Genomic DNA, 72089 nt, shown 5'->3' with positions numbered 1-72089 from the left:
ACAGCTATTTATGAAATGCTTGGATTTGGCTGGAAAAATGCGTATTCCGCTGCTGCACAGAAAAAGTTTACAAACTCCTGCAAACGCACATCAGTTTAACTCTGTAAGTTGAATGCACACATTGAAGACCGTTCTGTTTGGTAGCTTCGTTTTGGTTCTAGAAGCAGATATTTCTCAATACAGCGTTTACTCCAATTCACGCTAAAATAGCAAAACGCAGCTCCTAGAAGGAACGTGCTTCCCACTCTCTGAATCTAAACGCGGATTCAACTCCCTTAGTTAAGCGAACGCACAGGAGAGCGGTTAGAAGGATACGTTCGTTTTGTGTTTTAGACGGAGATTTACAGCTATTTCTGAAATGCTTGGATTTGGCTGGAAAATTGCGTTTTCCGCTGCTTCACAGAAAGGGTTTACAAACAACTGCAAACGCACATCAGTTTAACTCTGTAAGTTGAATGCACACATTGAAGACCGTTCTGTTAGGTAGCTGCGTTTTGGTTCTAGAGGCAGATATTTCTCAATGCAGCGTTTACTCCCATTCACGCTGGAATAGCAAAACGCAGCTCCTAGAAGGAACGTGCTTCCCACTCTCTGAATCTAAACGCGGATTCAACTCCCTTAGTTAAGCGAACGCACAGCAGAGCAGTTTGAAGGATACGTTCGTTTTGTGTTTTAGACGGAGATTTACAGCTATTCCTGAAATGCTTCGATTTGGCTGGAAAAATGCGTTTTCCGCTGCTTCACAGAAAGGGTTTACAAACTCCTGCAAACGCACATCAGTTTAACTCTTAAGTTGAATGCACAGATTGAAGACCGTTCTGTTAGGTAGCTGCGTTTTGGTTCTAGAGGCAGATATTTCTCAATGCACCGTTTACTCCCATTCACGCTGGAATAGCAAAACGCAGCTCCTAGAAGGAACGTGCTTCCCACTCTCTGAATCTAAACGCGGATTCAACTCCCTTAGTTAAGCGAACGCACAGCAGAGCAGTTTGAAGGATACGTTCGTTTTGTGTTTTAGACGGAGATTTACAGCTATTCCTGAAATGCTTGGATTTGGCTGGAAAAATGCGTTTTCCGCTGCTTCACAGAAAGGGTTTACAAACTCCTGCAAACGCACATCAGTTTAACTCTGTAAGTTGAATGCACACATTGAAGACCGTTCTGTTAGGTAGCTGCGTTTTGGTTCTGGAAGCAGATATTTCTCAATACAGCGTTCACTCCCATTCACGCTGGAATAGCAAAACGCAGCTCCTAGAAGGAACGTGCTTCCCACTCTCTGAATCTAAACGCGGATTCAACTCCCTTAGTTAAGCGAACGCACAGGAGAGCAGTTTGAAGGATACGTTCGTTTTGTGTTTTAGACGGAGATTTACAGCTATTCCTGAAATGCTTTTATTTGGCTGGAAAAATGCGTTTTCCGCTGCTTCACAGAAAGGGTTCACAAACTCCTGCAAACGCACATCAGTTTAACTCTGTAAGTTGAATGCACACTTTGAAGACCGTTCTGTTAGGTAGCTGCGTTTTGGTTCTAGAAGCAGATATTTCTCAATACAGCGTTTACTCCCATTCACGCTGGAATAGCAAAACGCAGCTCCTAGAAGGAACGTGCTTCCCACTCTCTGAATCTAAACGCGGATTCAACTCCCTTAGTTAAGCGAACGCACAGGAGAGCAGTTTTAAGGATACGTTCGTTTTGTGTTTTAGACGGAGATTTACAGCTATTTCTGAAATGCTTGGATTTGGCTGGAAAAATGCGTTTTCCGCTGCTTCACAGAAAGGGTTTACAAACTCCTGCAAACGCACATCAGTTTAACTCTGTAAGTTGAATGCACAGATTTAAGACCGTTCTGTTAGGTAGCTGCGTTTTGGTTCTAGAGGCAGATATTTCTCAATGCAGCGTTTACTCCCATTCACGCTGGAATAGCAAAACGCAGCTCCTAGAAGGAACGTGCTTCCCACTCTCTGAATCTAAACGCGGATTCAACTCCCTTAGTTAAGCGAACGCACAGGAGAGCAGTTTGAAGGATACGTTCGTTTTGTGTTTTAGACGGAGATTTACAGCTATTTCTGAAATGCTCTTATTTGGCTGGAAAAATGCGTTTTCCGCTGCTTCACAGAAAACGGTTACAAACTCCTGCAAACGCACATCAGTTTCACTCTGTAAGTTGAATGCACACATTGAAGACCCTTCTGTTAGGTAGCTGCGTTTTGGTTCTAGAAGCAGATATTTCTCAATACAGCGTTTACTCCTATTCACGCTGGAATAGCAAAACGCAGCTCCTAGAAGGAACGTGCTTCCCACTCTCTGAATCTAAACGCGGATTCAACTCCCTTAGTTAAGCGAACGCACAGGAGAGCAGTTTGAAGGATACGTTCGTTTTGTGTTCTAGACGGAGATTTACAGCTATTTCTGAAATGCTTGGATTTGGCTGGAAAAATGCGTTCTCCGCTGCTGCACAGAAAGGGTTTACAAACTCCTGCAAACGCACATCAGTTTAACTCTGTAAGTTGAATGCACACATTGAAGACCGTTCTGTTAGGTAGCTGCGTTTTGGTTCTAGAAGCAGATATTTCTCAATACAGCGTTTACTCCCATTCACGCTGGAATAGCAAAACGCAGCTCCTAAAAGGAACGTGCTTTTCACTCTCTGAATCTCAACGCGGATTCAACTCCCTTAGTTAAGCGAACGCACAGGAGAGCAGTTTTAAGGATACGTTCGATTTGTGTTTTAGACGGAGATTTACAGCTATTTCTGAAATGCTTGGATTTGGCTGGAGAAATGCGTTTTCCGCTGCTTCACAGAAAGGGTTTACAAACTCCTGCAAACGCACATCAGTTTAACTATGTAAGTTGAATGCACACATTGAAGACCGTTCTGTTAGGTAGCTGCGTTTTGGTTCTAGAAGCAGATATTTCTCAATACAGCGTTTACTCCCATTCACGCTGGAATAGCAAAACGCAGCTCCTAGAAGGAACGTGCTTCCCACTCTCTGGATCTAAACGCGGATTCAACTCCCTTAGTTAAGCGAACGCACAAGAGAGCAGTTTGAAGGATACGTTCGTTTTGTGTTATAGACGGAGATTTACAGATATTTCTGAAATGCTTGGATTTGGCTGGAAAAATGCGTTTTCCGCTGCTTCACAGAAAGGGTTTACAAACTCCTGCAAACGCACATCAGTTTAACTCTGTAAGTTGAATGCACACATTGAAGACCGTTCTGTTAGGTAGCTGCGTTTTGGTTCTAGAAGCAGATATTTCTCAATACAGCGTTTACTCGCATTCACGCTGGAATAGCAAAACGCAGCTCCTAGAAGGAACGTGCTTCCCACTCTCTGAATCTAAACGCGGATTCAACTCCCTTAGTTAAGCGAACGCACAAGAGAGCAGTTTGAAGGATACGTTCGTTTTGTGTTATAGACGGAGATTTACAGCTATTTCTGAAATGCTTGGATTTGGCTGGAAAAATGCGTTTTCCGCTGCTTCACAGAAAGGGTTTACAAACTCCTGCAAACGCACATCAGTTTAACTCTGTAAGTTGAATGCACACATTGAAGACCGTTCTGTTAGGTAGCTGCGTTTTGGTTCTAGAAGCAGATATTTCTCAATACAGCGTTTACTCTCATTCACGCTGGAATAGCAAAACGCAGCGCCTAGAAGGCACGTGCTTCCCACTCTCTGAATCTAAGCGCGGATTCAACTCCCTCAGTTAAGCGAACGCACAGCAGAGCAGTTTGAATGATACGTTCGTTTTGTGTTTTAGACGGAGATTTACAGCTATTTCTGAAATGCTTGGATTTCGCTGGAAAAATGCGTTTTCCGCTGCTTCACAGAAAGGGTTTACAAACTCCTGCAAACGCACATCAGTTTAACTCTGTAAGTTGAATGCACACATTGAAGACCGTTCTGTTAGGTAGCTGCGTTTTGGTTCTAGAAGCAGATATTTCTCAATAAAGCGTTTACTCCCATTCACCCTGGAATAGCAAAACGCAGCTCCTAGAAGGAACGTGGTTCCCACTCTCTGAATCTAAACGCGGATTCAACTCCCTTAGTTAAGCAAACGCACAGGAGAGCAGTTTGAAGGATACGTTCGTTTTGTGTTTTAGACGGAGATTTACAGCTATTTCTGAAATGCTTGGATTTGGCTGGAAAATTGCGTTTTCCGCTGCTTCACAGAAAGGGTTTACAAACAACTGCAAACGCACATCAGTTTAACTCTGTAAGTTGAATGCACACATTGAAAACCGTTCTGTTATGTAGCTGCGTTTTGGTTCTAGAAGCAGATATTTCTCAATACAGCGTTTACTCTCATTCACGCTGGAATAGCAAAACGCAGCTCCTAGAAGGCACGTGCTTCCCACTCTCTGAATCTAAACGCGGATTCAACTATCTTAGTTAAGCGAACGCACAGCAGAGCAGTTTTAATGATACGTTCGTTTTGTGTTTTAGACGGAGATTTACAGCTATTTCTGAAATGCTTGGATTTGGCTGGAAAAATGCGTTTTCCGCTGCTGCACAGAAAAAGTTTACAAACTCCTGCAAACGCACATCAGTTTAACTCTGTAAGTTGAATGCACACATTGAAGACCGTTCTGTTTGGTAGCTTCGTTTTGGTTCTAGAAGCAGATATTTCTCAATACAGCGTTTACTCCAATTCACGCTAAAATAGCAAAACGCAGCTCCTAGAAGGAACGTGCTTCCCACTCTCTGAATCTAAACGCGGATTCAACTCCCTTAGTTAAGCGAACGCACAGGAGAGCGGTTAGAAGGATACGTTCGTTTTGTGTTTTAGACGGAGATTTACAGCTATTTCTGAAATGCTTGGATTTGGCTGGAAAATTGCGTTTTCCGCTGCTTCACAGAAAGGGTTTACAAACAACTGCAAACGCACATCAGTTTAACTCTGTAAGTTGAATGCACACATTGAAGACCGTTCTGTTAGGTAGCTGCGTTTTGGTTCTAGAAGCAGATATTTCTCAATACAGCGTTTACTCTCATTCACGCTGGAATAGCAAAACGCAGCGCCTAGAAGGCACGTGCTTCCCACTCTCTGAATCTAAGCGCGGATTCAACTCCCTCAGTTAAGCGAACACACAGCAGAGCAGTTTGAATGATACGTTCGTTTTGTGTTTTAGACGGAGATTTACAGCTATTTCTGAAATGCTTGGATTTCGCTGGAAAAATGCGTTTTCCGCTGCTTCACAGAAAGGGTTTACAAACTCCTGCAAACGCACATCAGTTTAACTCTGTAAGTTGAATGCACACATTGAAGACCGTTCTGTTAGGTAGCTGCGTTTTGGTTCTAGAAGCAGATATTTCTCAATAAAGCGTTTACTCCCATTCACCCTGGAATAGCAAAACGCAGCTCCTAGAAGGAACGTGGTTCCCACTCTCTGAATCTAAACGCGGATTCAACTCCCTTAGTTAAGCAAACGCACAGGAGAGCAGTTTGAAGGATACGTTCGTTTTTTGTTTTAGACGGAGATTTACAGCTATTTCTGAAATGCTTGGATTTGGCTGGAAAATTGCGTTTTCCGCTGCTTCACAGAAAGGGTTTACAAACAACTGCAAACGCACATCAGTTTAACTCTGTAAGTTGAATGCACACATTGAAGACCGTTCTGTTATGTAGCTGCGTTTTGGTTCTAGAAGCAGATATTTCTCAATACAGCGTTTACTCTCATTCACGCTGGAATAGCAAAACGCAGCTCCTAGAAGGCACGTGCTTCCCACTCTCTGAATCTAAACGCGGATTCAACTCCCTTAGTTAAGCGAACGCACAGCAGAGCAGTTTTAATGATACGTTCGTTTTGTGTTTTAGACGGAGATTTACAGCTATTTCTGAAATGCTTGGATTTGGCTGGAAAAATGCGTTTTCCGCTGCTTCACAGAAAGGGTTTAAAAACTCCTGCAAACGCACATCAGTTTAACTCTGTAAGTTGAATGCACACATTGAAGACCGTTCTGTTAGGTAGCTGCGTTTTGGTTCTAGAAGCAGATATTTCTCAATACAGCGTTTACTCCCATTCACGCTGGAATAGCAAAACGCAGCTCCTAGAAGGAACGTGCTTCCCACTTTCTGAATCTAAACGCGGATTCAACTCCCTTAGTTAAGCGAACGCACAGGAGAGCGGTTTGAAGGATACGTTCGTTTTGTGTTTTAGACGGAGATTTACAGCTATTTCTGAAATGCTTGGATTTGGCTGGAAAAATGCGTTTTCCGCTGCTGCACAGAAAGGGTTTACAAACTCCTGCAAACGCACATCAGTTTAACTCTGTAAGTTGAATGCACACATTGAAGACCGTTCTGTTAGGTAGCTGCGTTTTGGTTCTAGAAGCAGATATTTCTCAATAAAGCGTTTACTCCCATTCACCCTGGAATAGCAAAACGCAGCTCCTAGAAGGAACGTGCTTCCCACTCTCTGAATCTAAACGCGGATTCAACTCCCTTAGTTAAGCAAACGCACAGGAGAGCAGTTTGAAGGATACGTTCGTTTTGTGTTTTAGACGGAGATTTACAGCTATTTCTGAAATGCTTGGATTTGGCTGGAAAATTGCGTTTTCCGCTGCTTCACAGAAAGGGTTTACAAACAACTGCAAACGCACATCCGTTTAACTCTGTAAGTTGAATGCACACATTGAAGACCGTTCTGTTAGGTAGCTGCGTTTTGGTTCTAGAAGCAGATATTTCTCAATACAGCGTTTACTCCCATTCACGCTGGAATAGCAAAACGCAGCTCCTAGAAGGAACGTGCTTCCCACTCTCTGAATCTAAACGCGGATTCAACTCCCTTAGTTAAGCGAACGCACAGCAGAGCAGTTTGAATGATACGTTTGTTTTGTGTTTTAGACGGAGATTTACAGCTATTTATGAAATGCTTGGATTTGGCTGGAAAAATGCGTATTCCGCTGCTGCACAGAAAAAGTTTACAAACTCCTGCAAACGCACATCAGTTAAACTCTGTAAGTTGAATGCACACATTGAAGACCGTTCTGTTTGGTAGCTTCGTTTTGGTTCTAGAAGCAGATATTTCTCAATACAGCGTTTACTCCAATTCACGCTAAAATAGCAAAACGCAGCTCCTAGAAGGAACGTGCTTCCCACTCTCTGAATCTAAACGCGGATTCAACTCCCTTAGTTAAGCGAACGCACAGGAGAGCGGTTAGAAGGATACGTTCGTTTTGTGTTTTAGACGGAGATTTACAGCTATTTCTGAAATGCTTGGATTTGGCTGGAAAATTGCGTTTTCCGCTGCTTCACAGAAAGGGTTTACAAACAACTGCAAACGCACATCAGTTTAACTCTGTAAGTTGAATGCACACATTGAAGACCGTTCTGTTAGGTAGCTGCGTTTTGGTTCTAGAGGCAGATATTTCTCAATGCAGCGTTTACTCCCATTCACGCTGGAATAGCAAAACGCAGCTCCTAGAAGGAACGTGCTTCCCACTCTCTGAATCTAAACGCGGATTCAACTCCCTTAGTTAAGCGAACGCACAGCAGAGCAGTTTGAAGGATACGTTCGTTTTGTGTTTTAGACGGAGATTTACAGCTATTCCTGAAATGCTTCGATTTGGCTGGAAAAATGCGTTTTCCGCTGCTTCACAGAAAGGGTTTACAAACTCCTGCAAACGCACATCAGTTTAACTCTTAAGTTGAATGCACAGATTGAAGACCGTTCTGTTAGGTAGCTGCGTTTTGGTTCTAGAGGCAGATATTTCTCAATGCACCGTTTACTCCCATTCACGCTGGAATAGCAAAACGCAGCTCCTAGAAGGAACGTGCTTCCCACTCTCTGAATCTAAACGCGGATTCAACTCCCTTAGTTAAGCGAACGCACAGCAGAGCAGTTTGAAGGATACGTTCGTTTTGTGTTTTAGACGGAGATTTACAGCTATTCCTGAAATGCTTGGATTTGGCTGGAAAAATGCGTTTTCCGCTGCTTCACAGAAAGGGTTTACAAACTCCTGCAAACGCACATCAGTTTAACTCTGTAAGTTGAATGCACACATTGAAGACCGTTCTGTTAGGTAGCTGCGTTTTGGTTCTAGAAGCAGATATTTCTCAATACAGCGTTCACTCCCATTCACGCTGGAATAGCAAAACGCAGCTCCTAGAAGGAACGTGCTTCCCACTCTCTGAATCTAAACGCGGATTCAACTCCCTTAGTTAAGCGAACGCACAGGAGAGCAGTTTGAAGGATACGTTCGTTTTGTGTTTTAGACGGAGATTTACAGCTATTCCTGAAATGCTTTTATTTGGCTGGAAAAATGCGTTTACCGCTGCTTCACAGAAAGGGTTCACAAACTCCTGCAAACGCACATCAGTTTAACTCTGTAAGTTGAATGCACACTTTGAAGACCGTTCTGTTAGGTAGCTGCGTTTTGGTTCTAGAAGCAGATATTTCTCAATACAGCGTTTACTCCCATTCACGCTGGAATAGCAAAACGCAGCTCCTAGAAGGAACGTGCTTCCCACTCTCTGAATCTAAACGCGGATTCAACTCCCTTAGTTAAGCGAACGCACAGGAGAGCAGTTTTAAGGATACGTTCGTTTTGTGTTTTAGACGGAGATTTACAGCTATTTCTGAAATGCTTGGATTTGGCTGGAAAAATGCGTTTTCCGCTGCTTCACAGAAAGGGTTTACAAACTCCTGCAAACGCACATCAGTTTAACTCTGTAAGTTGAATGCACAGATTTAAGACCGTTCTGTTAGGTAGCTGCGTTTTGGTTCTAGAGGCAGATATTTCTCAATGCAGCGTTTACTCCCATTCACGCTGGAATAGCAAAACGCAGCTCCTAGAAAGAACGTGCTTCCCACTCTCTGAATCTAAACGCGGATTCAACTCCCTTAGTTAAGCGAACGCACAGGAGAGCAGTTTGAAGGATACGTTCGTTTTGTGTTTTAGACGGAGATTTACAGCTATTTCTGAAATGCTCTTATTTGGCTGGAAAAATGCGTTTTCCGCTGCTTCACAGAAAACGGTTACAAACTCCTGCAAACGCACATCAGTTTCACTCTGTAAGTTGAATGCACACATTGAAGACCCTTCTGTTAGGTAGCTGCGTTTTGGTTCTAGAAGCAGATATTTCTCAATACAGCGTTTACTCCCATTCACGCTGGAATAGCAAAACGCAGCTCCTAGAAGGAACGTGCTTCCCACTCTCTGAATCTAAACGCGGATTCAACTCCCTTAGTTAAGCGAACGCACAGGAGAGCAGTTTGAAGGATACGTTCGTTTTGTGTTCTAGACGGAGATTTACAGCTATTTCTGAAATGCTTGGATTTGGCTGGAAAAATGCGTTTTCCGCTGCTGCACAGAAAGGGTTTACAAACTCCTGCAAACGCACATCAGTTTAACTCTGTAAGTTGAATGCACACATTGAAGACCGTTCTGTTAGGTAGCTGCGTTTTGGTTCTAGAAGCAGATATTTCTCAATACAGCGTTTACTCCCATTCACGCTGGAATAGCAAAACGCAGCTCCTAAAAGGAACGTGCTTTTCACTCTCTGAATCTCAACGCGGATTCAACTCCCTTAGTTAAGCGAACGCACAGGAGAGCAGTTTTAAGGATACGTTCGATTTGTGTTTTAGACGGAGATTTACAGCTATTTCTGAAATGCTTGGATTTGGCTGGAGAAATGCGTTTTCCGCTGCTTCACAGAAAGGGTTTACAAACTCCTGCAAACGCACATCAGTTTAACTATGTAAGTTGAATGCACACATTGAAGACCGTTCTGTTAGGTAGCTGCGTTTTGGTTCTAGAAGCAGATATTTCTCAATACAGCGTTTACTCCCATTCACGCTGGAATAGCAAAACGCAGCTCCTAGAAGGAACGTGCTTCCCACTCTCTGGATCTAAACGCGGATTCAACTCCCTTAGTTAAGCGAACGCACAAGAGAGCAGTTTGAAGGATACGTTCGTTTTGTGTTATAGACGGAGATTTACAGATATTTCTGAAATGCTTGGATTTGGCTGGAAAAATGCGTTTTCCGCTGCTTCACAGAAAGGGTTTACAAACTCCTGCAAACGCACATCAGTTTAACTCTGTAAGTTGAATGCACACATTGAAGACCGTTCTGTTAGGTAGCTGCGTTTTGGTTCTAGAAGCAGATATTTCTCAATACAGCGTTTACTCGCATTCACGCTGGAATAGCAAAACGCAGCTCCTAGAAGGAACGTGCTTCCCACTCTCTGAATCTAAACGCGGATTCAACTCCCTTAGTTAAGCGAACGCACAAGAGAGCAGTTTGAAGGATACGTTCGTTTTGTGTTATAGACGGAGATTTACAGCTATTTCTGAAATGCTTGGATTTGGCTGGAAAAATGCGTTTTCCGCTGCTTCACAGAAAGGGTTTACAAACTCCTGCAAACGCACATCAGTTTAACTCTGTAAGTTGAATGCACACATTGAAGACCGTTCTGTTAGGTAGCTGCGTTTTGGTTCTAGAAGCAGATATTTCTCAATACAGCGTTTACTCCCATTCACGCTGGAATAGCAAAACGCAGCTCCTAGAAGGAACGTGCTTCCCACTCTCTGAATCTAAACGCGGATTCAACTCCCTTAGTTAAGCGAACGCACAGGAGAGCAGTTTGAAGGATACGTTCGTTTTGTGTTTTAGGCGGAGATTTACAGCTATTTCTGAAATGCTTGGATTTGGATGGAAAAATGCGTTTTCCGCTGCTTCACAGAAAGGGTTTACAAACTCCTGCAAACGCACATCAGTTAAACTCTGTAAGTTGAATGCACACATTGAAGACCGTTCTGTTAGGTAGCTGCGTTTTGGTTCTAGAAGCAGATATTTCTCAATAAAGCGTTTACTCCCATTCACGCTGGACTAGCAAAACGCAGCTCTTAGAAGGAACGTGCTTCCCACTCTCTGAATCTAAATGCGGATTCAACTCCCTTAGTTAAGCGAACGCACAGCAGAGCAGTTTGAAGGATACGTTCGTTTTGTGTTTTAGACGGAGATTTACAGCTATTTCTGAAATGCTTGGATTTGGCTGGAAAAATGCGTTTCCCGCTGCTTCACAGAAAGGGTTTACAAACTCCTGCAAACGCACATCAGTTTAACTCTGTAAGTTGAATGCACACATTGAAGACCGTTCTGTTAGGTAGCTGCGTTTTGGTTCTAGAAGCAGATATTTCTCAATACAGCGTTCACACCCATTCACGCTGGAATAGCAAAACGCAGCTCCTAGAAGGAACGTGCTTCCCACTCTCTGAATCTAAACGCGGATTCAACTCCCTTAGTTAAGCGAACGCACAGGAGAGCAGTTTGAAGGATACGTTCGTTTTGTGTTCTAGACGGAGATTTACAGCTATTTCTGAAATGCTTGGATTTGGCTGGAAAAATGCGTTTTCCGCTGCTGCACAGAAAGGGTTTACAAACTCCTGCAAACGCACATCAGTTTAACTCTGTAAGTTGAATGCACACATTGAAGACCGTTCTGTTAGGTAGCTGCGTTTTGGTTCTAGAAGCAGATATTTCTCAATACAGCGTTTACTCCCATTCACGCTGGAATAGCAAAACGCAGCTCCTAAAAGGAACGTGCTTTTCACTCTCTGAATCTCAACGCGGATTCAACTCCCTTAGTTAAGCGAACGCACAGGAGAGCAGTTTTAAGGATACGTTCGATTTGTGTTTTAGACGGAGATTTACAGCTATTTCTGAAATGCTTGGATTTGGCTGTAGAAATGCGTTTTCCGCTGCTTCACAGAAAGGGTTTACAAACTCCTGCAAACGCACATCAGTTTAACTATGTAAGTTGAATGCACACATTGAAGACCGTTCTGTTAGGTAGCTGCGTTTTGGTTCTAGAAGCAGATATTTCTCAATACAGCGTTTACTCCCATTCACGCTGGAATAGCAAAACGCAGCTCCTAGAAGGAACGTGCTTCCCACTCTCTGGATCTAAACGCGGATTCAACTCCCTTAGTTAAGCGAACGCACAAGAGAGCAGTTTGAAGGATACGTTCGTTTTGTGTTATAGACGGAGATTTACAGATATTTCTGAAATGCTTGGATTTGGCTGGAAAAATGCGTTTTCCGCTGCTTCACAGAAAGGGTTTACAAACTCCTGCAAACGCACATCAGTTTAACTCTGTAAGTTGAATGCACACATTGAAGACCGTTCTGTTAGGTAGCTGCGTTTTGGTTCTAGAAGCAGATATTTCTCAATACAGCGTTTACTCGCATTCACGCTGGAATAGCAAAACGCAGCTCCTAGAAGGAACGTGCTTCCCACTCTCTGAATCTAAACGCGGATTCAACTCCCTTAGTTAAGCGAACGCACAAGAGAGCAGTTTGAAGGATACGTTCGTTTTGTGTTATAGACGGAGATTTACAGCTATTTCTGAAATGCTTGGATTTGGCTGGAAAAATGCGTTTTCCGCTGCTTCACAGAAAGGGTTTACAAACTCCTGCAAACGCACATCAGTTTAACTCTGTAAGTTGAATGCACACATTGAAGACCGTTCTGTTAGGTAGCTGCGTTTTGGTTCTAGAAGCAGATATTTCTCAATACAGCGTTTACTCCCATTCACGCTGGAATAGCAAAACGCAGCTCCTAGAAGGAACGTGCTTCCCACTCTCTGAATCTAAACGCGGATTCAACTCCCTTAGTTAAGCGAACGCACAGGAGAGCAGTTTGAAGGATACGTTCGTTTTGTGTTTTAGGCGGAGATTTACAGCTATTTCTGAAATGCTTGGATTTGGATGGAAAAATGCGTTTTCCGCTGCTTCACAGAAAGGGTTTACAAACTCCTGCAAACGCACATCAGTTAAACTCTGTAAGTTGAATGCACACATTGAAGACCGTTCTGTTAGGTAGCTGCGTTTTGGTTCTAGAAGCAGATATTTCTCAATAAAGCGTTTACTCCCATTCACGCTGGAATAGCAAAACGCAGCTCTTAGAAGGAACGTGCTTCCCACTCTCTGAATCTAAATGCGGATTCAACTCCCTTAGTTAAGCGAACGCACAGCAGAGCAGTTTGAAGGATACGTTCGTTTTGTGTTTTAGACGGAGATTTACAGCTATTTCTGAAATGCTTGGATTTGGCTGGAAAAATGCGTTTCCCGCTGCTTCACAGAAAGGGTTTACAAACTCCTGCAAACGCACATCAGTTTAACTCTGTAAGTTGAATGCACACATTGAAGACCGTTCTGTTAGGTAGCTGCGTTTTGGTTCTAGAAGCAGATATTTCTCAATACAGCGTTCACACCCATTCACGCTGGAATAGCAAAACGCAGCTCCTAGAAGGAACGTGCTTCCCACTCTCTGAATCTAAACGGGGATTCAACTCCCTTAGTTAAGCGAACGCACAGGAGAGCAGTTTGAAGGATACGTTCGTTTTGTGTTTTAGACGGAGATTTACAGCTATTCCTGAAATGCTTGGATTTGGCTGGAAAAATGCGTTTTCCGCTGCTTCACAGAAAGGGTTCACAAACTCCTGCAAACGCACATCAGTTTAACTCTGTAAGTTGAATGCACACATTGAAGACCGTTCTTTTAGGTAGCTGCGTTTTGGTTCTAGAAGCAGATATTTCTCAATAAAGCGTTTACTCCCATTCACGCTGGAATAGCAAAACGCAGCTCCTAGAAGGAACGTGCTTCCCACTCTCTGAATCTAAACGCGGATTCAACTCCCTTAGTTAAGCGAACGCACAGGAGAGCAGTTTGAAGGATACGTTCGTTTTGTGTTTTAGACGGAGATTTACAGCTATTTCTGAAATGCTTGGATTTGGCTGGAAAAATGCGTTTTCCGCTGCTTAACAGAAAACGTTTACAAACTCCTGCAAACGCATATCTGTTTAACTCTGTAAGTTGAATGCACACATTGAAGACCGTTCTGTTAGGTAGCTGCGTTTTGGTTCTAGAAGCAGATATTTCTCAATACAGCGTTTACTCCCATTCACGCTGGAATAGCAAAACGCAGCTCCTAGAAGGAACGTGCTTCCCACTCTCTGAATCTAAACGCGGATTCAACTCCCTTAGTTAAGCGAACGCACAGGAGAGCAGTTTTAAGGATACGTTCGTTTTGTGTTTTAGACGGAGATTTACAGCTATTTCTGAAATGCTTGGATTTGGCTGGATAAATGCGTTTTCCGCTGCTTCACAGAAAGGGTTTACAAACTCCTGCAAACGCACATCAGTTTAACTTTGTAAGTTGAATGCACAGATTGAAGACCGTTTTGTTAGGTAGCTGCGTTTTGGTTCTAGAGGCAGATATTTCTCAATGCAGCGTTTACTCCCATTCACGCTGGAATAGCAAAACGCAGCTCCTAGAAGGAACGTGCTTCCCACTCTCTGAATCTAAACGCGGATTCAACTCCCTTAGTTAAGCGAACGCACAGCAGAGCAGTTTGAAGGATACGTTCGTTTTGTGTTTTAGACGGAGATTTACAGCTATTCCTGAAATGCTTGGATTTGGCTGGAAAAATGCGTTTTCCGCTGCTTCACAGAAAGGGTTTACAAACTCCTGCAAACGCACATCAGTTTAACTCTGTAAGTTGAATGCACACATTGAAGACCGTTCTGTTAGGTAGCTGCGTTTTGGTTCTAGAAGCAGATATTTCTCAATACAGCGTTTACTCCCATTCACGCTGGAATAGCAAAACGCAGCTCTTAGAAGGAACGTGCTTCCCACTCTCTGAATCTAAATGCGGATTCAACTCCCTTAGTTAAGCGAACGCACAGCAGAGCAGTTTGAAGGATACGTTCGTTTTGTGTTTTAGACGGAGATTTACAGCTATTTCTGAAATGCTTGGATTTGGCTGGAAAAATGCGTTTCCCGCTGCTTCACAGAAAGGGTTTACAAACTCCTGCAAACGCACATCAGTTTAACTCTGTAAGTTGAATGCACACATTGAAGACCGTTCTGTTAGGTAGCTGCGTTTTGGTTCTAGAAGCAGATATTTCTCAATACAGCGTTCACACCCATTCACGCTGGAATAGCAAAACGCAGCTCCTAGAAGGAACGTGCTTCCCACTCTCTGAATCTAAACGGGGATTCAACTCCCTTAGTTAAGCGAACGCACAGGAGAGCAGTTTGAAGGATACGTTCGTTTTGTGTTTTAGACGGAGATTTACAGCTATTCCTGAAATGCTTGGATTTGGCTGGAAAAATGCGTTTTCCGCTGCTTCACAGAAAGGGTTCACAAACTCCTGCAAACGCACATCAGTTTAACTCTGTAAGTTGAATGCACACATTGAAGACCGTTCTTTTAGGTAGCTGCGTTTTGGTTCTAGAAGCAGATATTTCTCAATAAAGCGTTTACTCCCATTCACGCTGGAATAGCAAAACGCAGCTCCTAGAAGGAACGTGCTTCCCACTCTCTGAATCTAAACGCGGATTCAACTCCCTTAGTTAAGCGAACGCACAGGAGAGCAGTTTGAAGGATACGTTCGTTTTGTGTTTTAGACGGAGATTTACAGCTATTTCTGAAATGCTTGGATTTGGCTGGAAAAATGCGTTTTCCGCTGCTTAACAGAAAACGTTTACAAACTCCTGCAAACGCATATCTGTTTAACTCTGTAAGTTGAATGCACACATTGAAGACCGTTCTGTTAGGTAGCTGCGTTTTGGTTCTAGAAGCAGATATTTCTCAATACAGCGTTTACTCCCATTCACGCTGGAATAGCAAAACGCAGCTCCTAGAAGGAACGTGCTTCCCACTCTCTGAATCTAAACGCGGATTCAACTCCCTTAGTTAAGCGAACGCACAGGAGAGCAGTTTTAAGGATACGTTCGTTTTGTGTTTTAGACGGAGATTTACAGCTATTTCTGAAATGCTTGGATTTGGCTGGATAAATGCGTTTTCCGCTGCTTCACAGAAAGGGTTTACAAACTCCTGCAAACGCACATCAGTTTAACTTTGTAAGTTGAATGCACAGATTGAAGACCGTTTTGTTAGGTAGCTGCGTTTTGGTTCTAGAGGCAGATATTTCTCAATGCAGCGTTTACTCCCATTCACGCTGGAATAGCAAAACGCAGCTCCTAGAAGGAACGTGCTTCCCACTCTCTGAATCTAAACGCGGATTCAACTCCCTTAGTTAAGCGAACGCACAGCAGAGCAGTTTGAAGGATACGTTCGTTTTGTGTTTTAGACGGAGATTTACAGCTATTCCTGAAATGCTTGGATTTGGCTGGAAAAATGCGTTTTCCGCTGCTTCACAGAAAGGGTTTACAAACTCCTGCAAACGCACATCAGTTTAACTCTGTAAGTTGAATGCACACATTGAAGACCGTTCTGTTAGGTAGCTGCGTTTTGGTTCTAGAAGCAGATATTTCTCAATACAGCGTTTACTCCCATTCACGCTGGAATAGCAAAACGCAGCTCCTAGAAGGAACGTGCTTCCCACTCTCTGAATCTAAACGCGGATTCAACTCCCTTAGTTAAGCGAACGCACAGGAGAGCAGTTTCAAGGATACGTTCGTTTTGTGTTTTAGACGGAGATTTACAGCTATTTCTGAAATGCTTGGATTTGGCTGGAAAAATGCGTTTTCCGCTGCTTCACAGAAAGGGTTTACAAACTCTTCAAACGCACATCAGTTTAACTCTGTAAGTTGAATGCACACATTGAAGACCGTTCTGTTAGGTAGCTGCGTTTTGGTTCTAGAAGCAGATATTTCTCAATACAGCGTTTACTCCCATTCACGCTGGAATAGCAAAACGCAGCTCCTAGAAGGAACGTGCTTCCCACTCTCTGAATCTAAACGCGGATTCAACTCCCTTAGTTAAGCGAACGCACAGGAGAGCAGTTTGAAGGATACGTTCGTTTTGTGTTTTAGACGGAGATTTACAGCTATTTCTGAAATGCTTGGATTTGGCTGGAAAAATGCGTTTTCCGCTGCTTCACAAAAAACGGTTACAAACTCCTGCAAACGCACATCAGTTTAACTCTGTAAGTTGAATGCACACATTGAAGACCGTTCTGTTAGGTAGCTGCGTTTTGGTTCTAGAAGCAGATATTTCTCAATACAGCGTTTACTCCCATTCACGCTGGAATAGCAAAACGCAGCTCCTAAAAGGAACGTGCTTCCCACTCTCTGAATCTAAACGCGGATTCAACTCCCTTAGTTAAGCGAACGCACAGGAGAGCAGTTTGAAGGACACGTTCGTTTTGTGTTTTAGACGGAGATTTACAGCTATTTCTGAAATGCTTGGATTTGGCTGGAAAAATGCGTTTTCCGCTGCTTCACAGAAAGGGTTTACAAACTCCTGAAAACGCACATCAGTTTAACTCTGTAAGTTGAATGCACACATTGAAGACCGTTCTGTTAGGTAGCTGCGTTTTGGTTCTAGAAGCAGATATTTCTCAATACAGCGTTTACTCCCATTCACGGTGGAATAGCAAAACGCAGCTCCTAGTAGGAACGTGCTTCCCACTCTCTGAATCTAAACGAGGATTCAACTCCCTTAGTTAAGCGAACGCACAGCAGAGCAGTTTGAAGGATACGTTCGTTTTGTTTTTTAGAGGGAGATTTACAGCTATTTCTGAAATGCTTGGATTTGGCTGGAAAAATGCGTTTTCCGCTGCTTCACAGAAAGGGTTTACAAACTCCTGCAAACGCACATCAGTTTAACTCTGTAAGTTGAATGCACACATTGAAGACCGTTCTGTTAGGTAGCTGCGTTTTGGTTCTAGAAGCAGATATTTCTAAATACAGCGTTTACTCCCATTCACGCTGGAATAGCAAAACGCAGCTCTTAGAAGGAACGTGCTTCCCACTCTCTGAATCTAAACGCGGATTCAACTCCCTTAGTTAAGCGAACGCACAGGAGAGCAGTTTGAAGCATACGTTCGTTTTGTGTTTTAGACGGAGATTTACAACTATTTCTGAAATGCTTGGATTTGGCTGGGAAAATGCGTTTTCCGCTGCTTCACAGAAAGGGTTTACAAACTCCTGCAAACGCACATCAGTTTAACTCTGTAAGTTGAATGCACACATTGAAGACCGTTCTGTTAGGTAGCTGCGTTTTGGTTCTAGAAGCAGATATTTCTCAATACAGCGTTTACTCCCATTCACGCTGGAATAGCAAAACGCAGCTCCTAGAAGGAACGTGCTTCCCACTCTCTGAATCTAAACGCGGATTCAACTCCCTTAGTTAAGCGAACGCACAGGAGAGCAGTTTGAAGGATACGTTCGTTTTGTGTTTTAGACGGAGATTTACAGCTATTTCTGAAATGCTTGGATTTGGCTGGAAAAATGCGTTTTCCGCTGCTTCACAGAAAGGGTTTACAAACTCCTGCAAACGCACATCAGTTTAACTCTGTAAGTTGAATGCACACATTGAAGACCGTTCTGTTAGGTAGCTGCGTTTTGGTTCTAGAAGCAGATATTTCTCAATACAGCGTTTACTCCCATTCACGCTGGAATAGCAAAACGCAGCTCCTAGAAGGAACGTGCTTCCCACTCTCTGAATCTAAACGCCGATTCAACTCCCTTAGTTAAGCGAACGCACAGGAGAGCAGTTTGAAGGATACGTTCGTTTTGTGTTTTAGACGGAGATTTACAGCTATTTCTGAAATGCTTGGATTTGGCTGGAAAAATGCGTTTTCCGCTGCTTCACAGAAAGGGTTTACAAACTCCTGAAAACGCACATCAGTTTAACTCTGTAAGTTGAATGCACACATTGAAGACCGTTCTGTTAGGTAGCTGCGTTTTGGTTCTAGAAGCAGATATTTCTCAATACAGCGTTTATTCCCATTCACGCTGGAATAGCAAAACGCAGCTCCTAGAAGGAACGTGCTTCCCACTTTCTGAATCTAAACGCGGATTCAACTCCCTTAGTTAAGCGAACGCACAGGAGAGCGGTTTGAAGGATATTTTCGTTTTGTGTTTCAGACGGAGATTTACAGCTATTTCTGAAATGCTTGGATTTGGCTGGAAAATTGCGTTTTCCGCTGCTTCACAGAAAGGGTTTACAAACAACTGCAAACGCACATCAGTTTAACTCTGTAAGTTGAATGCACACATTGAAGACCGTTCTGTTAGGTAGCTGCGTTTTGGTTCTAGAAGCAGATATTTCTCAATACAGCGTTTACTCCCATTCACGCTGGAATAGCAAAACGCAGCTCCTAGAAAAAACGTGCTTCCCACTCTCTGAATCTAAACGCGGATTCAACTCCCTTAGTTAAGCGAACGCACAGCAGAGCAGTTTGAATGATACGTTCGTTTTGTGTTTTAGACGGAGATTTACAGCTATTTCTGAAATGCTTGGATTTGGCTGGAAAAATGCGTTTTCCGCTGCTTCACAGAAAGGGTTTACAAACTCCTGCAAACGCACATCAGTTTAACTCTGTAAGTTGAATGCACACATTGAAGACCGTTCTGTTAGGTAGCTGCGTTTTGGTTCTAGAAGCAGATATTTCTCAATAAAGCGTTTACTCCCATTCACCCTGGAATAGCAAAACGCAGCTCCTAGAAGGAACGTGCTTCCCACTCTCTGAATCTAAACGCGGATTCAACTCCCTTAGTTAAGCAAACGCACAGGAGAGCAGTTTGAAGGATACGTTCGTTTTGTGTTTTAGACGGAGATTTACAGCTATTTCTGAAATGCTTGGATTTGGCTGGAAAATTGCGTTTTCCGCTGCTTCACAGAAAGGGTTTACAAACAACTGTAAACGCACATCAGTTTAACTCTGTAAGTTGAATGCACACATTGAAGACCGTTCTGTTAGGTAGCTGCGTTTTGGTTCTAGAAGCAGATATTTCTCAATACAGCGTTTACTCCCATTCACGCTGGAATAGCAAAACGCAGCTCCTAGAAGGAACGTGCTTCCCACTCTCTGAATCTAAACGCGGATTCAACTCCCTTAGTTAAGCGAACGCACAGCAGAGCAGTTTGAATGATACGTTCGTTTTGTGTTTTAGACAAAGATTTACAGCTATTTCTGAAATGCTTGGATTTGGCTGGAAAAATGCGTTTTTCGCTGCTTCACAGAAAGGGTTTACAAACTCCTGTAAACGCACATCAGTTTAACTCTGTAAGTTGAATGCACACATTGAAGACCGTTCTGTTAGGTAGCTGCGTTTTGGTTCTAGAAGCAGATATTTCTCAATACAGCGTTTACTCCCATTCACGCTGGATTAGCAAAACGCAGCTCCTAGAAGGAACGTGCTTCCCACTTTCTGAATCTAAACGCGGATTCAACTCCCTTAGTTAAGCGAACGCACAGGAGAGCGGTTTGAAGGATACGTTCGTTTTGTGTTTTAGACGGAGATTTACAGCTATTTCTGAAATGCTTGGATTTGGCTGGAAAAATGCGTTTTCCGCTGCTGCACAGAAAGGGTTTACAAACTCCTGCAAACGCACATCAGTTTAACTCTGTAAGTTGAATGCACACATTGAAGACCGTTCTGTTTGGTAGCTTCGTTGTGGTTCTAGAAGCAGATATTTCTCAATACAGCGTTTACTCCAATTCACGCTAAAATAGCAAAACGCAGCTCCTAGAAGGAACGTGCTTCCCACTCTCTGAATCTAAACGCGGATTCAACTCCCTTAGTTAAGCGAACGCACAGGACAGCGGTTAGAAGGATACGTTCGTTTTGTGTTTTAGACGGAGATTTACAGCTATTTCTGAAATGCTTGGATTTGGCTGGAAAATTGCGTTTTCCGCTGCTTCACAGAAAGGGTTTACAAACAACTGCAAACGCACATCAGTTTAACTCTGTAAGTTGAATGCACACATTGAAGACCGTTCTGTTAGGTAGCTGCGTTTTGGTTCTAGAAGCAGATATTTCTCAATACAGCGTTTATTCCCATTCACGCTGGAATAGCAAAACGCAGCTCCTAGAAGGAACGTGCTTCCCACTTTCTGAATCTAAACGCGGATTCAACTCCCTTAGTTAAGCGAACGCACAGGAGAGCGGTTTGAAGGATACGTTCGTTTTGTGTTTCAGACGGAGATTTACAGCTATTTCTGAAATGCTTGGATTTGGCTGGAAATTTGCGTTTTCCGCTGCTTCACAGAAAGGGTTTACAAACAACTGCAAACGCACATCAGTTTAACTCTGTAAGTTGAATGCACACATTGAAGCCCGTTCTGTTAGGTAGCTGCGTTTTGGTTCTAGAAGCAGATATTTCTAAATACAGCGTTTACTCCCATTCACGCTGGAATAGCAAAACGCAGCTCCTAGAAAAAACGTGCTTCCCACTCTCTGAATCTAAACGCGGATTCAACTCCCTTAGTTAAGCGAACGCACAGCAGAGCAGTTTGAATGATACGTTCGTTTTGTGTTTTAGACGGAGATTTACAGCTATTTCTGAAATGCTTGGATTTGGCTGGAAAAATGCGTTTTCCGCTGCTTCACAGAAAGGGTTTACAAACTCCTGCAAACGCACATCAGTTTAACTCTGTAAGTTGAATGCACACATTGAAGACCGTTCTGTTAGGTAGCTGCGCTTTGGTTCTAGAAGCAGATATTTCTCAATAAAGCGTTTACTCCCATTCACCCTGGAATAGCAAAACGCAGCTCCTAGAAGGAACGTGCTTCCCACTCTCTGAATCTAAACGCGGATTCAACTCCCTTAGTTAAGCAAACGCACAGGAGAGCAGTTTGAAGGATACGTTCGTTTTGTGTTTTAGACGGAGATTTACAGCTATTTATGAAATGCTTGGATTTGGCTGGAAAATTGCGTTTTCCGCTGCTTCACTGAAAGGGTTTACAAACAACTGTAAACGCACATCAGTTTAACTCTGTAAGTTGAATGCACACATTGAAGACCGTTCTGTTAGGTAGCTGCGTTTTGGTTCTAGAAGCAGATATTTCTCAATACAGCGTTTACTCCCATTCACGCTGGAATAGCAAAACGCAGCTCCTAGAAGGAACGTGCTTCCCACTCTCTGAATCTAAACGCGGATTCAACTCCCTTAGTTAAGCGAACGCACAGCAGAGCAGTTTGAATGATACGTTCGTTTTGTGTTTTAGACAAAGATTTACAGCTATTTCTGAAATGCTTGGATTTGGCTGGAAAAATGCGTTTTTCGCTGCTTCACAGAAAGGGTTTACAAACTCCTGCAAACGCACATCAGTTTAACTCTGTAAGTTGAATGCACACATTGAAGACCGTTCTGTTAGGTAGCTGCGTTTTGGTTCTAGAAGCAGATGTTTCTCAATACAGCGTTTACTCCCATTCACGCTGGAATAGCAAAACGCAGCTCCTAGAAGGAACGTGCTTCCCACTTTCTGAATCTAAACTCGGATTCAACTCCCTTAGTTAAGCGAACGCACAGGAGAGCGGTTTGAAGGATACGTTCGTTTTGTGTTTTAGACGGAGATTTACAGCTATTTCTGAAATGCTTGGATTTGGCTGGAAAAATGCTTTTTCCGCTGCTGCACAGAAAGGGTTTACAAACTCCTGCAAACGCACATCAGTTTAACTCTGTAAGTTGAATGCACACATTGAAGACCGTTCTGTTTGGTAGCTTCGTTTTGGTTCTAGAAGCAGATATTTCTCAATACAGCGTTTACTCCAATTCACGCTAAAATAGCAAAACGCAGCTCCTAGAAGGAACGTGCTTCCCACTCTCTGAATCTAAACGCGGATTCAACTCCCTTAGTTAAGCGAACGCACAGGACAGCGGGTAGAAGGATACGTTCGTTTTGTGTTTTAGACGGAGATTTACAGCTATTTCTGAAATGCTTGGATTTGGCTGGAAAATTGCGTTTTCCGCTGCTTCACAGAAAGGGTTTACAAACAACTGCAAACGCACATCCGTTTAACTCTGTAAGTTGAATGCACACATTGAAGACCGTTCTGTTAGGTAGCTGCGTTTTGGTTCTATAAGCAGATATTTCTCAATACAGCGTTTACTCCCATTCACGCTGGAATAGCAAAACGCAGCTCCTAGAAGGAACGTGCTTCCCACTCTCTGAATCTAAACGCGGATTCAACTCCCTTAGTTAAGCGAACGCACAGCAGAGCAGTTTGAATGATACGTTCGTTTTGTGTTTTAGACGGAGATTTACAGCAATTTCTGAAATGCTTGGATTTGGCTGGAAAAATGCGTTTTCCGCTGCTTCACAGAAAGGGTTTACAAACTCCTGCAAACGCACATCAGTTTAACTCTGTAAGTTGAATGCACACATTGAAGACCGTTCTGTTAGGTAGCTGCGTTTTGGTTCTAGAAGCAGATATTTCTCAATAAAGCGTTTACTCCCGTTCACCCTGGAATAGCAAAACGCAGCTCCTAGAAGGAACGTGCTTCCCACTCTCTGAATCTAAACGCGGATTCAACTACCTTAGTTAAGCAAACGGACAGGAGAGCAGTTTGAAGGATACGTTCGTTTTGTGTTTTAGACGGAGATTTACAGCTATTTCTGAAATGCTTGGATTTGGCTGGAAAATTGCGTTTTCCGCTGCTTCACAGAAAGGGTTTACAAACAACTGCAAACGCACATCAGTTTAACTCTGTAAGTTGAATGCACACATTGAAGACCGTTCTGTTATGTAGCTGCGTTTTGGTTCTAGAAGCAGATATTTCTCAATACAGCGTTTATTCTCATTCACGCTGGAATAGCAAAACGCAGCTCCTAGAAGGCACGTGCTTCCCACTCTCTGAATCTAAACGCGGATTCAACTTTCTTAGTTAAGCGAACGCACAGCAGAGCAGTTTTAATGATACGTTCGTTTTGTGTTTTAGACGGAGATTTACAGCTATTTCTGAAATGCTTGGATTTGGCTGGAAAAATGCGTTTTCCGCTGCTGCACAGAAAAAGTTTACAAACTCCTGCAAACGCACATCAGTTTAACTCTGTAAGTTGAATGCACACATTGAAGACCGTTCTGTTTGGTAGCTTCGTTTTGGTTCTAGAAGCAGATATTTCTCAATAAAGCGTTTACTCCAATTCACGCTAAAATAGCAAAACGCAGCTCCTAGAAGGAACGTGCTTCCCACTCTCTGAATCTAAACGCGGATTCAACTCCCTTAGTTAAGCGAACGCACAGGACAGCGGTTAGAAGGATACGTTCGTTTTGTGTTTTAGACGGAGATTTACAGCTATTTCTGAAATGCTTGGATTTGGCTGGAAAATTGCGTTTTCCGCTGCTTCACAGAAAGGGTTTACAAACAACTGCAAACGCACATCAGTTTAACTCTGTAAGTTGAATGCACACATTGAAGACCGTTCTGTTAGGTAGCTGCGTTTTGGTTCTAGAAGCAGATATTTCTCAATACAGCGTTTACTCTCATTCACGCTGGAATAGCAAAACGCAGCTCCTAGAAGGCACGTGCTTCCCACTCTCTGAATCTAAGCGCGGATTCAACTCCGTTAGTTAAGCGAACGCACAGCAGAGCAGTTTGAATGATACGTTCGTTTTGTGTTTTAGACGGAGATTTACAGCTATTTCTGAAATACTTGGATTTGGCTGGAAAAATGCGTTTTCCGCTGCTTCACAGAAAGGGTTTACAAACTCCTGCAAACGCACATCAGTTTAACTCTGTAAGTTGAATGCACACATTGAAGACCGTTCTGTTAGGTAGCTGCGTTTTGGTTCTAGAAGCAGATATTTCTCAATAAAGCGTTTACTCCCATTCACACTGGAATAGCAAAACGCAGCTCCTAAAAGTAACGTGCTTCCCACTCTCTGAATCAAAACGCGGATTCAACTCCCTTAGTTAAGCAAACGCACAGGAGAGCAGTTTGAAGGATACGTTCGTTTTGTGTTCTAGACGGAGATTTACAGCTATTTCGGAAATGCTTGGATTTGGCTGGAAAATTGCGTTTTCCGCTGCTTCACAGAAAGGGTTTACAAACAACTGCAAACGCACATCCGTTTAACTCTGTAAGTTGAATGCACACATTGAAGACCGTTCTGTTAGTTAGCTGCGTTTTGGTTCTAGAAGCAGATATTTCTCAATACAGCGTTTACTCCCATTCACGCTGGAATAGCAAAACGCAGCTCCTAGAAGGAACGTGCTTCCCACTCTCTGAATCTAAACGCGGATTCAACTCCCTTAGTTAAGCGAACGCACAGGAGAGCAGTTTGAAGGATACGTTCGTTTTGTGTTTTAGACGGAGATTTACAGCTATTTCTGAAATGCTTGGATTTGGCTGGAAAAATGCGTTTTCCGCTGCTTCACAGAAAGGGTTTACAAACTCCTGCAAACGCACATCAGTTTAACTCTGTAAGTTGAATGCACACATTGAAGACCGTTCTGTTAAATAGCTGCGTTTTGGTTCTAGAAGCAGATATTTCTCAATAAAGCGTTTACTCCCATTCACCCTGGAATAGCAAAACGCAGCTCCTAGAAGGAACGTGCTTCCCACTCTCTTAATCTAAACGCGGATTCAACTCCCTTAGTTAAGCAAACGCACAGGAGAGCAGTTTGAAGGATACGTTCGTTTTGTGTTTTAGACGGAGATTTACAGCTATTTCTGAAATGCTTGGATTTGGCTGGAAAATTGCGTTTTCCGCTGCTTCACAGAAAGGGTTTACAAACAACTGCAAACGCACATCAGTTTAACTCTGTAAGTTGAATGCACACATTGAAGACCGTTCTGTTATGTAGCTGCGTTTTGGTTCTAGAAGCAGATATTTCTCAATACAGCGTTTACTCTCATTCACGCTGGAATAGCAAAACGCAGCTCCTAGAAGGCACGTGCTTCCCACTCTCTGAATCTAAACGCGGATTCAACTCCCTTAGTTAAGCGAACGCACAGCAGAGCAGTTTTAATGATACGTTCGTTTTGTGTTTTAGACGGAGATTTACAGCTATTTCTGAAATGCTTGGATTTGGCTGGAAAAATGCGTTTTCCGCTGCTTCACACAAAGGGTTTACAAACTCCTGCAAACGCACATCAGTTTAACTCTGTAAGTTGAATGCACACATTGAAGACCGTTCTGTTAGGTAGCTGCGTTTTGGTTCTAGAAGCAGATATTTCTCAATAAAGCGTTTACTCCCATTCACCCTGGAATAGCAAAACGCAGCTCCTAGAAGGAACGTGCTTCCCACTCTCTGAATCTAAACGCGGATTCAACTCCCTTAGTTAAGCAAACGCACAGGAGAGCAGTTTGAAGGATACGTTCGTTTTGTGTTTTAGAGGGAGATTTACAGCTATTTCTGAAATGCTTGGATTTGGCTGGAAAAATGCGTTTTCCGCTGCTTCACAGAAAGGGTTTACAAACTCCTGCAAACGCACATCAGTTTAACTCTGTAAGTTGAATGTACACATTGAAGACAGTTCTGTTAGGTAGCTGCGTTTTGGTTCTAGAATCAGATATTTCTCTATACAGCGTTTACTCCCATTCACGCTGGAATAGCAAAACGCAGCTCCTAGAAGGAACGTCCTTCCCACTTTCTGAATCTAAACGCGGATTCAACTCCCTTAGTTAAGCGAACGCACAGGAGAGCAGTTTGAAGGATACGTTCGTTTTGTGTTTTATACGGAGATTTACAGCTATTTCTGAAATGCTTGGATTTGGCTGGACAAATGCGCTTTCCGCTGCTTCACAGAAAGGGTTTACAAACTCCTGCAAACGCACATCAGTTTAACTCTGTAAGTTGAATGCACACATTGAAGACCGTTCTGTTAGGTAGCTGCGTTTTGGTTCTAGAAGAAGATATTTCTCAATATAGCGTTTACTCCCATTCACGCTGGAATAGCAAAACGCAGCTTCTAGAAGGAACGTGCTTCCCACTCTCTGAATCTAAACGCGGATTCAACTCCCTTAGTTAAGCGAACGCACAGGAGAGCGGTTTGAAGGATACGTTCGTTTTGTGTTTTAGACGGAGATTTACAGCTATTACTGAAATGCTTGGATTTGGCCTGAAAAATGCGTTTTTTGCTGCTTCACAGAAAGGGTTTACAAACTCCTGCAAACGCACATCAGTTTAACTCTGTAAGTTGAATGCACACATTGAAGACCGTTCTGTTAGGTAGCTGCGTTTTGGTTCTAGAAGCAGATATTTCTCAATACAGCGTTTACTCCCATTCACGCTGGAATAGCAAAACGCAGCTCCTAGAAGGAACGTGCTTCCCACTCTCTGAATCTAAACGCGGATTCAACTCTTTTAGTTAAGCGAACGCACAGGAGAGCGGTTAGAAGGATACGTGCGTTTTGTGTTTTAGACGGAGATTTACAGCTATATCTGAAATGCTTGGATTTGGCTGGAAAAATGCGTTTTCCGCTGCTTCACAGAAAGGGTTTACAAACTCCTGCAAACGCACATCAGATTAACTCTGTACGTTGAATGCACATATTGAAGACCGTTCTGTTAGGTAGCTGCGTTTTGGTTCTAGAAGCAGATATTTCTCAATACAGCGTTTACTCCCATTCACGCTGGAATAGCAAAACGCAGCTCCTAAAAGGAAGGTGCTTCCCACTCTCTGAATCTAAACGCGGATTCAACTCCCTTAGTTAAGCGAACGCACAGGAGAGCAGTTTGAAGGATACGTTCGTTTTGTGTTTTAGACGGAGATTTACAGCTATTTTTGAAATGCTTGGATTTGGCTGGAAAAATGCGTTTTCCGCTGCTTCACAGAAAGGGTTTACAAACTCCTGCAAACGCACATCAGTTTAACTCTGTAAGTTGAATGCACACATTGAAGACCGTTCTGTTAGGTAGCTGCGTTTTGGTTCTAGAAGCAGATATTTCTCAATACAGCGTTTACTCCCATTCACGCTGGAATAGCAAAACGCAGCTCCTAGAAGGAACGTGCTTCCCACTCTCTGAATCTAAACGCGGATTCAACTCCCTTAGTTAAGCGAACGCACAGGAGAGCAGTTTGAAGGATACGTTCGTTTTGTGTTTTAGACGGAGATTTACAGCTATTTCTGAAATGCTTGGATTTGGCTGGAAAAATGCGTTTTCCGCTGCTTCACAGAAAGGGTTTACAAACTCTTCAAACGCACGTCAGTTAAACTCTGTAAGTTGAATGCACACATTGAAGACCGTTCTGTTAGGTAGCTGCGTTTTGGTTCTAAAAGCAGATATTTCTCAATACAGCGTTTACTCCCATTCACGCTGGAATAGCAAAACGCAGCTCCTAGAAGGAACGTGCTTCCCACTCTCTGAATCTAAACGCGGATTCAACTCCCTTAGTTAAGCGAACGCACAGGAGAGCAGTTTGAAGGATACGTTCGTTTTGTGTTTTAGACGGAGATTTACAGCTATTTCTGAAATGCTTGGATTTGGCTGGAAAAATGCGTTTTCCGCTGCTTCACAGAAAACGTTTACCAACTCCTGCAAACGCACATCAGTTTAACTCTGTAAGTTGAATGCACACATTGAAGACCGTTCTGTTAGGTAGCTCCGTTTTGGTTCTAGAAGCAGATATTTCTCAATACAGCGTTTACTCCCATTCACGCTGGAATAGCAAAACGCAGCTCCTAGAAGGAACGTGCTTCCCACTCTCTGAATCTAAACGCGGATTCAACTCCCTTAGTTAAGCGAACGCACAGGAGAGCGGTTTGAAGGATACGTTCGTTTTGTGTTTTAGACGGAGATTTACAGCTATTTCTAAAATGCTTGGATTTGGCTGGAAAAATGCGTTTTCCGCTGCTGCACAGATAAAGTTTACAAACTCCTGCAAACGCACATCAGTTTAACTCTGTAAGTTGAATGCACACATTGAAGACCGTTCGGTTAGGTAGCTGCGTTTTGGTTCTAGAAGCAGATATTTCTCAACACAGCGTTTACTCCCATTCACGCTGGAATAGCAAAACGCAGCTCTTAGAAGGAACGTGCTTCCCACTCTCTGAATCTAAACGCGGATTCAACTCCCTTAGTTAAGCGAACGCACAGGAGAGCAGTTTTAAGGATACGTTCGTTTTGTGTTTTAGACGGAGGTTTACAGCTATTTCTGAAATGCTTGGATTTGGCTGGAAAAATGCGTTTTCCGATGCTTCACAGAAAGGGTTTACAAACTCCTGCAAACGCACATCAGTTCAACTCTGTAAGTTGAATGCACAGATTGAAGACCGTTCTGTTAGGTAGCTGCGTTTTGGTTCTAGAGGCAGATATTTCTCAATGCAGCGTTTACTTTCATTCACGATGGAATAGCAAAACGCAGCTCCTAGAAGGAACGTGCTTCCCACTCTCTGAATCTAAACGCGGATTCAACTCCCTTAGTTAAGCAAACGCACAGGAGAGCAGTTTGAAGGATACGTTCGTTTTGTGTTTTAGACGGAGATTTACAGCTATTTCTGAAATGCTTGGATTTGGCTGGAAAATTGCGTTTTCCGCTGCTTCACAGAAAGGGTTTACAAACAACTGCAAACGCACATCAGTTTAACTCTGTAAGTTGAATGCACACATTGAAGACCGTTCTGTTATGTAGCTGCGTTTTGGTTCTAGAAGCAGATATTTCTCAATACAGCGTTTACTCTCATTCACGCTGGAATAGCAAAACGCAGCTCCTAGAAGGCACGTGCTTCCCACTCTCTGAATCTAAACGCGGATTCAACTTTCTTAGTTAAGCGAACGCACAGCAGAGCAGTTTTAATGATACGTTCGTTTTGTGTTTTAGACGGAGATTTACAGCTATTTCTGAAATGCTTGGATTTGGCTGGAAAAATGCGTTTTCCGCTGCTTCACAGAAAAAGTTTACAAACTCCTGCAAACGCACATCAGTTTAACTCTGTAAGTTGAATGCACACATTGAAGACCGTTCTGTTTGGTAGCTTCGTTTTGGTTCTAGAAGCAGATATTTCTCAATTCAGCGTTTACTCCAATTCACGCTAAAATAGCAAAACTCAGCTCCTAGAAGGAACGTGCTTCCCACTCTCTGAATCTAAACGCGGATTCAACTCCCTTAGTTAAGCGAACGCACAGGAGAGCGGTTAGAACGATACGTTCGTTTTGTGTTTTAGACGGAGATTTACAGCTATTTCTGAAATGCTTGGATTTGGCTGGAAAATTGCGTTTTCCGCTGCTTCACAGAAAGGGTTTACAAACAACTGCAAACGCACATCAGTTTAACTCTGTAAGTTGAATGCACACATTGAAGACCGTTCTGTTTGGTAGCTGCGTTTTGGTTCTAGAAGCAGATATTTCTCAATACAGCGTTTACTCTCATTCACGCTGGAATAGCAAAACGCAGCGCCTAGAAGGCACGTGCTTCCCACTCTCTGAATCTAAGCGCGGATTCAACTCCCTCAGTTAAGCGAACGCACAGCAGAGCAGTTTGAATGATACGTTCGTTTTGTGTTTTAGACGGAGATTTACAGCTATTTCTGAAATGCTTGGATTTCGCTGGAAAAATGCGTTTTTCGCTGCTTCACAGAAAGGGTTTACAAACTCCTGCAAACGCACATCAGTTTAACTCTGTAAGTTGAATGCACACATTGAAGACCGTTCTGTTAGGTAGCTGCGTTTTGGTTCTAGAAGAAGATATTTCTCAATAAAGCGTTTACTCCCATTCACCCTGGAATAGCAAAACGCAGCTCCTAGAAGGAACGTGGTTCCCACTCTCTGAATCTAAACGCGGATTCAACTCCCTTAGTTAAGCAAACGCACAGGAGAGCAGTTTGAAGGATACGTTCGTTTTGTGTTTTAGACGGAGATTTACAGCTATTTCTGAAATGCTTGGATTTGGCTGGAAAATTGCGTTTTCCGCTGCTTCACAGAAAGGGTTTACAAACAACTGCAAACGCACATCAGTTTAACTCTGTAAGTTGAATGCACACATTGAAGACCGTTCTGTTATGTAGCTGCGTTTTGGTTCTAGAAGCAGATATTTCTCAATACAGCGTTTACTCTCATTCACGCTGGAATAGCAAAACGCAGCTCCTAGAAGGCACGTGCTTCCCACTCTCTGAATCTAAACGCGGATTCAACTCCCTTAGTTAAGCGAACGCACAGCAGAGCAGTTTTAATGATACGTTCGTTTTGTGTTTTAGACGGAGATTTACAGCTATTTCTGAAATGCTTGGATTTGGCTGGAAAAATGCGTTTTCCGCTGCTTCACAGAAAGGGTTTACAAACTTCTGCAAACGCACATCAGTTTAACTCTGTAAGTTGAATGCACACATTGAAGACCGTTCTGTTAGGTAGCTGCGTTTTGGTTCTAGAAGCAGATATTTCTCAATAAAGCGTTTACTCCCTTTCACCCTGGAATAGCAAAACGCAGCTCCTAGAAGGAACGTGCTTCCCACTCTCTGAATCTAAACGCGGATTCAACTCCCTTAGTTAAGCAAACGCACAGGAGAGCAGTTTGAAGGATACGTTCGTTTTGTGTTTTAGACGGTGATTTACAGCTATTTCTGAAATGCTTGGATTTGGCTGGAAAATTGCGTTTTCCGCTGCTTCACTGAAAGGGTTTACAAACAACTGTAAACGCACATCAGTTTAACTCTGTAAGTTGAATGCACACATTGAAGACCGTTCTGTTAGGTAGCTGCGTTTTGGTTCTAGAAGCAGATATTTCTCAATACAGCGTTTACTCCCATTCACGCTGGAATAGCAAAACGCAGCTCCTAGAAGGAACGTGCTTCCCACTCTCTGAATCTAAACGCGGATTCAACTCCCTTAGTTAAGCGAACGCACAGCAGAGCAGTTTGAAGGATACGTTCGTTTTGTGTTTTAGACAAAGATTTACAGCTATTTCTGAAATGCTTGGATTTGGCTGGAAAAATGCGTTTTTCGCTGCTTCACAGAAAGGGTTTACAAACTCCTGCAAACGCACATCAGTTTAACTCTGTAAGTTGAATGCACACATTGAAGACCGTTCGGTTAGGTAGCTGCGTTTTGGTTCTAGAAGCAGATATTTCTCAACACAGCGTTTACTCCCATTCACGCTGGAATAGCAAAACGCAGCTCCTAGAAGGAACGTGCTTCCCACTCTCTGAATCTAAACGCGGATTCAACTCCCTTAGTTAAGCGAACGCACAGGAGAGCAGTTTTAAGGATACGTTCGTTTTGTGTTTTAGACGGAGATTTACAGCTATTTCTGAAATGCTTGGATTTGGCTGGAAAAATGCGTTTTCCGATGCTTCACAGAAAGGGTTTACAAACTCCTGCAAACGCACATCAGTTCAACTCTGTAAGTTGAATGCACAGATTGAAGACCGTTCTGTTAGGTAGCTGCGTTTTGGTTCTAGAGGCAGATATTTCTCAATGCAGCGTTTACTCCCATTCACGCTGGAATAGCAAAACGCAGCTCCTAGAAGGAACGTGCTTCCCACTCTCTGAATCTAAAGGCGGATTCAACTCCCTTAGTTAAGCAAACGCACAGGAGAGCAGTTTGAAGGATACGTTCGTTTTGTGTTTTAGACGGAGATTTACAGCTATTTCTGAAATGCTTGGATTTGGCTGGAAAATTGCGTTTTCCGCTGCTTCACAGAAAGGGTTTACAAACAACTGCAAACGCACATCAGTTTAACTCTGTAAGTTGAATGCACACATTGAAGACCGTTCTGTTATGTAGCTGCGTTTTGGTTCTAGAAGCAGATATTTCTCAATACAGCGTTTACTCTCATTCACGCTGGAATAGCAAAACGCAGCTCCTAGAAGGCACGTGCTTCCCACTCTCTGAATCTAAACGCGGATTCAACTTTCTTAGTTAAGCGAACGCACAGCAGAGCAGTTTTAATGATACGTTCGTTTTGTGTTTTAGACGGAGATTTACAGCTATTTCTGAAATGCTTGGATTTGGCTGGAAAAATGCGTTTTCCGCTGCTGCACAGAAAAAGTTTACAAACTCCTGCAAACGCACATCAGTTTAACTCTGTAAGTTGAATGCACACATTGAAGACCGTTCTGTTTGGTAGCTTCGTTTTGGTTCTAGAAGCAGATATTTCTCAATACAGCGTTTACTCCAATTCACGCTAAAATAGCAAAACGCAGCTCCTAGAAGGAACGTGCTTCCCACTCTCTGAATCTAAACGCGGATTCAACTCCCTTAGTTAAGCGAACGCACAGGAGAGCGGTTAGAAGGATACGTTCGTTTTGTGTTTTAGACGGAGATTTACAGCTATTTCTGAAATGCTTGGATTTGGCTGGAAAATTGCGTTTTCCGCTGCTTCACAGAAAGGGTTTACAAACAACTGCAAACGCACATCAGTTTAACTCTGTAAGTTGAATGCACACATTGAAGACCGTTCTGTTAGGTAGCTGCGTTTTGGTTCTAGAAGCAGATATTTCTCAATACAGCGTTTACTCTCATTCACGCTGGAATAGCAAAACGCAGCGCCTAGAAGGCACGTGCTTCCCACTCTCTGAATCTAAGCGCGGATTCAACTCCCTCAGTTAAGCGAACACACAGCAGAGCAGTTTGAATGATACGTTCGTTTTGTGTTTTAGACGGAGATTTACAGCTATTTCTGAAATGCTTGGATTTCGCTGGAAAAATGCGTTTTCCGCTGCTTCACAGAAAGGGTTTACAAACTCCTGCAAACGCACATCAGTTTAACTCTGTAAGTTGAATGCACACATTGAAGACCGTTCTGTTAGGTAGCTGCGTTTTGGTTCTAGAAGCAGATATTTCTCAATAAAGCGTTTACTCCCATTCACCCTGGAATAGCAAAACGCAGCTCCTAGAAGGAACGTGGTTCCCACTCTCTGAATCTAAACGCGGATTCAACTCCCTTAGTTAAGCAAACGCACAGGAGAGCAGTTTGAAGGATACGTTCGTTTTGTGTTTTAGACGGAGATTTACAGCTATTTCTGAAATGCTTGGATTTGGCTGGAAAATTGCGTTTTCCGCTGCTTCACAGAAAGGGTTTACAAACAACTGCAAACGCACATCAGTTTAACTCTGTAAGTTGAATGCACACATTGAAGACCGTTCTGTTATGTAGCTGCGTTTTGGTTCTAGAAGCAGATATTTCTCAATACAGGGTTTACTCTCATTCACGCTGGAATAGCAAAACGCAGCTCCTAGAAGGCACGTGCTTCCCACTCTCTGAATCTAAACGCGGATTCAACTCCCTTAGTTAAGCGAACGCACAGCAGAGCAGTTTTAATGATACGTTCGTTTTGTGTTTTAGACGGAGATTTACAGCTATTTCTGAAATGCTTGGATTTGGCTGGAAAAATGCGTTTTCCGCTGCTTCACAGAAAGGGTTTACAAACTTCTGCAAACGCACATCAGTTTAACTCTGTAAGTTGAATGCACACATTGAAGACCGTTCTGTTAGGTAGCTGCGTTTTGGTTCTAGAAGCAGATATTTCTCAATAAAGCGTTAACTCCCATTCACCCTGGAATAGCAAAACGCAGCTCCTAGAAGGAACGTGCTTCCCACTCTCTGAATCTAAACGCGGATTCAACTCCCTTAGTTAAGCAAACGCACAGGAGAGCAGTTTGAAGGATACGTTCGTTTTGTGTTTTAGACGGAGATTTACAGCTATTTCTGAAATGCTTGGATTTGGCTGGAAAATTGCGTTTTCCGCTGCTTCACTGAAAGGGTTTACAAACAACTGTAAACGCACATCAGTTTAACTCTGTAAGTTGAATGCACACATTGAAGACCGTTCTGTTAGGTAGCTGCGTTTTGGTTCTAGAAGCAGATATTTCTCAATACAGCGTTTACTCCCATTCACGCTGGAATAGCAAAACGCAGCTCCTAGAAGGAACGTGCTTCCCACTCTCTGAATCTAAACGCGGATTCAACTCCCTTAGTTAAGCGAACGCACAGCAGAGCAGTTTGAATGATACGTTCGTTTTGTGTTTTAGACAAAGATTTACAGCTATTTCTGAAATGCTTGGATTTGGCTGGAAAAATGCGTTTTTCGCTGCTTCACAGAAAGGGTTTACAAACTCCTGCAAACGCACATCAGTTTAACTCTGTAAGTTGAATGCACACATTGAAGACCGTTCTGTTAGGTAGCTGCGTTTTGGTTCTAGAAGCAGATATTTCTCAATACAGCGTTTACTCCCATTCACGCTGGAATAGCAAAACGCAGCTCCTAGAAGGAACGTGCTTCCCACTTTCTGAATCTAAACGCGGATTCAACTCCCTTAGTTAAGCGAACGCACAGGAGAGCGGTTTGAAGGATACGTTCGTTTTGTGTTTTAGACGGAGATTTACAGCTATTTCTGAAATGCTTGGATTTGGCTGGAAAAATGCGTTTTCCGCTGCTGCACAGAAAGGGTTTACAAACTCCTGTAAACGCACATCAGTTTAACTCTGTAAGTTGAATGCACACATTGAAGACCGTTCTGTTAGGTAGCTGCGTTTTGGTTCTAGAAGCAGATATTTCTCAATAAAGCGTTTACTCCCATTCACCCTGGAATAGCAAAACGCAGCTCCTAGAAGGAACGTGCTTCCCACTCTCTGAATCTAAACGCGGATTCAACTCCCTTAGTTAAGCAAACGCACAGGAGAGCAGTTTGAAGGATACGTTCGTTTTGTGTTTTAGACGGAGATTTACAGCTATTTCTGAAATGCTTGGATTTGGCTGGAAAATTGCGTTTTCCGCTGCTTCACAGAAAGGGTTTACAAACAACTGCAAACGCACATCCGTTTAACTCTGTAAGTTGAATGCACACATTGAAGACCGTTCTGTTAGGTAGCTGCGTTTTGGTTCTAGAAGCAGATATTTCTCAATACAGCGTTTACTCCCATTCACGCTGGAATAGCAAAACGCAGCTCCTAGAAGGAACGTGCTTCCCACTCTCTGAATCTAAACGCGGATTCAACTCACTTAGTTAAGCGAACGCACAGCAGAGCAGTTTGAATGATACGTTTGTTTTGTGTTTTAGACGGAGATTTACAGCTATTCATGAAATGCTTGGATTTGGCTGGACAAATGCGTTTTCCGCTGCTTCACAGAAAGGGTTTACAAACTCCTGCAAACGCACATCAGTTTAACTCTGTAAGTTGAATGCACACATTGAAGACCGTTCTGTTAGGTAGCTGCGTTTTGGTTCTAGAAGCAGATATTTCTCAATAAAGCGTTTAATCCCATTCACCCTGGAATAGCAAAACGCAGCTCCTAGAAGGAACGTGCTTCCCACTCTCTGCATCTAAACGCGGATTCAACTCCCTTAGGTAAGCAAACGCACAGGAGAGCAGTTTGAAGGATACGTTCGTTTTGTGTTTTAGACGGAGATTTACAGCTATTTCTGAAATGCTTGGATTTGGCTGGAAAATTGCGTTTTCCGCTGCTTCACAGAAAGGGTTTACAAACAACTGCAAACGCACATCAGTTTAACTCTGTAAGTTGAATGCACACATTGAAGACCGTTCTGTTATGTAGCTGCGTTTTGGTTCTAGAAGCAGATATTTCTCAATACAGCGTTTACTCTCATTCACGCTGGAATAGCAAAACGCAGCTCCTAGAAGGCACGTGCTTCCCACTCTCTGAATCTAAACGCGGATTCAACTTTCTTAGTTAAGCGAACGCACAGCAGAGCAGTTTTAATGATACGTTCGTTTTGTGTTTTAGACGGAGATTTACAGCTATTTCTGAAATGCTTGGATTTGGCTGGAAAAATGCGTATTCCGCTGCTGCACAGAAAACGTTTACAAACTCCTGCAAACGCACATCAGTTTAACTCTGTAAGTTGAATGCACACATTGAAGACCGTTCTGTTTGGTAGCTTCGTTTTGGTTCTAGAAGCAGATATTTCTCAATACAGCGTTTACTCCAATTCACGCTAAAATAGCAAAACGCAGCTCCTAGAAGGAACGTGCTTCCCACTCTCTGAATCTAAACGCGGATTCAACTCCCTTAGTTAAGCGAACGCACAGGAGAGCGGTTAGAAGGATACGTTCGTTTTGTGTTTTAGACGGAGATTTACAGCTATTTCTGAAATGCTTGGATTTGGCTGGAAAATTGCGTTTTCCGCTGCTTCACAGAAAGGGTTTACAAACAACTGCAAACGCACATCAGTTTAACTCTGTAAGTTGAATGCACACATTGAAGACCGTTCTGTTAGGTAGCTGCGTTTTGGTTCTAGAGGCAGATATTTCTCAATGCAGCGTTTACTCCCATTCACGCTGGAATAGCAAAACGCAGCTCCTAGAAGGAACGTGCTTCCCACTCTCTGAATCTAAACGCGGATTCAACTCCCTTAGTTAAGCGAACGCACAGCAGAGCAGTTTGAAGGATACGTTCGTTTTGTGTTTTAGACGGAGATTTACAGCTATTCCTGAAATGCTTCGATTTGGCTGGAAAAATGCGTTTTCCGCTGCTTCACAGAAAGGGTTTACAAACTCCTGCAAACGCACATCAGTTTAACTCTTAAGTTGAATGCACAGATTGAAGACCGTTCTGTTAGGTAGCTGCGTTTTGGTTCTAGAGGCAGATATTTCTCAATGCACCGTTTACTCCCATTCACGCTGGAATAGCAAAACGCAGCTCCTAGAAGGAACGTGCTTCCCACTCTCTGAATCTAAACGCGGATTCAACTCCCTTAGTTAAGCGAACGCACAGCAGAGCAGTTTGAAGGATACGTTCGTTTTGTGTTTTAGACGGAGATTTACAGCTATTCCTGAAATGCTTGGATTTGGCTGGAAAAATGCGTTTTCCGCTGCTTCACAGAAAGGGTTTACAAACTCCTGCAAACGCACATCAGTTTAACTCTGTAAGTTGAATGCACACATTGAAGACCGTTCTGTTAGGTAGCTGCGTTTTGGTTCTAGAAGCAGATATTTCTCAATACAGCGTTCACTCCCATTCACGCTGGAATAGCAAAACGCAGCTCCTAGAAGGAACGTGCTTCCCACTCTCTGAATCTAAACGCGGATTCAACTCCCTTAGTTAAGCGAACGCACAGGAGAGCAGTTTGAAGGATACGTTCGTTTTGTGTTTTAGACGGAGATTTACAGCTATTCCTGAAATGCTTTTATTTGGCTGGAAAAATGCGTTTTCCGCTGCTTCACAGAAAGGGTTCACAAACTCCTGCAAACGCACATCAGTTTAACTCTGTAAGTTGAATGCACACTTTGAAGACCGTTCTGTTAGGTAGCTGCGTTTTGGTTCTAGAAGCAGATATTTCTCAATACAGCGTTTACTCCCATTCACGCTGGAATAGCAAAACGCAGCTCCTAGAAGGAACGTGCTTCCCACTCTCTGAATCTAAACGCGGATTCAACTCCCTTAGTTAAGCGAACGCACAGGAGAGCAGTTTTAAGGATACGTTCGTTTTGTGTTTTAGACGGAGATTTACAGCTATTTCTGAAATGCTTGGATTTGGCTGGAAAAATGCGTTTTCCGCTGCTTCACAGAAAGGGTTTACAAACTCCTGCAAACGCACATCAGTTTAACTCTGTAAGTTGAATGCACAGATTTAAGACCGTTCTGTTAGGTAGCTGCGTTTTGGTTCTAGAGGCAGATATTTCTCAATGCAGCGTTTACTCCCATTCACGCTGGAGTAGCAAAACGCAGCTCCTAAAAGGAACGTGCTTCCCACTCTCTGAATCTAAGCGCGGATTCAACTCCCTTAGTTAAGCGAACGCACAGGAGAGCAGTTTGAAGGATACGTTCGTTTTGTGTTTTAGACGGAGATTTACAGCTATTTCTGAAATGCTTTTATTTGGCTGGAAAAATGCGTTTTCCGCTGCTTCACAGAAAACGGTTACAAACTCCTGCAAACGCACATCAGTTTCACTCTGTAAGTTGAATGCACACATTGAAGACCCTTCTGTTAGGTAGCTGCGTTTTGGTTCTAGAAGCAGATATTTCTCAATACAGCGTTTACTCCCATTCACGCTGGAATAGCAAAACGCAGCTCCTAGAAGGAACGTGCTTCCCACTCTCTGAATCTAAACGCGGATTCAACTCCCTTAGTTAAGCGAACGCACAGGAGAGCAGTTTGAAGGATACGTTCGTTTTGTGTTCTAGACGGAGATTTACAGCTATTTCTGAAATGCTTGGATTTGGCTGGAAAAATGCGTTTTCCGCTGCTGCACAGAAAGGGTTTACAAACTCCTGCAAACGCACATCAGTTTAACTCTGTAAGTTGAATGCACACATTGAAGACCGTTCTGTTAGGTAGCTGCGTTTTGGTTCTAGAAGCAGATATTTCTCAATACAGCGTTTACTCCCATTCACGCTGGAATAGCAAAACGCAGCTCCTAAAAGGAACGTGCTTTTCACTCTCTGAATCTCAACGCGGATTCAACTCCCTTAGTTAAGCGAACGCACAGGAGAGCAGTTTTAAGGATACGTTCGATTTGTGTTTTAGACGGAGATTTACAGCTATTTCTGAAATGCTTGGATTTGGCTGGAGAAATGCGTTTTCCGCTGCTTCACAGAAAGGGTTTACAAACTCCTGCAAACGCACATCAGTTTAACTATGTAAGTTGAATGCACACATTGAAGACCGTTCTGTTAGGTAGCTGCGTTTTGGTTCTAGAAGCAGATATTTCTCAATACAGCGTTTACTCCCATTCACGCTGGAATAGCAAAACGCAGCTCCTAGAAGGAACGTGCTTCCCACTCTCTGGATCTAAACGCGGATTCAACTCCCTTAGTTAAGCGAACGCACAAGAGAGCAGTTTGAAGGATACGTTCGTTTTGTGTTATAGACGGAGATTTACAGATATTTCTGAAATGCTTGGATTTGGCTGGAAAAATGCGTTTTCCGCTGCTTCACAGAAAGGGTTTACAAACTCCTGCAAACGCACATCAGTTTAACTCTGTAAGTTGAATGCACACATTGAAGACCGTTCTGTTAGGTAGCTGCGTTTTGGTTCTAGAAGCAGATATTTCTCAATACAGCGTTTACTCGCATTCACGCTGGAATAGCAAAACGCAGCTCCTAGAAGGAACGTGCTTCCCACTCTCTGAATCTAAACGCGGATTCAACTCCCTTAGTTAAGCGAACGCACAAGAGAGCAGTTTGAAGGATACGTTCGTTTTGTGTTATAGACGGAGATTTACAGCTATTTCTGAAATGCTTGGATTTGGCTGGAAAAATGCGTTTTCCGCTGCTTCACAGAAAGGGTTTACAAACTCCTGCAAACGCACATCAGTTTAACTCTGTAAGTTGAATGCACACATTGAAGACCGTTCTGTTAGGTAGCTGCGTTTTGGTTCTAGAAGCAGATATTTCTCAATACAGCGTTTACTCCCATTCACGCTGGAATAGCAAAACGCAGCTCCTAGAAGGAACGTGCTTCCCACTCTCTGAATCTAAACGCCGATTCAACTCCCTTAGTTAAGCGAACGCACAGGAGAGCAGTTTGAAGGATACGTTCGTTTTGTGTTTTAGACGGAGATTTACAGCTATTTCTGAAATGCTTGGATTTGGCTGGAAAAATGCGTTTTCCGCTGCTTCACAGAAAGGGTTTACAAACTCCTGAAAACGCACATCAGTTTAACTCTGTAAGTTGAATGCACACATTGAAGACCGTTCTGTTAGGTAGCTGCGTTTTGGTTCTAGAAGCAGATATTTCTCAATACAGCGTTTATTCCCATTCACGCTGGAATAGCAAAACGCAGCTCCTAGAAGGAACGTGCTTCCCACTTTCTGAATCTAAACGCGGATTCAACTCCCTTAGTTAAGCGAACGCACAGGAGAGCGGTTTGAAGGATATTTTCGTTTTGTGTTTCAGACGGAGATTTACAGCTATTTCTGAAATGCTTGGATTTGGCTGGAAAATTGCGTTTTCCGCTGCTTCACAGAAAGGGTTTACAAACAACTGCAAACGCACATCAGTTTAACTCTGTAAGTTGAATGCACACATTGAAGACCGTTCTGTTAGGTAGCTGCGTTTTGGTTCTAGAAGCAGATATTTCTCAATACAGCGTTTACTCCCATTCACGCTGGAATAGCAAAACGCAGCTCCTAGAAAAAACGTGCTTCCCACTCTCTGAATCTAAACGCGGATTCAACTCCCTTAGTTAAGCGAACGCACAGCAGAGCAGTTTGAATGATACGTTCGTTTTGTGTTTTAGACGGAGATTTACAGCTATTTCTGAAATGCTTGGATTTGGCTGGAAAAATGCGTTTTCCGCTGCTTCACAGAAAGGGTTTACAAACTCCTGCAAACGCACATCAGTTTAACTCTGTAAGTTGAATGCACACATTGAAGACCGTTCTGTTAGGTAGCTGCGTTTTGGTTCTAGAAGCAGATATTTCTCAATAAAGCGTTTACTCCCATTCACCCTGGAATAGCAAAACGCAGCTCCTAGAAGGAACGTGCTTCCCACTCTCTGAATCTAAACGCGGATTCAACTCCCTTAGTTAAGCAAACGCACAGGAGAGCAGTTTGAAGGATACGTTCGTTTTGTGTTTTAGACGGAGATTTACAGCTATTTCTGAAATGCTTGGATTTGGCTGGAAAATTGCGTTTTCCGCTGCTTCACAGAAAGGGTTTACAAACAACTGTAAACGCACATCAGTTTAACTCTGTAAGTTGAATGCACACATTGAAGACCGTTCTGTTAGGTAGCTGCGTTTTGGTTCTAGAAGCAGATATTTCTCAATACAGCGTTTACTCGCATTCACGCTGGAATAGCAAAACGCAGCTCCTAGAAGGAACGTGCTTCCCACTCTCTGAATCTAAACGCGGATTCAACTCCCTTAGTTAAGCGAACGCACAGCAGAGCAGTTTGAATGATACGTTCGTTTTGTGTTTTAGACAAAGATTTACAGCTATTTCTGAAAGGCTTGGATTTGGCTGGAAAAATGCGTTTTTCGCTGCTTCACAGAAAGGGTTTACAAACTCCTGTAAACGCACATCAGTTTAACTCTGTAAGTTGAATGCACACATTGAAGACCGTTCTGTTAGGTAGCTGCGTTTTGGTTCTAGAAGCAGATATTTCTCAATACAGCGTTTACTCCCATTCACGCTGGATTAGCAAAACGCAGCTCCTAGAAGGAACGTGCTTCCCACTTTCTGAATCTAAACGCGGATTCAACTCCCTTAGTTAAGCGAACGCACAGGAGAGCGGTTTGAAGGATACGTTCGTTTTGTGTTTTAGACGGAGATTTACAGCTATTTCTGAAATGCTTGGATTTGGCTGGAAAAATGCGTTTTCCGCTGCTGCACAGATAGGGTTTACAAACTCCTGCAAACGCACATCAGTTTAACTCTGTAAGTTGAATGCACACATTGAAGACCGTTCTGTTTGGTAGCTTCGTTGTGGTTCTAGAAGCAGATATTTCTCAATACAGCGTTTACTCCAATTCACGCTAAAATAGCAAAACGCAGCTCCTAGAAGGAACGTGCTTCCCACTCTCTGAATCTAAACGCGGATTCAACTCCCTTAGTTAAGCGAACGCACAGGACAGCGGTTAGAAGGATACGTTCGTTTTGTGTTTTAGACGGAGATTTACAGCTATTTCTGAAATGCTTGGATTTGGCTGGAAAATTGCGTTTTCCGCTGCTTCACAGAAAGGGTTTACAAACAACTGCAAACGCACATCAGTTTAACTCTGTAAGTTGAATGCACACATTGAAGACCGTTCTGTTAGGTAGCTGCGTTTTGGTTCTAGAAGCAGATATTTCTCAATACAGCGTTTATTCCCATTCACGCTGGAATAGCAAAACGCAGCTCCTAGAAGGAACGTGCTTCCCACTTTCTGAATCTAAACGCGGATTCAACTCCCTTAGTTAAGCGAACGCACAGGAGAGCGGTTTGAAGGATACGTTCGTTTTGTGTTTCAGACGGAGATTTACAGCTATTTCTGAAATGCTTGGATTTGGCTGGAAATTTGCGTTTTCCGCTGCTTCACAGAAAGGGTTTACAAACAACTGCAAACGCACATCAGTTTAACTCTGTAAGTTGAATGCACACATTGAAGACCATTCTGTTAGGTAGCTGCGTTTTGGTTCTAGAAGCAGATATTTCTAAATACAGCGTTTACTCCCATTCACGCTGGAATAGCAAAACGCAGCTCCTAGAAAAAACGTGCTTCCCACTCTCTGAATCTAAACGCGGATTCAACTCCCTTAGTTAAGCGAACGCACAGCAGAGCAGTTTGAATGATACGTTCGTTTTGTGTTTTAGACGGAGATTTACAGCTATTTCTGAAATGCTTGGATTTGGCTGGAAAAATGCGTTTTCCGCTGCTTCACAGAAAGGGTTTACAAACTCCTGCAAACGCACATCAGTTCAACTCTGTAAGTTGAATGCACACATTGAAGACCGTTCTGTTAGGTAGCTGCGCTTTGGTTCTAGAAGCAGATATTTCTCAATAAAGCGTTTACTCCCATTCACCCTGGAATAGCAAAACGCAGCTCCTAGAAGGAACGTGCTTCCCACTCTCTGAATCTAAACGCGGATTCAACTCCCTTAGTTAAGCAAACGCACAGGAGAGCAGTTTGAAGGATACGTTCGTTTTGTGTTTTAGACGGAGATTTACAGCTATTTATGAAATGCTTGGATTTGGCTGGAAAATTGCGTTTTCCGCTGCTTCACTGAAAGGGTTTACAAACAACTGTAAACGCACATCAGTTTAACTCTGTAAGTTGAATGCACACATTGAAGACCGTTCTGTTAGGTAGCTGCGTTTTGGTTCTAGAAGCAGATATTTCTCAATACAGCGTTTACTCCCATTCACGCTGGAATAGCAAAACGCAGCTCCTAGAAGGAACGTGCTTCCCACTCTCTGAATCTAAACGCGGATTCAACTCCCTTAGTTAAGCGAACGCACAGCAGAGCAGTTTGAATGATACGTTCGTTTTGTGTTTTAGACAAAGATTTACAGCTATTTCTGAAATGCTTGGATTTGGCTGGAAAAATGCGTTTTTCGCTGCTTCACAGAAAGGGTTTACAAACTCCTGCAAACGCACATCAGTTTAACTCTGTAAGTTGAATGCACACATTGAAGACCGTTCTGTTAGGTAGCTGCGTTTTGGTTCTAGAAGCAGATATTTCTCAATACAGCGTTTACTCCCATTCACGCTGGAATAGCAAAACGCAGCTCCTAGAAGGAACGTGCTTCCCACTTTCTGAATCTAAACTCGGATTCAACTCCCTTAGTTAAGCGAACGCACAGGAGAGCGGTTTGAAGGATACGTTCGTTTTGTGTTTTAGACGGAGATTTACAGCTATTTCTGAAATGCTTGGATTTGGCTGGAAAAATGCTTTTTCCGCTGCTGCACAGAAAGGGTTTACAAACTCCTGCAAACGCACATCAGTTTAACTCTGTAAGTTGAATGCACACATTGAAGACCGTTCTGTTTGGTAGCTTCGTTTTGGTTCTAGAAGCAGATATTTCTCAATACAGCGTTTACTCCAATTCACGCTAAAATAGCAAAACGCAGCTCCTAGAAGGAACGTGCTTCCCACTCTCTGAATCTAAACGCATATTCAACTCCCTTAGTTAAGCGAACGCACAGGACAGCGGTTAGAAGGATACGTTCGTTTTGTGTTTTAGACGGAGATTTACAGCTATTTCTGAAATGCTTGGATTTGGCTGGAAAATTGCGTTTTCCGCTGCTTCACAGAAAGGGTTTACAAACAACTGCAAACGCACATCAGTTTAACTCTGTAAGTTGAATGCACACATTGAAGACCGTTCTGTTTGGTAGCTTCGTTTTGGTTCTAGAAGCAGATATTTCTCAATACAGCGTTTACTCCAATTCACGCTAAAATAGCAAAACGCAGCTCCTAGAAGGAACGTGCTTCCCACTCTCTGAATCTAAACGCGGATTCAACTCCCTTAGTTAAGCGAACGCACAGGACAGCGGTTAGAAGGATACGTTCGTTTTGTGTTTTAGACGGAGATTTACAGCTATTTCTGAAATGCTTGGATTTGGCTGGAAAATTGCGTTTTCCGCTGCTTCACAGAAAGGGTTTACAAACAACTGCAAACGCACATCCGTTTAACTCTGTAAGTTGAATGCACACATTGAAGACCGTTCTGTTAGGTAGCTGCGTTTTGGTTCTAGAAGCAGATATTTCTCAATACAGCGTTTACTCCCATTCACGCTGGAATAGCAAAACGCAGCTCCTAGAAGGAACGTGCTTCCCACTCTCTGAATCTAAACGCGGATTCAACTCCCTTAGTTAAGCGAACGCACAGCAGAGCAGTTTGAATGATACGTTCGTTTTGTGTTTTAGACAAAGATTTACAGCTATTTCTGAAATGCTTGGATTTGGCTGGAAAAATGCGTTTTTCGCTGCTTCACAGAAAGGGTTTACAAACTCCTGCAAACGCACATCAGTTTAACTCTGTAAGTTGAATGCACACATTGAAGACCGTTCTGTTAGGTAGCTGCGTTTTGGTTCTAGAAGCAGATATTTCTCAATACAGCGTTTACTCCCATTCACGCTGGAATAGCAAAACGCAGCTCCTAGAAGGAACGTGCTTCCCACTTTCTGAATCTAAACTCGGATTCAACTCCCTTAGTTAAGCGAACGCACAGGAGAGCGGTTTGAAGGATACGTTCGTTTTGTGTTTTAGACGGAGATTTACAGCTATTTCTGAAATGCTTGGATTTGGCTGGAAAAATGCTTTTTCCGCTGCTGCACAGAAAGGGTTTACAAACTCCTGCAAACGCACATCAGTTTAACTCTGTAAGTTGAATGCACACATTGAAGACCGTTCTGTTTGGTAGCTTCGTTTTGGTTCTAGAAGCAGATATTTCTCAATACAGCGTTTACTCCAATTCACGCTAAAATAGCAAAACGCAGCTCCTAGAAGGAACGTGCTTCCCACTCTCTGAATCTAAACGCATATTCAACTCCCTTAGTTAAGCGAACGCACAGGACAGCGGTTAGAAGGATACGTTCGTTTTGTGTTTTAGACGGAGATTTACAGCTATTTCTGAAATGCTTGGATTTGGCTGGAAAATTGCGTTTTCCGCTGCTTCACAGAAAGGGTTTACAAACAACTGCAAACGCACATCAGTTTAACTCTGTAAGTTGAATGCACACATTGAAGACCGTTCTGTTTGGTAGCTTCGTTTTGGTTCTAGAAGCAGATATTTCTCAATACAGCGTTTACTCCAATTCACGCTAAAATAGCAAAACGCAGCTCCTAGAAGGAACGTGCTTCCCACTCTCTGAATCTAAACGCGGATTCAACTCCCTTAGTTAAGCGAACGCACAGGACAGCGGTTAGAAGGATACGTTCGTTTTGTGTTTTAGACGGAGATTTACAGCTATTTCTGAAATGCTTGGATTTGGCTGGAAAATTGCGTTTTCCGCTGCTTCACAGAAAGGGTTTACAAACAACTGCAAACGCACATCCGTTTAACTCTGTAAGTTGAATGCACACATTGAAGACCGTTCTGTTAGGTAGCTGCGTTTTGGTTCTAGAAGCAGATATTTCTCAATACAGCGTTTACTCCCATTCACGCTGGAATAGCAAAACGCAGCTCCTAGAAGGAACGTGCTTCCCACTCTCTGAATCTAAACGCGGATTCAACTCCCTTAGTTAAGCGAACGCACAGCAGAGCAGTTTGAATGATACGTTCGTTTTGTGTTTTAGACGGAGATTTACAGCTATTTCTGAAATGCTTGGATTTGGCTGGAAAAATGCGTTTTCCGCTGCTTCACAGAAAGGGTTTACAAACTCCTGCAAACGCACATCAGTTTAACTCTGTAAGTTGAATGCACACATTGAAGACCGTTCTGTTAGGTAGCTGCGTTTTGGTTCTAGAAGCAGATATTTCTCAATAAAGCGTTTACTCCCGTTCACCCTGGAATAGCAAAACGCAGCTCCTAGAAGGAACGTGCTTCCCACTCTCTGAATCTAAACGCGGATTCAACTCCCTTAGTTAAGCGAAGGCACAGGAGAGCAGTTTGAAGGATACGTTCGTTTTGTGTTTTAGACGGAGATTTACAGCTATTTCTGAAATGCTTGCATTTGGCTGGAAAATTGCGTTTTCCGCTGCTTCACAGAAAGGGTTTACAAACAACTGCAAACGCACATCAGTTTAACTCTGTAAGTTGAATGCACACATTGAAGACCGTTCTGTTATGTAGCTGCGTTTTGGTTCTAGAAGCAGATATTTCTGAATACAGCGTTTAATCTCATTCACGCTGGAATAGCAAAACGCAGCTCCTAGAAGGCACGTGCTTCCCACTCTCTGAATCTAAACGCGGATTCAACTTTCTTAGTTAAGCGAACGCACAGCAGAGCAGTTTTAATGATACGTTCGTTTTGTGTTTTAGACGGAGATTTACAGCTATTTCTGAAATGCTTGGATTTGGCTGGAAAAATGCGTTTTCCGCTGCTGCACAGAAAAAGTTTACAAACTCCTGCAAACGCACATCAGTTTAACTCTGTAAGTTGAATGCACACATTGAAGACCGTTCTGTTTGGTAGCTTCGTTTTGGTTCTAGAAGCAGATATTTCTCAATAAAGCGTTTACTCCAATTCACGCTAAAATAGCAAAACGCAGCTCCTAGAAGGAACGTGCTTCCCACTCTCTGAATCTAAACGCGGATTCAACTCCCTTAGTTAAGCGAACGCACAGGAGAGCGGTTAGAAGGATACGTTCGTTTTGTGTTTTAGAGGGAGATTTACAGCTATTTCTGAAATGCTTGGATTTGGCTGGAAAATTGCGTTTTCCGCTGCTTCACAGAAAGGGTTTACAAACAACTGCAAACGCACATCAGTTTAACTCTGTAAGTTGAATGCACACATTGAAGACCGTTCTGTTAGGTAGCTGCGTTTTGGTTCTAGAAGCAGATATTTCTCAATACAGCGTTTACTCTCATTCACGCTGGAATAGCAAAACGCAGCTCCTAGAAGGCACGTGCTTCCCACTCTCTGAATCTAAGCGCGGATTCAACTCCCTTAGTTAAGCGAACGCACAGCAGAGCAGTTTGAATGATACGTTCGTTTTGTGTTTTAGACGGAGATTTACAGCTATTTCTGAAATGCTTGGATTTGGCTGGAAAAATGCGTTTTCCGCTGCTTCACAGAAAGGGTTTACAAACTCCTGCAAACGCACATCAGTTTAACTCTGTATGTTGAATGCACACATTGAAGACCGTTCTGTTAGGTAGCTGCGTTTTGGTTCTAGAAGCAGATATTTCTCAATAAAGCGTTTACTCCCATTCACACTGGAATAGCAAAACGCAGCTCCTAAAAGTAACGTGCTTCCCACTCTCTGAATCAAAACGCGGATTCAACTCCCTTAGTTAAGCAAACGCACAGGAGAGCAGTTTGAAGGATACGTTCGTTTTGTGTTTTAGACGGAGATTTACAGCTATTTCGGAAATGCTTGGATTTGGCTGGAAAATTGCGTTTTCCGCTGCTTCACAGAAAGGGTTTACAAACAACTGCAAACGCACATCCGTTTAACTCTGTAAGTTGAATGCACACATTGAAGACCGTTCTGTTAGGTAGCTGCGTTTTGGTTCTAGAAGCAGATATTTCTCAATACAGCGTTTACTCCCATTCACGCTGGAATAGCAAAACGCAGCTCCTAGAAGGAACGTGCTTCCCACTCTCTGAATCTAAACGCGGATTCAACTCCCTTAGTTAAGCGAACGCACAGGAGAGCAGTTTGAAGGATACGTTCGTTTTGTGTTTTAGACGGAGATTTACAGCTATTTCTGAAATGCTTGGATTTGGCTCGAAAAATGCGTTTTCCGCTGCTTCACAGAAAGGGTTTACAAACTCCTGCAAACGCACATCAGTTTAACTCTGTAAGTTGAATGCACACATTGAAGACCGTTCTGTTAGGTAGCTGCGTTTTGGTTCTAGAAGCAGATATTTCTCAATAAAGCGTTTACTCCCATTCACCCTGGAATAGCAAAACGCAGCTCCTAGAAGGAACGTGCTTCCCACTCTCTTAATCTAAACGCGGATTCAACTCCCTTAGTTAAGCAAAGGCACAGGAGAGCAGTTTGAAGGATACGTTCGTTTTGTGTTTTAGACGGAGATTTACAGCTATTTCTGAAATGCTTGGATTTGGCTGGAAAATTGCGTTTTCCGCTGCTTCACAGAAAGGGTTTACAAACAACTGCAAACGCACATCAGTTTAACTCTGTAAGTTGAATGCACACATTGAAGACCGTTCTGTTATGTAGCTGCGTTTTGGTTCTAGAAGCAGATATTTCTCAATACAGCGTTTACTCTCATTCACGCTGGAATAGCAAAACGCAGCTCCCAGAAGGCACGTGCTTCCCACTCTCTGAATCTAAACGCGGATTCAACTCCCTTAGTTAAGCGAACGCACAGCAGAGCAGTTTTAATGATACGTTCGTTTTGTGTTTTAGACGGAGATTTACAGCTATTTCTGAAATGCTTGGATTTGGCTGGAAAAATGCGTTTTCCGCTGCTTCACAGAAAGGGTTTACAAACTCCTGCAAACGCACATCAGTTTAACTCTGTAAGTTGAATGCACACATTGAAGACCGTTCTGTTAGGTAGCTGCGTTTTGGTTCTAGAAGCAGATATTTCTCAATAAAGCGTTTACTCCCATTCACCCTGGAATAGCAAAACGCAGCTCCTAGAAGGAACGTGCTTCCCACTCTCTGAATCTAAACGCGGATTCAACTCCCTTAGTTAAGCAAACGCACAGGAGAGCAGTTTGAAGGATACGTTCGTTTTGTGTTTTAGAGGGAGATTTACAGCTATTTCTGAAATGCTTGGATTTGGCTGGAAAAATGCGTTTTCCGCTGCTTCACAGAAAGGGTTTACAAACTCCTGCAAACGCACATCAGTTTAACTCTGTAAGTTGAATGTACACATTGAAGACAGTTCTGTTAGGTAGCTGCGTTTTGGTTCTAGAATCAGATATTTCTCTATACAGCGTTTACTCCCATTCACGCTGGAATAGCAAAACGCAGCTCCTAGAAGGAACGTCCTTCCCACTTTCTGAATCTAAACGCGGATTCAACTCCCTTAGTTAAGCGAACGCACAGGAGAGCAGTTTGAAGGATACGTTCGTTTTGTGTTTTATACGGAGATTTACAGCTATTTCTGAAATGCTTGGATTTGGCTGGACAAATGCGCTTTCCGCTGCTTCACAGAAAGGGTTTACAAACTCCTGCAAACGCACATCAGTTTAACTCTGTAAGTTGAATGCACACATTGAAGACCGTTCTGTTAGGTAGCTGCGTTTTGGTTCTAGAAGAAGATATTTCTCAATATAGCGTTTACTACCATTCACGCTGGAATAGCAAAACGCAGCTCCTAGAAGGAACGTGCTTCCCACTCTCTGAATCTAAACGCGGATTCAACTCCCTTAGTTAAGCGAACGCACAGGAGAGCGGTTTGAAGGATACGTTCGTTTTGTGTTTTAGACGGAGATTTACAGCTATTACTGAAATGCTTGGATTTGGCCTGAAAAATGCGTTTTTTGCTGCTTCACAGAAAGGGTTTACAAACTCCTGCAAACGCACATCAGTTTAACTCTGTAAGTTGAATGCACACATTGAAGACCGTTCTGTTAGGTAGCTGCGTTTTGGTTCTAGAAGCAGATATTTCTCAATACAGCGTTTACTCCCATTCACGCTGGAATAGCAAAACGCAGCTCCTAGAAGGAACGTGCTTCCCACTCTCTGAATCTAAACGCGGATTCAACTCTTTTAGTTAAGCGAACGCACAGGAGAGCGGTTAGAAGGATACGTGCGTTTTGTGTTTTAGACGGAGATTTACAGCTATATCTGAAATGCTTGGATTTGGCTGGAAAAATGCGTTTTCCGCTGCTTCACAGAAAGGGTTTACAAACTCCTGCAAACGCACATCAGATTAACTCTGTACGTTGAATGCACATATTGAAGACCGTTCTGTTAGGTAGCTGCGTTTTGGTTCTAGAAGCAGATATTTCTCAATACAGCGTTTACTCCCATTCACGCTGGAATAGCAAAACGCAGCTCCTAAAAGGAAGGTGCTTCCCACTCTCTGAATCTAAACGCGGATTCAACTCCCTTAGTTAAGCGAACGCACAGGAGAGCAGTTTGAAGGATACGTTCGTTTTGTGTTTTAGACGGAGATTTACAGCTATTTCTGAAATGCTTGGATTTGGCTGGAAAAATGCGTTTTCCGCTGCTTCACAGAAAGGGTTTACAAACTCCTGCAAACGCACATCAGTTTAACTCTGTAAGTTGAATGCACCCATTGAAGACCGTTCTGTTAGGTAGCTGCGTTTTGGTTCTAGAAGCAGATATTTCTCAATACAGCGTTTACTCGCATTCACGCTGGAATAGCAAAACGCAGCTCCTAGAAGGAACGTGCTTCCCACTCTCTGAATCTAAACGCGGATTCAACTCCCTTAGTTAAGCGAACGCACAGGAGAGCAGTTTGAAGGATACGTTCGTTTTGTGTTTTAGACGGAGATTTACAGCTATTTCTGAAATGCTTGGATTTGGCTGGAAAAATGCGTTTTCCGCTGCTTCACAGAAAGGGTTTACAAACTCTTCAAACGCACATCAGTTTAACTCTGTAAGTTGAATGCACACATTGAAGACCGTTCTGTTAGGTAGCTGCGTTTTGGTTCTAGAAGCAGATATTTCTCAATACAGCGTTTACTCCCATTCACGCTGGAATAGCAAAACGCAGCTCCTAGAAGGAACGTGCTTCCCACTCTCTGAATCTAAACGCGGATTCAACTCCCTTAGTTAAGCGAACGCACAGGAGAGCAGTTTGAAGGATACGTTCGTTTTGTGTTTTAGACGGAGATTTACAGCTATTTCTGAAATGCTTGGATTTGGCTGGAAAAATGCGTTTTCCGCTGCTTCACAGAAAACGTTTACCAACTCCTGCAAACGCACATCAGTTTAACTCTGTAAGTTGAATGCACACATTGAAGACCGTTCTGTTAGGTAGCTGCGTTTTGGTTCTAGAAGCAGATATTTCTCAATACAGCGTTTATTCCCATTCACGCTGGAATAGCAAAACGCAGCTCCTAGAAGGAACGTGCTTCCCACTCTCTGAATCTAAACGCGGATTCAACTCCCTTAGTTAAGCGAACGCACAGGAGAGCGGTTTGAAGGATACGTTCGTTTTGTGTTTTAGACGGAGATTTACAGCTATTTCTAAAATGCTTGGATTTGGCTGGAAAAATGCGTTTTCCGCTGCTGCACAGATAAAGTTTACAAACTCCTGCAAACGCACATCAGTTTAACTCTGTAAGTTGAATGCACACATTGAAGACCGTTCGGTTAGGTAGCTGCGTTTTGGTTCTAGAAGCAGATATTTCTCAACACAGCGTTTACTCCCATTCACGCTGGAATAGCAAAACGCAGCTCCTAGAAGGAACGTGCTTCCCACTCTCTGAATCTAAACGCGGATTCAACTCCCTTAGTTAAGCGAACGCACAGGAGAGCAGTTTTAAGGATACGTTCGTTTTGTGTTTTAGACGGAGATTTACAGCTATTTCTGAAATGCTTGGATTTGGCTGGAAAAATGCGTTTTCCGATGCTTCACAGAAAGGGTTTACAAACTCCTGCAAACGCACATCAGTTCAACTCTGTAAGTTGAATGCACAGATTGAAGATCGTTCTGTTAGGTAGCTGCGTTTTGGTTCTAGAGGCAGATATTTCTCAATGCAGCGTTTACTTTCATTCACGCTGGAATAGCAAAACGCAGCTCCTAGAAGGAACGTGCTTCCCACTCTCTGAATCTAAACGCGGATTCAACTCCCTTAGTTAAGCAAACGCACAGGAGAGCAGTTTGAAGGATACGTTCGTTTTGTGTTTTAGACGGAGATTTACAGCTATTTCTGAAATGCTTGGATTTGGCTGGAAAATTGCGTTTTCCGCTGCTTCACAGAAAGGGTTTACAAACAACTGCAAACGCACATCAGTTTAACTCTGTAAGTTGAATGCACACATTGAAGACCGTTCTGTTATGTAGCTGCGTTTTGGTTCTAGAAGCAGATATTTCTCAATACAGCGTTTACTCTCATTCACGCTGGAATAGCAAAACGCAGCTCCTCGAAGGCACGTGCTTCCCACTCTCTGAATCTAAACGCGGATTCAACTTTCTTAGTTAAGCGAACGCACAGCAGAGCAGTTTTAATGATACGTTCGTTTTGTGTTTTAGACGGAGATTTACAGCTATTTCTGAAATGCTTGGATTTGGCTGGAAAAATGCGTTTTCCGCTGCTGCACAGAAAAAGTTTACAAACTCCTGCAAACGCACATCAGTTTAACTCTGTAAGTTGAATGCACACATTGAAGACCGTTCTGTTTGGTAGCTTCGTTTTGGTTCTAGAAGCAGATATTTCTCAATACAGCGTTTACTCCAATTCACGCTAAAATAGCAAAACTCAGCTCCTAGAAGGAACGTGCTTCCCACTCTCTGAATCTAAACGCGGATTCAACTCCCTTAGTTAAGCGAACGCACAGGAGAGCGGTTAGAACGATACGTTCGTTTTGTGTTTTAGACGGAGATTTACAGCTATTTCTGAAATGCTTGGATTTGGCTGGAAAATTGCGTTTTCCGCTGCTTCACAGAAAGGGTTTACAAACAACTGCAAACGCACATCAGTTTAACTCTGTAAGTTGAATGCACACATTGAAGACCGTTCTGTTAGGTAGCTGCGTTTTGGTTCTAGAAGCAGATATTTCTCAATACAGCGTTTACTCTCATTCACGCTGGAATAGCAAAACGCAGCGTCTAGAAGGCACGTGCTTCCCACTCTCTGAATCTAAGCGCGGATTCAACTCCCTCAGTTAAGCGAACGCACAGCAGAGCAGTTTGAATGATACGTTCGTTTTGTGTTTTAGACGGAGATTTACAGCTATTTCTGAAATGCTTGGATTTCGCTGGAAAAATGCGTTTTTCGCTGCTTCACAGAAAGGGTTTACAAACTCCTGCAAACGCACATCAGTTTAACTCTGTAAGTTGAATGCACACATTGAAGACCGTTCTGTTAGGTAGCTGCGTTTTGGTTCTAGAAGCAGATATTTCTCAATAAAGCGTTTACTCCCATTCACCCTGGAATAGCAAAACGCAGCTCCTAGAAGGAACGTGGTTCCCACTCTCTGAATCTAAACGCGGATTCAACTCCCTTAGTTAAGCAAACGCACAGGAGAGCAGTTTGAAGGATACGTTCGTTTTGTGTTTTAGACGGAGATTTACAGCTATTTCTGAAATGCTTGGATTTGGCTGGAAAATTGCGTTTTCCGCTGCTTCACAGAAAGGGTTTACAAACAACTGCAAACGCACATCAGTTTAACTCTGTAAGTTGAATGCACACATTGAAGACCGTTCTGTTATGTAGCTGCGTTTTGGTTCTAGAAGCAGATATTTCTCAATACAGCGTTTACTCTCATTCACGCTGGAATAGCAAAACGCAGCTCCTAGAAGGCACGTGCTTCCCACTCTCTGAATCTAAACGCGGATTCAACTCCCTTAGTGAAGCGAACGCACAGCAGAGCAGTTTTAATGATACGTTCGTTTTGTGTTTTAGACGGAGATTTACAGCTATTTCTGAAATGCTTGGATTTGGCTGGAAAAATGCGTTTTCCGCTGCTTCACAGAAAGGGTTTACAAACTTCTGCAAACGCACATCAGTTTAACTCTGTAAGTTGAATGCACACATTGAAGACCGTTCTGTTGGTAGCTGCGTTTTGGTTCTAGAAGCAGATATTTCTCAATAAAGCGTTTACTCCCATTCACCCTGGAATAGCAAAACGCAGCTCCTAGAAGGAACGTGCTTCCCACTCTCTGAATCTAAACGCGGATTCAACTCCCTTAGTTAAGCAAACGCACAGGAGAGCAGTTTGAAGGATACGTTCGTTTTTTGTTTTACACGGAGATTTACAGCTATTTCTGAAATGCTTGGATTTGGCTGGAAAATTGCGTTTTCCGCTGCTTCACTGAAAGGGTTTACAAACAACTGTAAACGCACATCAGTTTAACTCTGTAAGTTGAATGCACACATTGAAGACCGTTCTGTTAGGTAGCTGCGTTTTTGTTCTAGAAGCAGATATTTCTCAATACAGCGTTTACTCCCATTCACGCTGGAATAGCAAAACGCAGCTCCTAGAAGGAACGTGCTTCCCACTCTCTGAATCTAAACGCGGATTCAACTCCCTTAGTTAAGCGAACGCACAGCAGAGCAGTTTGAATGATACGTTCGTTTTGTGTTTTAGACAAAGATTTACAGCTATTTCTGAAATGCTTGGATTTGGCTGGAAAAATGCGTTTTTCGCTGCTTCACAGAAAGGGTTTACAAACTCCTGCAAACGCACATCAGTTTAACTCTGTAAGTTGAATGCACACATTGAAGACCGTTCGGTTAGGTAGCTGCGTTTTGGTTCTAGAAGCAGATATTTCTCAACACAGCGTTTACTCCCATTCACGCTGGAATAGCAAAACGCAGCTCCTAGAAGGAACGTGCTTCCCACTCTCTGAATCTAAACGCGGATTCAACTCCCTTAGTTAAGCGAACGCACAGGAGAGCAGTTTTAAGGATACGTTCGTTTTGTGTTTTAGACGGAGATTTACAGCTATTTCTGAAATGCTTGGATTTGGCTGGAAAAATGCGTTTTCCGATGCTTCACAGAAAGGGTTTACAAACTCCTGCAAACGCACATCAGTTCAACTCTGTAAGTTGAATGCACAGATTGAAGACCGTTCTGTTAGGTAGCTGCGTTTTGGTTCTAGAGGCAGATATTTCTCAATGCAGCGTTTACTCCCATTCACGCTGGAATAGCAAAACGCAGCTCCTAGAAGGAACGTGCTTCCCACTCTCTGAATCTAAAGGCGGATTCAACTCCCTTAGTTAAGCAAACGCACAGGAGAGCAGTTTGAAGGATACGTTCGTTTTGTGTTTTAGACGGAAATTTACAGCTATTTCTGAAATGCTTGGATTTGGCTGGAAAATTGCGTTTTCCGCTGCTTCACAGAAAGGGTTTACAAACAACTGCAAACGCACATCAGTTTAACTCTGTAAGTTGAATGCACACATTGAAGACCGTTCTGTTATGTAGCTGCGTTTTGGTTCTAGAAGCAGATATTTCTCAATACAGCGTTTACTCTCATTCACGCTGGAATAGCAAAACGCAGCTCCTAGAAGGCACGTGCTTCCCACTCTCTGAATCTAAATGCGGATTCAACTTTCTTAGTTAAGCGAACGCACAGCAGAGCAGTTTTAATGATACGTTCGTTTTGTGTTTTAGACGGAGATTTACAGCTATTTCTGAAATGCTTGGATTTGGCTGGAAAAATGCGTTTTCCGCTGCTGCACAGAAAAAGTTTACAAACTCCTGCAAACGCACATCAGTTTAACTCTGTAAGTTGAATGCACACATTGAAGACCGTTCTGTTTGGTAGCTTCGTTTTGGTTCTAGAAGCAGATATTTCTCAATACAGCGTTTACTCCAATTCACGCTAAAATAGCAAAACGCAGCTCCTAGAAAAAACGTGTTTCCCACTCTCTGAATCTAAACGCGGATTCAACTCCCTTAGTTAAGCGAACGCACAGGAGAGCGGTTAGAAGGATACGTTCGTTTTGTGTTTTAGACGGAGATTTACAGCTATTTCTGAAATGCTTGGATTTGGCTGGAAAATTGCGTTTTCCGCTGCTTCACAGAAAGGGTTTACAAACAACTGCAAACGCACATCAGTTTAACTCTGTAAGTTGAATGCACACATTGAAGACCGTTCTGTTAGGTAGCTGCGTTTTGGTTCTAGAAGCAGATATTTCTCAATACAGCGTTTACTCTCATTCACGCTGGAATAGCAAAACGCAGCGCCTAGAAGGCACGTGCTTCCCACTCTCTGAATCTAAGCGCGGATTCAACTCCCTCAGTTAAGCGAACACACAGAAGAGCAGTTTGAATGATACGTTCGTTTTGTGTTTTAGACGGAGATTTACAGCTATTTCTGAAATGCTTGGATTTCGCTGGAAAAATGCGTTTTCCGCTGCTTCACAGAAAGGGTTTACAAACTCCTGCAAACGCACATCAGTTTAACTCTGTAAATGAATGCCCACATTGAAGACCCTTCTGTTAGGTAGCTGCGTTTTGGTTCTAGAAGCAGATATTTCTCAATAAAGCGTTTACTCCCATTCACCCTGGAATAGCAAAACGCAGCTCCTAGAAGGAACGTGGTTCCCACTCTCTGAATCTAAACGCGGATTCAACTCCCTTAGTTAAGCAAACGCACAGGAGAGCAGTTTGTAGGTTACGTTCGTTTTGTGTTTTAGACGGAGATTTACAGCTATTTCTGAAATGCTTGGATTTGGCTGGAAAATTGCGTTTTCCGCTGCTTCACAGAAAGGGTTTACAAACAACTGCAAACGCACATCAGTTTAACTCTGTAAGTTGAATGCACACATTGAAGACCGTTCTGTTATGTAGCTGCGTTTTGGTTCTAGAAGCAGATATTTCTCAATACAGCGTTTACTCTCATTCACGCTGGAATAGCAAAACGCAGCTCCTAGAAGGCACGTGCTTCCCACTCTCTGAATCTAAACGCGGATTCAACTCCCTTAGTTAAGCGAACGCACAGCAGAGCAGTTTTAATGATACGTTCGTTTTGTGTTTTAGACGGAGATTTACAGCTATTTCTGAAATGCTTGGATTTGGCTGGAAAAATGCGTTTTCCGCTGCTTCACAGAAAGGGTTTACAAACTTCTGCAAACGCACATCAGTTTAACTCTGTAAGTTGAATGCACACATTGAAGACCGTTCTGTTAGGTAGCTGCGTTTTGGTTCTAGAAGCAGATATTTCTCAATAAAGCGTTTACTCCCATTCACCCTGGAATAGCAAAACGCAGCTCCTAGAAGGAACGTGCTTCCCACTCTCTGAATCTAAACGCGGATTCAACTCCCTTAGTTAAGCAAACGCACAGGAGAGCAGTTTGAAGGATACGTTTGTTTTGTGTTTTAGACGGAGATTTACAGCTATTTCTGAAATGCTTGGATTTGGCTGGAAATTTGCGTTTTCCGCTGCTTCACTGAAAGGGTTTACAAACAACTGTAAACGCACATCAGTTTAACTCTGTAAGTTGAATGCACACATTGAAGACCGTTCTGTTAGGTAGCTGCGTTTTGGTTCTAGAAGCAGATATTTCTCAATACAGCGTTTACTCCCATTCACGCTGGAATAGCAAAACGCAGCTCCTAGAAGGAACGTGCTTCCCACTCTCTGAATCTAAACGCGGATTCAACTCCCTTAGTTAAGCGAACGCACAGCAGAGCAGTTTGAATGATACGTTCGTTTTGTGTTTTAGACGGAGATTTACAGCTATTTCTGAAATGCTTGGATTTGGCTGGAAAAATGCGTTTTTCGCTGCTTCACAGAAAGGGTTTACAAACTCCTGCAAACGCACATCAGTTTAACTCTGTAAGTTGAATGCACACATTGAAGACCTTTCTGTTAGGTAGCTGCGTTTTGGTTCTAGAAGCAGATATTTCTCAATACAGCGTTTACTCCCATTCACGCTGGAATAGCAAAACGCAGCTCCTAGAAGGAACGTGCTTCCCACTTTCTGAATCTAAACGCGGATTCAACTCCCTTAGTTAAGCGAACGCACAGGAGAGCGGTTTGAAGGATACGTTCGTTTTGTGTTTTAGACGGAGATTTACAGCTATTTCTGAAATGCTTGGATTTGGCTGGAAAAATGCGTTTTCCGCTGCTGCACAGAAAGGGTTTACAAACTCCTGCAAACGCACATCAGTTTAACTCTGTAAGTTGAATGCACACATTGAAGACCGTTCTGTTTGGTAGCTTCGTTTTGGTTCTAGAAGCAGATATTTCTCAATACAGCGTTTACTCCAATTCACGCTAAAATAGCAAAACGCAGCTCCTAGAAGGAACGTGCTTCCCACTCTCTGAATCTAAACGCGGATTCAACTCCCTTAGTTAAGCGAACGCACAGGACAGCGGTTAGAAGGATACGTTCGTTTTGTGTTTTAGACGGAGATTTACAGCTATTTCTGAAATGCTTGGATTTGGCTGGAAAAATGCGTTTTCCGATGCTTCACAGAAAGGGTTTACAAACAACTGCAAACGCACATCAGTTTAACTCTGTAAGTTGAATGCACACATTGAAGACCGTTCTGTTAGGTAGCTGCGTTTTGGTTCTAGAAGCAGATATTTCTCAATAAAGCGTTTACTCCCATTCACCCTGGAATAGCAAAACGCAGCTCCTAGAAGGAACGTGCTTCCCACTCTCTGAATCTAAACGCGGATTCAACTCCCTTAGTTAAGCAAACGCACAGGAGAGCAGTTTGAAGGATACGTTCGTTTTGTGTTTTAGACGGAGATTTACAGCTATTTCTGAAATGCTTGGATTTGGCTGGAAAATTGCGTTTTCCGCTGCTTCACAGAAAGGGTTTACAAACAACTGCAAACGCACATCCGTTTAACTCTGTAAGTTGAATGCACACATTGAAGACCGTTCTGTTAGGTAGCTGCGTTTTGGTTCTAGAAGCAGATATTTCTCAATACAGCGTTTACTCCCATTCACGCTGGAATAGCAAAACGCAGCTCCTAGAAGGAACGTGCTTCCCACTCTCTGAATCTAAACGCGGATTCAACTCCCTTAGTTAAGCGAACGCACAGCAGAGCAGTTTGAATGATACGTTTGTTTTGTGTTTTAGACGGAGATTTACAGCTATTTATGAAATGCTTGGATTTGGCTGGACAAATGCGTTTTCCGCTGCTTCACAGAAAGGGTTTACAAACTCCTGCAAACGCACATCAGTTTAACTCTGTAAGTTGAATGCACACATTGAAGACCGTTCTGTTAGGTAGCTGCGTTTTGGTTCTAGAAGCAGATATTTCTCAATAAAGCGTTTAATCCCATTCACCCTGGAATAGCAAAACGCAGCTCCTAGAAGGAACGTGCTTCCCACTCTCTGAATCTAAACGCGGATTCAACTCCCTTAGTTAAGCAAACGCACAGGAGAGCAGTTTGAAGGATACGTTCGTTTTGTGTTTTAGACGGAGATTTACAGCTATTTCTGAAATGCTTGGATTTGGCTGGAAAATTGCGTTTTCCGCTGCTTCACAGAAAGGGTTTACAAACAACTGCAAACGCACATCAGTTTAACTCTGTAAGTTGAATGCACACATTGAAGACCGTTCTGTTATGTAGCTGCGTTTTGGTTCTAGAAGCAGATATTTCTCAATACAGCGTTTACTCTCATTCACGCTGGAATAGCAAAACGCAGCTCCTAGAAGGCACGTGCTTCCCACTCTCTGAATCTAAACGCGGATTCAACTTTCTTAGTTAAGCGAACGCACAGCAGAGCAGTTTTAATGATACGTTCGTTTTGTGTTTTAGACGGAGATTTACAGCTATTTCTGAAATGCTTGGATTTGGCTGGAAAAATGCGTTTTCCGCTGCTGCACAGAAAAAGTTTACAAACTCCTGCAAACGCACATCAGTTTAACTCTGTAAGTTGAATGCACACATTGAAGACCGTTCTGTTTGGTAGCTTCGTTTTGGTTCTAGAAGCAGATATTTCTCAATACAGCGTTTACTCCAATTCACGCTAAAATAGCAAAACGCAGCTCCTAGAAGGAACGTGCTTCCCACTCTCTGAATCTAAACGCGGATTCAACTCCCTTAGTTAAGCGAACGCACAGGAGAGCGGTTAGAAGGATACGTTCGTTTTGTGTTTTAGACGGAGATTTACAGCTATTTCTGAAATGCTTGGATTTGGCTGGAAAATTGCGTTTTCCGCTGCTTCACAGAAAGGGTTTACAAACAACTGCAAACGCACATCAGTTTAACTCTGTAAGTTGAATGCACACATTGAAGACCGTTCTGTTAGGTAGCTGCGTTTTGGTTCTAGAGGCAGATATTTCTCAATGCAGCGTTTACTCCCATTCACGCTGGAATAGCAAAACGCAGCTCCTAGAAGGAACGTGCTTCCCACTCTCTGAATCTAAACGCGGATTCAACTCCCTTAGTTAAGCGAACGCACAGCAGATCAGTTTGAAGGATACGTTCGTTTTGTGTTTTAGACGGAGATTTACAGCTATTCCTGAAATGCTTCGATTTGGCTGGAAAAATGCGTTTTCCGCTGCTTCACAGAAAGGGTTTACAAACTCCTGCAAACGCACATCAGTTTAACTCTTAAGTTGAATGCACAGATTGAAGACCGTTCTGTTAGGTAGCTGCGTTTTGGTTCTAGAGGCAGATATTTCTCAATGCACCGTTTACTCCCATTCACGCTGGAATAGCAAAACGCAGCTCCTAGAAGGAACGTGCTTCCCACTCTCTGAATCTAAACGCGGATTCAACTCCCTTAGTTAAGCGAACGCACAGCAGAGCAGTTTGAAGGATACGTTCGTTTTGTGTTTTAGACGGAGATTTACAGCTATTCCTGAAATGCTTGGATTTGGCTGGAAAAATGCGTTTTCCGCTGCTTCACAGAAAGGGTTTACAAACTCCTGCAAACGCACATCAGTTTAACTCTGTAAGTTGAATGCACACATTGAAGACCGTTCTGTTAGGTAGCTGCGTTTTGGTTCTAGAAGCAGATATTTCTCAATACAGCGTTCACTCCCATTCACGCTGGAATAGCAAAACGCAGCTCCTAGAAGGAACGTGCTTCCCACTCTCTGAATCTAAACGCGGATTCAACTCCCTTAGTTAAGCGAACGCACAGGAGAGCAGTTTGAAGGATACGTTCGTTTTGTGTTTTAGACGGAGATTTACAGCTATTCCTGAAATGCTTTTATTTGGCTGGAAAAATGCGTTTTCCGCTGCTTCACAGAAAGGGTTCACAAACTCCTGCAAACGCACATCAGTTTAACTCTGTAAGTTGAATGCACACATTGAAGACCGTTCTGTTAGGTAGCTGCGTTTTGGTTCTAGAAGCAGATATTTCTCAATACAGCGTTTACTCCCATTCACGCTGGAATAGCAAAACGCAGCTCCTAGAAGGAACGTGCTTCCCACTCTCTGAATCTAAACGCGGATTCAACTCCCTTAGTTAAGCGAACGCACAGGAGAGCAGTTTTAAGGATACGTTCGTTTTGTGTTTTAGACGGAGATTTACAGCTATTTCTGAAATGCTTGGATTTGGCTGGAAAAATGCGTTTTCCGCTGCTTCACAGAAAGGGTTTACAAACTCCTGCAAACGCACAACAGTTTAACTCTGTAAGTTGAATGCACAGATTTAAGACCGTTCTGTTAGGTAGCTGCGTTTTGGTTCTAGAAGCAGATATTTCTCAATACAGCGTTTACTCCCATTCACGCTGGAATAGCAAAACGCAGCTCCTAGAAGGAACGTGCTTCCCACTCTCTGAATCTAAACGCGGATTCAACTCCCTTAGTTAAGCGAACGCACAGGAGAGCAGTTTGAAGGATACGTTCGTTTTGTGTTTTAGACGGAGATTTACAGCTATTTCTGAAATGCTTGGATTTGGCTGGAAAAATGCGTTTTCCGCTGCTTCACAGAAAACGGTTACAAACTCCTGCAAACGCACATCAGTTTCACTCTGTAAGTTGAATGCACACATTGAAGACCCTTCTGTTAGGTAGCTGCGTTTTGGTTCTAGAAGCAGATATTTCTCAATACAGCGTTTACTCCCATTCACGCTGGAATAGCAAAACGCAGCTCCTAGAAGGAACGTGCTTCCCACTCTCTGAATCTAAACGCGTATTCAACTCCCTTAGTTAAGCGAACGCACAGGAGAGCAGTTTGAAGGATACGTTCGTTTTGTGTTCTAGACGGAGATTTACAGCTATTTCTGAAATGCTTGGATTTGGCTGGAAAAATGCGTTTTCCGCTGCTGCACAGAAAGGGTTTACAAACTCCTGCAAACGCACATCAGTTTAACTCTGTAAGTTGAATGCACACATTGAAGACCGTTCTGTTAGGTAGCTGCGTTTTGGTTCTAGAAGCAGATATTTCTCAATACAGCGTTTACTCCCATTCACGCTGGAATAGCAAAACGCAGCTCCTAAAAGGAACGTGCTTTTCACTCTCTGAATCTCAACGCGGATTCAACTCCCTTAGTTAAGCGAACGCACAGGAGAGCAGTTTTAAGGATACGTTCGATTTGTGTTTTAGACGGAGATTTACAGCTATTTCTGAAATGCTTGGATTTGGCTGGAGAAATGCGTTTTCCGCTGCTTCAAAGAAAGGGTTTACAAACTCCTGCAAACGCACATCAGTTTAACTATGTAAGTTGAATGCACACATTGAAGACCGTTCTGTTAGGTAGCTGCGTTTTGGTTCTAGAAGCAGATATTTCTCAATACAGCGTTTACTCCCATTCACGCTGGAATAGCAAAACGCAGCTCCTAGAAGGAACGTGCTTCCCACTCTCTGGATCTAAACGCGGATTCAACTCCCTTAGTTAAGCGAACGCACAAGAGAGCAGTTTGAAGGATACGTTCGTTTTGTGTTATAGACGGAGATTTACAGATATTTCTGAAATGCTTGGATTTGGCTGGAAAAATGCGTTTTCCGCTGCTTCACAGAAAGGGTTTACAAACTCCTGCAAACGCACATCAGTTTAACTCTGTAAGTTGAATGCACACATTGAAGACCGTTCTGTTAGGTAGCTGCGTTTTGGTTCTAGAAGCAGATATTTCTCAATACAGCGTTTACTCGCATTCACGCTGGAATAGCAAAACGCAGCTCCTAGAAGGAACGTGCTTCCCACTCTCTGAATCTAAACGCGGATTCAACTCCCTTAGTTAAGCGAACGCACAAGAGAGCAGTTTGAAGGATACGTTCGTTTTGTGTTATAGACGGAGATTTACAGCTATTTCTGAAATGCTTGGATTTGGCTGGAAAAATGCGTTTTCCGCTGCTTCACAGAAAGGGTTTACAAACTCCTGCAAACGCACATCAGTTTAACTCTGTAAGTTGAATGCACACATTGAAGACCGTTCTGTTAGGTAGCTGCGTTTTGGTTCTAGAAGCAGATATTTCTCAATACAGCGTTTACTCTCATTCACGCTGGAATAGCAAAACGCAGCGCCTAGAAGGCACGTGCTTCCCACTCTCTGAATCTAAGCGCGGATTCAACTCCCTCAGTTAAGCGAACGCACAGCAGAGCAGTTTGAATGATACGTTCGTTTTGTGTTTTAGACGGAGATTTACAGCTATTTCTGAAATGCTTGGATTTCGCTGGAAAAATGCGTTTTCCGCTGCTTCACAGAAAGGGTTTACAAACTCCTGCAAACGCACATCAGTTTAACTCTGTAAGTTGAATGCACACATTGAAGACCGTTCTGTTAGGTAGCTGCGTTTTGGTTCTAGAAGCAGATATTTCTCAATAAAGCGTTTACTCCCATTCACCCTGGAATAGCAAAACGCAGCTCCTAGAAGGAACGTGGTTCCCACTCTCTGAATCTAAACGCGGATTCAACTCCCTTAGTTAAGCAAACGCACAGGAGAGCAGTTTGAAGGATACGTTCGTTTTGTGTTTTAGACGGAGATTTACAGCTATTTCTGAAATGCTTGGATTTGGCTGGAAAATTGCGTTTTCCGCTGCTTCACAGAAAGGGTTTACAAACAACTGCAAACGCACATCAGTTTAACTCTGTAAGTTGAATGCACACATTGAAAACCGTTCTGTTATGTAGCTGCGTTTTGGTTCTAGAAGCAGATATTTCTCAATACAGCGTTTACTCTCATTCACGCTGGAATAGCAAAACGCAGCTCCTAGAAGGCACGTGCTTCCCACTCTCTGAATCTAAACGCGGATTCAACTTTCTTAGTTAAGCGAACGCACAGCAGAGCAGTTTTAATGATACGTTCGTTTTGTGTTTTAGACGGAGATTTACAGCTATTTCTGAAATGCTTGGATTTGGCTGGAAAAATGCGTTTTCCGCTGCTGCACAGAAAAAGTTTACAAACTCCTGCAAACGCACATCAGTTTAACTCTGTAAGTTGAATGCACACATTGAAGACCGTTCTGTTTGGTAGCTTCGTTTTGGTTCTAGAAGCAGATATTTCTCAATACAGCGTTTACTCCAATTCACGCTAAAATAGCAAAACGCAGCTCCTAGAAGGAACGTGCTTCCCACTCTCTGAATCTAAACGCGGATTCAACTCCCTTAGTTAAGCGAACGCACAGGAGAGCGGTTAGAAGGATACGTTCGTTTTGTGTTTTAGACGGAGATTTACAGCTATTTCTGAAATACTTGGATTTGGCTGGAAAATTGCGTTTTCCGCTGCTTCACAGAAAGGGTTTACAAACAACTGCAAACGCACATCAGTTTAACTCTGTAAGTTGAATGCACACATTGAAGACCGTTCTGTTAGGTAGCTGCGTTTTGGTTCTAGAAGCAGATATTTCTCAATACAGCGTTTACTCTCATTCACGCTGGAATAGCAAAACGCAGCGCCTAGAAGGCACGTGCTTCCCACTCTCTGAATCTAAGCGCGGATTCAACTCCCTCAGTTAAGCGAACACACAGCAGAGCAGTTTGAATGATACGTTCGTTTTGTGTTTTAGACGGAGATTTACAGCTATTTCTGAAATGCTTGGATTTCGCTGGAAAAATGCGTTTTCCGCTGCTTCACAGAAAGGGTTTACAAACTCCTGCAAACGCACATCAGTTTAACTCTGTAAGTTGAATGCACACATTGAAGACCGTTCTGTTAGGTAGCTGCGTTTTGGTTCTAGAAGCAGATATTTCTCAATAAAGCGTTTACTCCCATTCACCCTGGAATAGCAAAACGCAGCTCCTAGAAGGAACGTGGTTCCCACTCTCTGAATCTAAACGCGGATTCAACTCCCTTAGTTAAGCAAACGCACAGGAGAGCAGTTTGAAGGATACGTTCGTTTTGTGTTTTAGACGGAGATTTACAGCTATTTCTGAAATGCTTGGATTTGGCTGGAAAATTGCGTTTTCCGCTGCTTCACAGAAAGGGTTTACAAACAACTGCAAACGCACATCAGTTTAACTCTGTAAGTTGAATGCACACATTGAAGACGGTTCTGTTATGTAGCTGCGTTTTGGTTCTAGAAGCAGATATTTCTCAATACAGCGTTTACTCTCATTCACGCTGGAATAGCAAAACGCAGCTCCTAGAAGGCACGTGCTTCCCACTCTCTGAATCTAAACGCGGATTCAACTCCCTTAGTTAAGCGAACGCACAGCAGAGCAGTTTTAATGATACGTTCGTTTTGTGTTTTAGACGGAGATTTACAGCTATTTCTGAAATGCTTGGATTTGGCTGGAAAAATGCGTTTTCCGCTGCTTCACAGAAAGGGTTTACAAACTTCTGCAAACGCACATCAGTTTAACTCTGTAAGTTGAATGCACACATTGAAGACCGTTCTGTTAGGTAGCTGCGTTTTGGTTCTAGAAGCAGATATTTCTCAATAAAGCGTTTACTCCCATTCACCCTGGAATAGCAAAACGCAGCTCCTAGAAGGAACGTGCTTCCCACTCTCTGAATCTAAACGCGGATTCAACTCCCTTAGTTAAGCAAACGCACAGGAGAGCAGTTTGAAGGATACGTTCGTTTTGTGTTTTAGACGGAGATTTACAGCTATTTCTGAAATGCTTGGATTTGGCTGGAAAATTGCGTTTTCCGCTTCTTCACTGAAAGGGTTTACAAACAACTGTAAACGCACATCAGTTTAACTCTGTAAGTTGAATGCACACATTGAAGACCGTTCTGTTAGGTAGCTGCGTTTTGGTTCTAGAAGCAGATATTTCTCAATACAGCGTTTACTCCCATTCACGCTGGAATAGCAAAACGCAGCTCCTAGAAGGAACGTGCTTCCCACTCTCTGAATCTAAACGCGGATTCAACTCCCTTAGTTAAGCGAACGCACAGCAGAGCAGTTTGAATGATACGTTCGTTTTGTGTTTTAGACAAAGATTTACAGCTATTTCTGAAATGCTTGGATTTGGCTGGAAAAATGCGTTTTCCGCTGCTTCACAGAAAGGGTTTACAAACTCCTGCAAACGCACATCAGTTTAACTCTGTAAGTTGAATGCACACATTGAAGACCGTTCTGTTAGGTAGCTGCGTTTTGGTTCTAGAAGCAGATATTTCTCAATACAGCGTTTACTCCCATTCACGCTGGAATAGCAAAACGCAGCTCCTAGAAGGAACGTGCTTCCCACTTTCTGAATCTAAACGCGGATTCAACTCCCTTAGTTAAGCGAACGCACAGGAGAGCGGTTTGAAGGATACGTTCGTTTTGTGTTTTAGACGGAGATTTACAGCTATTTCTGAAATGCTTGGATTTGGCTGGAAAAATGCGTTTTCCGCTGCTGCACAGAAAGGGTTTACAAACTCCTGCAAACGCACATCAGTTTAACTCTGTAAGTTGAATGCACACATTGAAGACCGTTCTGTTAGGTAGCTGCGTTTTGGTTCTAGAAGCAGATATTTCTCAATAAAGCGTTTACTCCCATTCACCCTGGAATAGCAAAACGCAGCTCCTAGAAGGAACGTGCTTCCCACTCTCTGAATCTAAACGCGGATTCAACTCCCTTAGTTAAGCAAACGCACAGGAGAGCAGTTTGAAGGATACGTTCGTTTTGTGTTTTAGACGGAGATTTACAGCTATTTCTGAAATGCTTGGATTTGGCTGGAAAATTGCGTTTTCCGCTGCTTCACAGAAAGGGTTTACAAACAACTGCAAACGCACATCCGTTTAACTCTGTAAGTTGAATGCACACATTGAAGACCGTTCTGTTAGGTAGCTGCGTTTTGGTTCTAGAAGCAGATATTTCTCAATACAGCGTTTACTCCCATTCACGCTGGAATAGCAAAACGCAGCTCCTAGAAGGAACGTGCTTCCCACTCTCTGAATCTAAACGCGGATTCAACTCCCTTAGTTAAGCGAACGCACAGCAGAGCAGTTTGAATGATACGTTTGTTTTGTGTTTTAGACGGAGATTTACAGCTATTTATGAAATGCTTGGATTTGGCTGGAAAAATGCGTATTCCGCTGCTGCACAGAAAAAGTTTACAAACTCCTGCAAACGCACATCAGTTTAACTCTGTAAGTTGAATGCACACATTGAAGACCGTTCTGTTTGGTAGCTTCGTTTTGGTTCTAGAAGCAGATATTTCTCAATACAGCGTTTACTCCAATTCACGCTAAAATAGCAAAACGCAGCTCCTAGAAGGAACGTGCTTCCCACTCTCTGAATCTAAACGCGGATTCAACTCCCTTAGTTAAGCGAACGCACAGGAGAGCGGTTAGAAGGATACGTTCGTTTTGTGTTTTAGACGGAGATTTACAGCTATTTCTGAAATGCTTGGATTTGGCTGGAAAATTGCGTTTTCCGCTGCTTCACAGAAAGGGTTTACAAACAACTGCAAACGCACATCAGTTTAACTCTGTAAGTTGAATGCACACATTGAAGACCGTTCTGTTAGGTAGCTGCGTTTTGGTTCTAGAGGCAGATATTTCTCAATGCAGCGTTTACTCCCATTCACGCTGGAATAGCAAAACGCAGCTCCTAGAAGGAACGTGCTTCCCACTCTCTGAATCTAAACGCGGATTCAACTCCCTTAGTTAAGCGAACGCACAGCAGAGCAGTTTGAAGGATACGTTCGTTTTGTGTTTTAGACGGAGATTTACAGCTATTCCTGAAATGCTTCGATTTGGCTGGAAAAATGCGTTTTCCGCTGCTTCACAGAAAGGGTTTACAAACTCCTGCAAACGCACATCAGTTTAACTCTTAAGTTGAATGCACAGATTGAAGACCGTTCTGTTAGGTAGCTGCGTTTTGGTTCTAGAGGCAGATATTTCTCAATGCACCGTTTACTCCCATTCACGCTGGAATAGCAAAACGCAGCTCCTAGAAGGAACGTGCTTCCCACTCTCTGAATCTAAACGCGGATTCAACTCCCTTAGTTAAGCGAACGCACAGCAGAGCAGTTTGAAGGATACGTTCGTTTTGTGTTTTAGACGGAGATTTACAGCTATTCCTGAAATGCTTGGATTTGGCTGGAAAAATGCGTTTTCCGCTGCTTCACAGAAAGGGTTTACAAACTCCTGCAAACGCACATCAGTTTAACTCTGTAAGTTGAATGCACAGATTTAAGACCGTTCTGTTAGGTAGCTGCGTTTTGGTTCTAGAGGCAGATATTTCTCAATGCAGCGTTTACTCCCATTCACGCTGGAATAGCAAAACGCAGCTCCTAGAAGGAACGTGCTTCCCACTCTCTGAATCTAAACGCGGATTCAACTCCCTTAGTTAAGCGAACGCACAGGAGAGCAGTTTGAAGGATACGTTCGTTTTGTGTTTTAGACGGAGATTTACAGCTATTTCTGAAATGCTCTTATTTGGCTGGAAAAATGCGTTTTCCGCTGCTTCACAGAAAACGGTTACAAACTCCTGCAAACGCACATCAGTTTCACTCTGTAAGTTGAATGCACACATTGAAGACCCTTCTGTTAGGTAGCTGCGTTTTGGTTCTTGAAGCAGATATATCTCAATACAGCGTTTACTCCCATTCACGCTGGAATAGCAAAACGCAGCTCCTAGAAGGAACGTGCTTCCCACTCTCTGAATCTAAACGCGGATTCAACTCCCTTAGTTAAGCGAACGCACAGGAGAGCAGTTTGAAGGATACGTTCGTTTTGTGTTCTAGACGGAGATTTACAGCTATTTCTGAAATGCTTGGATTTGGCTGGAAAAATGCGTTTTCCGCTGCTGCACAGAAAGGGTTTACAAACTCCTGCAAACGCACATCAGTTTAACTCTGTAAGTTGAATGCACACATTGAAGACCGTTCTGTTAGGTAGCTGCGTTTTGGTTCTAGAAGCAGATATTTCTCAATACAGCGTTTACTCCCATTCACGCTGGAATAGCAAAACGCAGCTCCTAAAAGGAACGTGCTTTTCACTCTCTGAATCTCAACGCGGATTCAACTCCCTTAGTTAAGCGAACGCACAGGAGAGCAGTTTTAAGGATACGTTCGATTTGTGTTTTAGACGGAGATTTACAGCTATTTCTGAAATGCTTGGATTTGGCTGGAGAAATGCGTTTTCCGCTGCTTCACAGAAAGGGTTTACAAACTCCTTCAAACGCACATCAGTTTAACTATGTAAGTTGAATGCACACATTGAAGACCGTTCTGTTAGGTAGCTGCGTTTTGGTTCTAGAAGCAGATATTTCTCAATACAGCGTTTACTCCCATTCACGCTGGAATAGCAAAACGCAGCTCCTAGAAGGAACGTGCTTCCCACTCTCTGGATCTAAACGCGGATTCAACTCCCTTAGTTAAGCGAACGCACAAGAGAGCAGTTTGAAGGATACGTTCGTTTTGTGTTATAGACGGAGATTTACAGATATTTCTGAAATGCTTGGATTTGGCTGGAAAAATGCGTTTTCCGCTGCTTCACAGAAAGGGTTTACAAACTCCTGCAAACGCACATCAGTTTAACTCTGTAAGTTGAATGCACACATTGAAGACCGTTCTGTTAGGTAGCTGCGTTTTGGTTCTAGAAGCAGATATTTCTCAATACAGCGTTTACTCGCATTCACGCTGGAATAGCAAAACGCAGCTCCTAGAAGGAACGTGCTTCCCACTCTCTGAATCTAAACGCGGATTCAACTCCCTTAGTTAAGCGAACGCACAAGAGAGCAGTTTGAAGGATACGTTCGTTTTGTGTTATAGACGGAGATTTACAGCTATTTCTGAAATGCTTGGATTTGGCTGGAAAAATGCGTTTTCCGCTGCTTCACAGAAAGGGTTTACAAACTCCTGAAAACGCACATCAGTTTAACTCTGTAAGTTGAATGCACACATTGAAGACCGTTCTGTTAGGTAGCTGCGTTTTGGTTCTAGAAGCAGATATTTCTCAATACAGCGTTTACTCCCATTCACGCTGGAATAGCAAAACGCAGCTCCTAGAAGGAACGTGCTTCCCACTCTCTGAATCTAAACGCGGATTCAACTCCCTTAGTTAAGCGAACGCACAGGAGAGCAGTTTGAAGGATACGTTCGTTTTGTGTTTTAGACGGAGATTTACAGCTATTTCTGAAATGCTTGGATTTGGATGGAAAAATGCGTTTTCCGCTGCTTCACAGAAAGGGTTTACAAACTCCTGCAAACGCACATCAGTTAAACTCTGTAAGTTGAATGCACACATTGAAGACCGTTCTGTTAGGTAGCTGCGTTTTGGTTCTAGAAGCAGATATTTCTCAATAAAGCGTTTACTCCCATTCACGCTGGAATAGCAAAACGCAGCTCCTAGAAGGAACGTGCTTCCCACTCTCTGAATCTAAATGCGGATTCAACTCCCTTAGTTAAGCGAACGCACAGCAGAGCAGTTTGAAGGATACGTTCGTTTTGTGTTTTAGACGGAGATTTACAGCTATTTCTGAAATGCTTGGATTTGGCTGGAAAAATGCGTTTCCCGCTGCTTCACAGAAAGGGTTTACAAACTCCTGCAAACGCACATCAGTTTAACTCTGTAAGTTGAATGCACACATTGAAGACCGTTCTGTTAGGTAGCTGCGTTTTGGTTCTAGAAGCAGATATTTCTCAATACAGCGTTCACACCCATTCACGCTGGAATAGCAAAACGCAGCTCCTAGAAGGAACGTGCTTCCCACTCTCTGAATCTAAACGGGAATCAACTCCCTTAGTTAAGCGAACGCACAGGAGAGCAGTTTGAAGGATACGTTCGTTTTGTGTTTTAGACGGAGATTTACAGCTATTCCTGAAATGCTTGGATTTGGCTGGAAAAATGCGTTTTCCGCTGCTTCACAGAAAGGGTTCACAAACTCCTGCAAACGCACATCAGTTTAACTCTGTAAGTTGAATGCACACATTGAAGACCGTTCTTTTAGGTAGCTGCGTTTTGGTTCTAGAAGCAGATATTTCTCAATACAGCGTTTACTCCCATTCACGCTGGAATAGCAAAACGCAGCTCCTAGAAGGAACGTGCTTCCCACTCTCTGAATCTAAACGCGGATTCAACTCCCTTAGTTAAGCGAACGCACAGGAGAGCAGTTTGAAGGATACGTTCGTTTTGTGTTTTAGACGGAGATTTACAGCTATTTCTGAAATGCTTGGATTTGGCTGGAAAAATGCGTTTTCCGCTGCTTCACAGAAAACGTTTACAAACTCCTGCAAACGCACATCAGTTTAACTCTGTAAGTTGAATGCACACATTGAAGACCGTTCTGTTAGGTAGCTGCGTTTTGGTTCTAGAAGCAGATATTTCTCAATACAGCGTTTACTCCCATTCACGCTGGAATAGCAAAACGCAGCTCCTAGAAGGAACGTGCTTCCCACTCTCTGAATCTAAACGCGGATTCAACTCCCTTAGTTAAGCGAACGCACAGGAGAGCGGTTTGAAGGATACGTTCGTTTTGTGTTTTAGACGGAGATTTACAGCTATTTCTGAAATGCTTGGATTTGGCTGGAAAAATGCGTTTTCCGCTGCTGCACAGATAAAGTTTA

Source organism: Callithrix jacchus, chromosome 11 (assembly GCF_049354715.1).
Source record: "Callithrix jacchus isolate 240 chromosome 11, calJac240_pri, whole genome shotgun sequence".
In the NCBI taxonomy this organism is placed as follows: Eukaryota; Metazoa; Chordata; class Mammalia; order Primates; family Cebidae; genus Callithrix; species Callithrix jacchus.
Note: the sequence above shows the minus strand (reverse complement) of the source record.